We start from the raw sequence: 72,089 nt of genomic DNA on the forward strand, positions 1-72,089 counted from the left end.
CCGTGTGCACAATGTAGGGAGGCGGATGGCAAGAGCTAGGGCTTTGTTGCGAGAAGCAAAAGATCAGGAGGAGGAGTCTGCGTTCGTTGACGCGGCATGGATTAATGGAAAAGATGGTTATTCGGTGGTGGTGGTAGATGGAAAAGGGAGCGTTGGAAATGCCGCTTCCATTTATACAAAGGATCCGAGGGTTGCTGAGCAGGTGGCTATTGCTTTAGCACTACTTGATTCAGGAAGAGTTTCGGTGTTTAGTGACTGGCGATCTGCGATTAAAGCCTTCTCGAGGGGACTTGTTGCGGAACCGGCTTACAGACTGCTGCAGGGTAGGGATATCACTCCGCATACAGTTACTTGGTTTCCGGCGCACATGGGGTCAGTGGAGAGAGCCCCGCGTAACCTCAACGAGGTGGCGCACACGGAGGCACGAGGATTAGTGTGCCGTGCCCTCCCTGATGGGGCTGTATCTCCCGCTCCTGAGTTCAGGGACCAGATGTTAACCTACAACGAGATCACCAAGCACTATTACTTAGAGCGCAGGGCATTCCCCCTGCCACATTCTAAATTAAATAGGCCACAGGCGGTTACATTGGGGCTTCTGCAGACACGGACGTACCCTAACCCGGTAGTCATGAATAAAATTAATCCGGACTGTGGGGTTTCAGTCTATTGCAGTAAGTGTGGGGGTTTGGTCGATTTAGAACACATGCTCTGGCGCTGCTCGCCGTTGGCCGGTGATGGTTCTCAAGGTGAACGGTGGTGGCAGCGCATGCTGCATAGTGAAGTGCTAGCGGACCAACTCGGGGCTGTCCAGAGGGCGCGTTTGGCGGCAGAGGGGCTCGGCCTCTCTGTCCCGACTTGGGAGCGGCCCGCATCAGTCCCAGACTGATTCCTCAGGACCCAAATAAAGTTCTTCATACCATACCATACCGCCTTCAACGCGTTTCGAACGCGCTGCCCAAGGCGGTTGCAAGTCAAGTTCAAGTCGAGGAGCGTTTATGAATACGGGGGTAAGGCGGAGAGGCCACAGCGTCTTACACCAGCTTCTTACACGGGCTGTAACGCGCTAGCACAAACGCGTTAGAAACGCGCAGTCTTTCGTTAATGTTGGGTATTTATTGTCCTCGCGGTGCGTGTGCCCATGTGCGCTTCATGGCGTAGTGGTTAGCGCCGCGCGTTCGGAAGCGAGGTGTCCCTGGTTCGATTCCGCGCTACGGACACAACTTTCGGAATTTTTTTTTTTCATAAAAGTAGACGTGGCTACCTACTACGACGACGCCGACTACTACTACTACTGCTACTACTACATACTACAGAGGAGGGACAGACCCACACCCTAAGGAGCTTCGCCCCTAAAAAGAAATTACCAGCAGGCTTCACATATTTCTAGGACACTGAACACATTTAGCGCGACTGCAGCAATATCTCCGAGCAGACACCGCCATCTTCTGTAGAGCTATTTATTTGAGCTGTGAAATTTGACCAAGATACCGCCGTTCTCCTAGTTTATGTGGACTTTCATAGCTTGCGCTGTTTACCTAGCCGTAATGTTACGCGACGGGGAAACTGTTCATCCGTACCGCCTGTACTGTCACTGGTCAGCTTCAGCTTGTCCCTACACATAATTACTATTCCCAGAATGCTGGGTTACCTAGAAGAAATTTGGGCTGCAGAATTGGTGGCGCCATCTCATGGTGCAGTATTTAACAAGAAGGAACGCCGGGCTGGTATTGCATTAGCTAAGTATACTGCCAACTTATCAGCTGGTGTAAAGCGTCAACCACGATGCAAATCACACTGTGCAGTCCCTTTTGTTTTGCATTGCTTACACCAGAACGCATATATAATACAAACAAGTTTTATTTGTTGTAGGACGAATCGTCACAATATGCCGATGCCAGTGCTGTTACTGCAGCATACCATCCATTTTAACAGTAACGTGACACTTCCATAAAGAATAATGCGTATGCGCAGGCGGTCGCCACTTTGCATGAACATGCCCTTTCTTAACGAAGCGCTGTCTAGCGTCTCTCAGGAGTTGCTTCCACCTCGCTACAGTCATAAAAAAAATATTAGGCCGCTGCCTATCCGCTCCTGCCATAATTAATGTTTTTTTTTGCTTTCGATTAAGTCAAACCTCGACATAAGCAAGTGACATATTACGCACTACTGGATATAGCGCAGGAGATGTAAGAGTTTTCTCACCGATATCAGCACGTAACAAATATGACCTTATAAGCCGAATGTCGGATATAAAGAAGGCAATTTTATCTCGTTGCGACATCGCTTCAACGAAGTATGAATATTATTATTTTTTTATCACAGGGGGTAGCCTGCGAGTACTCGCACTTCTCATAGTTTAACGTTCGGCGCGCAGGTCGGCGCTTGCACGCTTCATATTCGGTAATCTTTTATGAGCTGCTCCAGGTTACTGGCGTCGTTTAACCTGATTTCTCTCGTGTTTAAAAAAAGTTGTCGCAGTTTCACCTGAAAGGCGAAGCATCAATTGCGATAGCAAATTTGAAGAGAGCTATACGGAGTAATGATAGCAGCTTTATCAGCTGTATAAACTTGGACATGCAGCAGCACCGGCAACACGCAGAACTGTTGTCGACGCCGCCGGCGTTTTGCCCGCGTTCGCTCAAAATGCGTGCGGCGTTGGTGACTGTTGCCGGAGCCTCTGATATAAATAGGCACTTGGTGCCGCAGCTAAACGTCGCCTCCCTTCCCTGCCCCTCCCCCCCTCCCCCACAGCCTTTCGCGCGTCGGAAGAAGGTACGTTTACTCTACATATATGGTGATTGTAGAGGAGGAAAGAGACGCCTACTTCTGCAGCCCTTAAGGGAGCACAGCGCAGAACGCGCGTTTGTTCTCCGCCGTGCGTTCACTCCCCGTGAAAGCGCGCGTCCCTAACGCTCTTTCACTCGCACATACAGCGTTCGGCGGCGCGCGGCGACGATTTCATCTTCATTGACGTCATACGGAACCTCACGGCGACGGCGACGGCGACGGCAGAAATCTGCTTTTGAGTGTCCATATAATTGCTCTCGCAATAATAAATCAAAGTGCTAACGTGGCACTCTGGCTCTCGTAATGCTCCCGTAAGTCTGCGGACAATTTGTTTATAGATGGGCACGAGGAAACAGAAAATGGTGTTGGGCAAGTAAAAAAAAATTACGGAAAAGAAGCAAGATTTCGGCCCTACCGTCTGCACCGAAGTAACGCAGGCTGCCGAATTTAAATAAAATGAATAGGACATGGTGTGCCAAGGTATAAATCTTCAGGAAAAAAATTCTACTACCACGGAAACCACGGCCAAGGGAGAGGGAGAGCAAGTGGCGGCATTTATTATAATATTTGTTTTCCAACAAGATGTACTGACATGATTGGATGTTCATATTGACTCACTGTTGATTTGAACAAATTTACACACTATATATAATAACATGATTGAGTAGTCTTCCTCGTGACTCACGAAAATGGTTTGTTTGTTGACTTGAGCTTTTGACTTGACCACTTATATGTAAGTAGGGCCTATATTCCACGACATTCTTCTTCCCGAAGACCAGGGCTTCAGGATCTCCGTAGACCAGGGCTTCAGAATCTTCTTTGCGACAAAGACTTTCTCTTCTTCTTTTTTTTAATAACATATTATGGTTTCCTCACCCCTGCTCAGGCTCTTACATTTGATGGTGATTGTATGCATTTACAGAATGCTTCACAATGATTGTACAAGTTCGTTACAAAGACTAATATTAGGGTGAAACAGTTGATATCGCCAAGCGTGCGTCTCTATTCGTGAGACAAGCAATAATATTTTGTATCTCTTTTAGCGGCCTATAGCAAGGAAACATCGCCAGCTTCTCATTATGACAGTATTTCTTACGGCCGCGAGAAAATCGAGTTTTTCTAAGGGGGCATAGGATGCCTCGATTTCGTTATCGCCATGTATCTTTCTTGTCCATACACTATTTCAAAGGTAAATTAGTTGAATGAATATTCATCTTACTTTATAAAAATATGTTGCAGTTTCACACAAAAGGCGAAGCATCAATTGCGATAGCAAATTAGTAGAGAGCTATACGGAGTAAGGATAGTAGTTTTATCAGCTGTATGAACTTGGACATGAAGCAGCACCGGAATGTGCAGAACTGTTGTCGACGCCGTCGGCGTTTTGCCCGCGTTCGCATCGAATGCGTGGCGTTGGTGACTGTTGCCGGTGCCTCTGGCTGCGGCTCAGAGGTTTTCGACGAGATCAAAACGGGACACTCGTCGAGCAGCGTCGCAAGTCTTTACCACCTTCTCGCCTCGCAACGTTTTTATATAAATACACATTTGGTGCCGCCGCTAAACGTCGCCTCCCCTCCCTCCCTCCCGTCCCCCCACGGCCTTTCGCGCGACGGAAGAAGTCGCGTTTGCTCTCCGCCGTGCGTTTGCTCCCGGTGAATGCGTGCTTTCACTCGCACATACAGCGACGATTTCATCGCCGTTGGACTTTATACAGAACCTGCCGAGGATCTCGCAAGATTTTTATCCGGCGTTGGACAACTGGCAGCCTAACCCCGGGCACCAACAGCCATAACCGTTGGACAAATAAAGTTTATTCCTATCCTATCCTATCCTATCCTCACAGTGACGGTGACGCTGACGGCAGAAGTCCGCTTGGAGTGTCCATGTAATTGCTATGGCAATAAAAAAGAAAGAATACAATTACAGTGGATCCACGTAATCAATAATAAGCCATACATAGAACATGATGGATGTGGCGTGATGAAATTGCAGTTTCATCGCTTTACTTGCATCATGCTCAGCGTAAACCAGTAAGCCGAATTTTCCGTATTTTTAAACCATGAATAATTCACGCATAAATGTTTTATGAATTTATTCCTTCGTAAGGTATTTACGAGGTCTTTAAAAATTTGGTCAATTCGAAGACTTTAAATCTTCAATAAATATGGCCGTCGCAGGACGCAATTTCAAGAAAAAAAAAATTACACCATCGTCCCGTAGCGGAAGCCTGAGGTATGCGAAGCAGCCATGGGGTCGACTCAAGGTAGTTTCAGCGGTATAAACTTAGACAGCACCAGCAACGCGCAGAACTGTTGTCGACGCCGTCGGCGTTTTGCCCGCGTTCGCACCGAACGCGCGCGACGTTGGTGACTGTTGCCGGTGCCTCTGGGGCGCCTACTGTCGCGCCTCTAACCTAAGCTGCTTCGCATTATCGCGCGCGGGGCCGCAGGTGTTGCCATTCGTTGCGCAATCCGGAGAGGAGAGGAGTGTCGGAGAGGAGAGGAGGAATGCCGAGAGGAGAGGAGATGAGACAAGGAGAGGAGGGTGAGGAGGATGCGCATGCGCAGTAGGGGTGTGGACGCCGCATGGCGGATGGATGATGGATGGAGGGAGGGAGTGACATAGCCCCGACCATAAGCTGCTTCCCATCTACAAAATAATCCTGACATGGTTAGGCAGCGTCCAGGAATGCACATCCATATGGTACTTCTTCAAAATTGTCTGTCATATTTTGTCTGCGTAGGTCATTTTGCGCGCAGTTAAACAGAACGTACATAAACGACACTGAATTACTCTTGAAGAACTCTTTGTACGAGAAGCGCCGATTCATCGTACTTAAATTATGGTGTTTTACGTGCCAAAACCAATATCTGATTATGACGCACGCCGTAGTCGGGGACTCCGGAATAATTTAGACCGCCAGGAGTTCTTTAACGTGCACCCAAAGCTAAGTGCACGAGTGTTATGGCATTTCGCCCCCATCAAAGTGTGGCAGCCGCAGCCGGTATTTGATCCCGTGACCTCGTGCTTAGCAGCCCAACACCATGGCCACTAAGCAACCACGGCAAGTCCATCGTACTTGCTGAGCTGATGATCAGGAATTTAAGCGCGATAGCTATGACGTGGACGCGTTCCCGCCGTCGTGCTGTTGCGGTATCGACGGCGCATCCGCGGCTTTCGCGTGGAAGTGTGGAAGGGCTCCACATGCACGAAGTGCGCTTGGCTAAAAGAACGACGAAGCGACGTAGACGCACCGTCACGCTCCACTCAGTGGGCTACACAGCGGAGCCAGGACAGCCTTCTGTCTTTGGTTGCTGGCATGAGCATGTCTGCCAGCTGTGAAGGTGAGTGCACATGAAACCGTGGCGCATACAGAGGTCTGAATGGAACGAACAGTAACCTTCAAGCGAAAAACGCCAACGCTTTTCCTTCACGCTCCTTCGCTGCATCTTCGAGGTGCGATTTACTGAAATGCTACAGGCGCCGCTTGTCATTATGCCGGATTTGGGAGACGCCTGGTACGTCCTAAAGCTCTGCTTCTCCTGCGCCGCGGCAGTGACCTCCGATGCTGCGTCGCGCGAACATGTCGCCCGCGCGCATTATTAAGGAGCCTTAGGTGTCTATGTTGGCGGTGCCCTTCGCGGTGACGTTGGCAAAACTGAGCAGTGGCAATAAATTGCCGATGCCGCTAAGAGTAAAAACAGGTCAACAAATGCTCGGATTGACGTCACATTTCTCAGAGAGATTCCTGTACACAAAGTAAATTACTGGTTTTCAAAAAAAAAATTTGTACGTTTCCTGCTGAGTGGGAATCGAACCCGGGCCTTCGGGATACGAGACGAGCAGCTTCCCTAAAGTCACGGCTGTTTTTTTTTTTATTGCTGGTTTATCGTGTGCAGGAAACAGATAAAACATGCACATACTAATAAGTTATAACAATGACAATGCTACAAATGACATATCAGCAATTCTTAGCTGGCCTGTTGGAGTTAAAAGCGCTTCAATGACACCAAGTCATCCATCCTAATAATTCCTGAAGGTGGTTCGTCTTGGTTCCTGCAGATTTCTCTTGGAGACGTGGCATTTTCTATGAAATACTCTCTGGCAGATCGGGCATCAGCATCTGTATTTCGAACAGCCATTCTTGTTTTCCATAGGCTGTGCATGCACATCAACATAACCATGTCATAGCATGACTTTTACGCGGTTCTGGCTTGTGAAGGTGTGCCTATTGCGGGCGTGATTGCACACGGCACAGAGACGCGCTCGTGCCAGAGCTCGCGTGTTCGTCGTCGTCATAGAGTTTCATATTACTATAACTAGAGGGCAATGTGGCGCTGCGATCCTTCAACTATCATGGGAATGATGGGAAGTACAGGCTACGGATTGGTATTCTGTTGACTGGCGAACTAGTCTACAGGTATTTTTTCGTCAGTTTTGGTTTCGCTAGTTTTGCTCCAAGCGCAGTTGCTACAACCCGTAGAACACAAACTTACTTGTGGTAGGAAAGGTTGCTGCTTCCTGGCTGTAGTCTGCTGTCGCAAAACGGGTAAGCGCAAAGCCACGACATAACAGTTGCTGGCGCGCACTTCAGAAGAAGCGGTACGTCAACATAAAATATAGTGAAGCATGCTCGTAAGAGGCCACAAGCGTCCAAGATAGCACTGCAGCAGATGTGTTTAAAAGTACTCGAAGACGTTCATCAATCGTGACAGCCGATGCAGCCTTTCGAAAGAGCGAGAGAGTTCGCAAGTGCGTCTGCGCAGACGTAAGTGCGTCATCGAGAAAAGTTCACTTTCCCCGCGTTCGCAGCGAGCAGGCGTCTCTCAAAGGCGCAACACTTTTCTCATAATACAAAATTTTTATTCCCACAAATATTTGATGAGTATTTTTTATATAAGCACATGCATGGTTGTTATTGCTGTTGTGAAAGTAAATAAATAGTTATTCAATGGCGCTAAATCAGGCAGAACGATGCATACCCTGGTGGTAAACCATGCTTCAATCTCAAAGTCATACAAACTTTATTCAATGTATTATGCATTATATGAAACACAACATAAATAAAATTAATTTTTGCACGAAAATGTTTTAATACAGCTTCGTTTACTGCGCCGCATGCAAACGCCACCAGTTTCAAGACAGAAGTCAATCCGAAGCCTGTACTTCCCATCATTCCCATGTAGGTTGAGGCGACGTTCAGGAGAACCCCCGTAGACACTAGCGCCACTTTTCCCTCTAGGTTTTTTATTTAGAAACTCTATGGTCGTCGTCTTCTTGCGCAGCTGGCTCTGATGCCACTCATAATGCCAGCGTTCCGATAGTGCCCCTCCCCCTGCGAAGACGCTGACGGCCGAATGGCCAACTACCACCTACTGCCGACTACAAGTAGGTGCGCCGATTGCCAGGTGCGGCCAGTAGGTGCGGCGATTTCTGTGAGATCTGTCGTAGGCTCCGCTGGAAGAACCTTCGACAGAGCTGTTACAAAAAAAAAATTAAGCAAGTTTTACAACTTTTGTAAAACATGAAGGCCTGATGGCACACTTGGCACAGAGCCGCCTCAATTCTTCATGAACGTATCTTAATCGTGACAAAAAGTTTGTCAAGAGTGCAATCAGGCTTTCGCTTTTACGTTTTAAAACGCGTAACACTTGTTTAAACACCTTCCGAGGGCCTACAGCATAACGGCAAACATTGATATTGCTTTCCAACCAGGATGGGCCACGAAATAAATGTCTCATAGAACAAAACATATGCCGGCAATGCTAACATAGGCTAGCTGTAGAGCCTGCGCGATGGATCTGGTTTATCCGGAGTTATCGTTCTATATGTCTGATTAACGTTAACGGCTCAGTTCAAACGGTCTAATTCTCTAGCCTTCTTTCATATCCTTTAAACAAGTATCTCAATGCAAGGTAAATATAAGCGTTAAACTAAGCTTTTTAAACATTCGCAGCTAATGAATCCAGAAGGAAAGTTGCGTGATAATGAGGCACTGCTAGGGCGCCTACATGCAAGCGCTGTTTTAGGGTGGTGACACCGCCAAAATTTTGACCGTTATTTACCGCTAAATTTGGTGGGTAACCATTTTGGTCCCCAGTCTTTGGGCCTTTTTGTGTCACGCTCTGATGTACTCATGTTGGCACGCGATCTATTAAATTTCTTTAATTTAGTTTTCCGCCAGTGCACACAAGAAACCTGCACACATATTTAATTTGCTAGTTGCTGTTTCCTTTTATTTGAGCACATGAAACTTATTTTAGGGGCGAAGCGCCTTAGGGCTGAGCTTTGTCCCTCGTAGTCCCTAGCTCTGGTTGGCATGGAGACCGCTATGTATGTATGTATACGCATATATACATATAAGTACATATTGTCACGGCTCACTGGAGACAAGAGCGAAGAGCGGTATTTAATTGAGGCGGCGGCGTACGGGAGTCCAAACCCAGACTCTTTGGCCGGGATGGTAGACGACGCATCGATGGTGTTTATTGTAACGTCGAGCATCTCGCTCTTGCTGGCCAGTTATGCGAACGCGCGCGAGCTGTCTTGCTTCTTCGGCGCGCGCTGTAAAATCTGCGGCGTCAGTCTCGGAATCGCTGGAATCATGAGGCAGCATAGCATCCAGCATTGTAGTCACTTCTCGACCGTGGAGGAGACTGAATGGTGTCATTTTTGTTGTTTCTTGCCGAGCCGTGTTATAAGCGAACGTGACGTAGGGTAATATTTGGTCCCAGTTCTTGTGGTCCACATCGACATACATGCACAGCATGTCTGCGAGAGTCTTGTTGAGGCGCTCCGTAAGTCCATTGCTTTGCGGGTGATAGGCTGTCGTCCTTCTATGTGCCGTGCCACTGAGCGTTAGTACAGTTCACAAAAGTTCAGCCGTGAACGTGGTTCCCCTGTCGGTTACGATGACTGCTGGAGCACCGTGCCTCAGGACGACGTTTTCAATGAAGAACTGTGCGGCCTCGGCTGCTGTGCTGCTCGGAAGTGCCTTGGTTTCTGCATATCGCGTAAGGTAGTCTGTCGCAACTATGATCCACTTATTTCCGGCGGCAGATATTGGGAATGGGCCCAAAAGGTCCATCCCAATTTGTGCAAACGGCGTTTCCGGCACTGGAACAGGATGTAATAGTCCGGCAGGTTTCGCAGGTGGTACTTTTCGTCGCTGGCAGTCAAGGCACGTTCGAACGTAGTGCTTCACCTGTGCTGCAAGCCGTGGCCAGTAGTACTTCTCTTTGATCCGCGCTAATGTTCTTGTGTACTCGAGGTGGCCTGAGGTAGCTTCATCGTGACAGGCCTGCAATATTTCATTGCGGAGAGTTTTAGGGACGACTAGTAGATATCTGTTCCCTGTTGAAGAGAAGTTCTTTCTAAAAAGAACACTGTTGCGTATGCAGAATGATGACAGGTCCCTTGAGAACAATCCAGGCTTGTTTGTGGTGCGGCCTTCTAAGAAATCAATTACAGAAGCGAGCTCCTGGTCCTCTTGTTGTTGTTGAGAGATGGTGGCCGCATCAACAACTCCTAAAAAGCCTATGGATTCTTCATCATCTCCGCCTGAGGACTCGATCGGCGATCTGGAAAGGCAGTCAGCATCTAAGTGCTGCCACTGTAATAATTGTGGTGCTGCCACAATTTATAGACCACTGTCATGTCGTACTCTTGAAGCCGTAGGGCCCAGCGTGCCAAACGTGCAGATGGATCTTTCATGTTGGTCAACCAACAGAGAGAATGGTGGTCACTTATGACTTGAAATGGGCGGCCGTATATGTACGGGCGGAACTTGGTAACTGCCCATACTACAGCCAAGCATTCCTTCTCTGTGGTGGAGTAGTTCGATTCGGCACGTGACAGTGTTCTACTCGCGTAAGCGATGACTCGCTCAGCGCCGTCTTGCCGCTGAACAAGGACGGCGCCTAGACCCACGTTGCTGGCGTCGGTGTGGATCATGGTGGGCGCATCCACGTCAAAGTGGGCAAGAACAGGTGGAGTTTGTAGACGGTGCTGCAACTCGTTAAATGCCGCCTCCTGCTCCTCGCCCCGCACAAACGCGACATCTTCTCTGGTTAGGCAAGTCAGCGGTGAGGCGATGCGTGCTAAACCCGCAATAAATCGCCGGTAATATGCGCACAGGCCCAGGAAGCGTCTGACTGCCTTCTTGTCCGTAGGCCTTGAAAACTTTGCGACAGCTGCGATTTTCTCAGGATCAGGTCTGACACCTGTGTGGCTTACAACGTGACCCAAAAACTGCAGTTCTTCATAGCCAAAGTGACACTTTTCAGGTTTTAAAGTAAGCCCAGCGGACCATATGGCTTGAAGAACTAACCGTAGCCGTCTGAGATGTTCATCAAATGTGGCAGAATAAACAATCACATCGTCTAGGTACACTAAGCAAGTCTTCCACTTAAGGTCAGAGAGAACGGTATCCATTAGCCTTTGCAACGTGGCTGGGGCGGAGCACAAACCAAAAGGGATAACTTTGAATTCATAGAGCCCATCAGGCGTCACAAAAGCAGTCTTTTCGCGATCCCGTTCATCGACCTCTATTTGCCAGTACCCACTCTTTAAGTCCATTGACGAGAAGTACCGAGCATGGTGTAGCCTGTCGAGGGAATCGTCGATGCGTGGTAAGGGATACACGTCTTTTTTCGTAATCCGATTGAGCTTGCGATAATCGATACAAAACCGCAGGCTACCATCCTTCTTCTTAACGAGTACCACGGGTGACGCCCAAGGACTTTTTGACGGCTGGATGACATCATCTTCTAGCATTTTCTTGACTTGCTGCTGTATTGCTTCACGCTCTTTCTCAGCCACGCGATACGGATGCTGCCGGATGGCTATTGCTGTTTCCTCCGTAATAATGCGGTGTTTCGTCAGTGGTGTTTGACGCACTCGGGACGTTGTAGAAAAGCAGTCCTTAAAATGGTCAAGCAGTTCCCTGAGACTTTGTTTCTGTTGCGGCGCTAAACCTGGGTCAACGCCGACGACGGGTGCATGTGGCATCGTATCGGTGGTTGATTCCTCTTTGACAGCAAAGCAGTATTGAACGTGGTCAATTTCGTCAAAGTATGCCACAGCGGAGCCTTTACTGATGTGCCGGCGTTCATTAGTAAAATTTGTCAGTAGTACCTCTGTGCAACCACCGATTAGGCTGACGATACCCCGAGCGATAGCAACACCTTGATGGAACAGCAGTGCAGTTAATTGTTCGGCTACACCGTCCTTGTCAAACTGTTCTCCGCAACTGACGGAGACAAGACTGCATGATAGTGGTGGTATGCAGACGTCGTCGTCGGTGACACGTAACGATGTACGTTGGCGCTCGTCGTCGTGGCTCGTGTCTATACGGTTCGATAAGGTTATCTCGCCATCCCGTATGTTAACCACGGCGCCGTACTCCCGCAAGAAGTCCATTCCAAGGATGAGTGATCTGCAGCACTCTTTTAAAATCATAAAAGAGGCGACAAAAGCTGTATTTCCCATCTGGAGTCGTGCAGTACATTTTCCTGTAGGTGTCATTATCTGGCCCCCGGCATTTCGAATATGAGGGCCCGTCCATTGCGTTTTGACTTTCTTAAGCCGGTCTGCCAACTGCTCACTCATTATCGAAAAGTCTGCGCCAGTATCAACCAAAGCCGTCACGTCGTGTCCATCAATCGTTAAGAGTAGGTCGGCACTCACAAATTCGTCGGTGTTCCGTTTCTCCGGGTTGCTCTGCTCCTTGCTCAGTAATGGGGGATTTTCGGCGGTTCGACGACTTGCAACCTTCCCCCCGGAGGTCGCTGATTTCAGTTTCCCCGCCGTGGGCTTGGAGAGCGGCCTCTTACCACGTCGGCGAAACTGCGACGGTCCGGCGAAGAATAGCGTAACGGAGACGGCGAGCGCGACCGGAGATTAGCTGAGCTGCCTTGTTCCCGAGTGATGCTGTCGTCGAAGTGTGCATTTCTCTCTGGAAACTGTCGCGGAGTAGCAGGTGACATTTCCTGGATGCCACCCTGGCGATGAGGGCAAAAACGATAAATGTGCCCTGGTTCGCCACAGTGAAAACACAATGGTCGGCGATCAGCAGTGCGCCATGTGTCGGTCCTGCGAAGCTGGGGTCGCCTGAAATGCTCTCTCTGTATCCAGGCAGCAGTAGGTGGCCGCTGGTCGTACTGCTGTACTGGCACGGTAGAAAGAGGGCGACGGACAGCGTCTGCGTAGCTATATGCACGTGGCTCGTAGCGTGGCTCGAAGCGTGGCTCGTAGCGTGGCTCGTAGCGTGGCTCGAAGCGTGGCTCGAAGCGCGGCTCGGGACACGGTTCAGGGAGTGGCTCAGGAGATGCAAATGCTTGCCGGATTTCTTGGCGGACAACTTCAGCGACCGAAGCAACAGTAAACTCCTTCGGTGTCGCAGTTTGCTTCGCAATCTCCTCGCGAACAATGTCTCTGATCAGCTGACGCAGCGAGGTCTCGTCGGTCACTGCCAGAACTGCGGCTCCTGCAGGTGCATCGTTAGTTAGGCGTTCGTTTTGCCGGCTACGCTGCTGGAGCGCCCGCTCAATTGCTGTGGCTTCCTTAATAAATTCTTCCACTGTTGTAGGCGGGTTTCGCACGAGACCAGCGAATAGCTGTTCTTTGACGCCGCGCATGAGATGGCTCAGCTTCTTCGAATCAGGCATGTTGGGATCCGCGCGGCGAAACAAACGAGACATGTCCTCGGCAAACATGGAGACTTTTTCGTTGGGTTTCTGAATGCGCAACTCGAGAAGGCGTTGTGCATTATCTCGGCGATCAGTGCTTCCGAAGGTGTCAATTAGCCGACGGCAAAATTCGTCCCACGTAGTCAAATGTGCCTCGCGGTTTTGAAACCACGTCCTGGCGCTACCGTCAAGAGCGAAGTACACATTGGAAAGCTTCTGGTCTGGACGCCAGTGATTGACCCTAGCCACGCGTTCGTACTGGTCCAGCCAGTCTTCGGCGTCTTCATACGTGTCACCGCGGAAGCTTTTGGGGACTAGATTGTTCTGAACAGTCACCTGTGTTGTACTTGCAAGCGCCATTTCCTGAGTCGGTGCGGTCGCTGACCAACTTCCTTGCAAGGGACCGAATTCCGGGCACAGACCTTGCAGGCGGCGGCTTGCGCGGTGCACAGGTGTCTCGACGCGTGGATGATGTCTTGAAGGGCTGGATGCAGGGCTACTCGCCGGAGTCGTCCCAATCATTAGGCGAGGATGCGATACCCAGCACCTCCACCAGTGTCACGGCTCACTTGAGACAAGAGCGAAGAGCGGTATTTAATTGAGGCAATGAGGACAAAGCGCTCAGTTCAAAACTTCGTCTTCTCTAGCACCTCGCTTGCAAGCTCGAGGTCGTCGTCTGTCGTCAGCGTGGTTGGGCACAGATAGCGTCGCGGCAATATATATATATATATATATAGATTGTGGGCATTTATTGTGCACTTCTTCATCATCTGTACATTCTCATCATCATGCGTGTGCCCCTCATCTTCATCGCGCGTGCGGGCGCATCATCATCAGCGTGGACTGTCGAAGGCTGTTCAGGCTGGTTGTGGACGCCGCCCTTCTTCGCCGTGTCGTCTCTCGGGCTCAATAAAGGTCCGACCTTACTGTGACGTCACAAGTGGTGGAGGTGCTTCTTGGTTCCTCGTCCTCTACGCCCCTGGCCTACACCCTGGAGCTTCGTTCGGGTCGCCGCTTGTGCCCACTGTCCGTCAGCATGTCACAGGACGAGCAGCCTGGCGCTTCTACCCTAACCATCCCGCCTCCACAAGCCGCACCTTCTGTGATCATCAGCGGCCACCAGCGCGATCCCCATCTGTTCGCTGGTCTTCGTGGTGAAGATGCTGAGGACTGGCTGGATGATTACGAGCGTGTAAGCTCTGCTAATCGGTGGGATGATCCCCACAAGCTCCGCCATGTCTCGTTCTACCTGACCGGTGTGGCGAAGACCTGGTTTTTCAACCATGAGGTTGATTTCACCGATTGGACGAACTTCAAGCAGCAACTACGGCAAGTTTTCGGCACGCCGGCGGTTCGCTCCGCCCTTGCGAAGAAAACTCTGGATGCTCGCAAACAACACTCCGGCGAGTCCTACACATCATACATCGAGGATGTGCTTGCACTCTGTCGCCGTGTCAATGTTGCCATGGCTGAGTCAGACAGGATATGCCACGTTCTTAAAGGTATTGGGACTGTGGCCTTCAACGCGCTCACCGTCAAGAACCCGGCTACCGTCGCTGACATCGTCTTGACGTGCCAGAGCCTCGACGAGCTCGAGTCCGTACGCTTGCAGCCGGACTTCAGCGAACACCGTTCTGCGGCAGACCCCGACTTGCGCTTGATGATCCGGGCGATCATACGTGAAGAACTTGAATCTCTTGGCTTGTCATCTTCGTTGATGATTCCTGCTCAGCCTTCTGGTGCAGCATTGCGCGACGTCATCAGAGAGGAACTTGCGTCGATGACCGGCTCTGCGAATGTGGACCCTCCGGCCCCTCGCACCGTACCAACATACGCGCAGGTTGCTGCCGCGCCTCCGACTAGTGTACGTCCAACGTTGCCTCTACCCACATACACGCAGGTTGGTGTCGCTCCTCCGGCCAATGTCCCCTCAATACCAATTGAGCCGTCATCGCCCCATCTGACCGCACTATCTCACAGCGCACCGAGCGCCCCTTACTACCCGCCTTGGCGACCGTCTCGTCCTACCTGTTATTACTGTGGTTATCGCGGCCATATATCACGTTTTTCTCGCAAGCGCCAACAAGATGAGCGTCGCGGGTACGACCTGTGTGAACGCGATGCGTATTCTGGTGGGGCCTCTTACCAAAGCCGTCGTTACGCTTCCCCTCCGCGCTGTTCCCCATCTCCGCCCGCAACGACCGAGACGCCGAATGGTTACCGTACCACCAGACGCCGATCACCATCGCCCTTCCGCCGCTCCTCGTCACCGCTTCGGCCTGCCTCTTTCACCTCTGACCGCCGTCCGGAAAACTAAGTAATGCAGTTTTCGGAGGAAAAACTGCATTCACCGACAGGACTACAGTTCCTCCAGCGCGCCCTTGTAATATGATGTCCGTGTTTGTTGAAGGTGTGCACGTTGAAGCTTTGGTGGACACCGGTGCGACTTTATCTGTTATGCATTCCGATTTGTGTAGGCGTCTCAGGAAAGTTACGACGCCTTATGATGGACCCGCACTTGTTGCAGCTCAAGGGAAAACAATCCGCCCTTCCGCGTTTTGTACAGTGCGTGTATCCATCGATGGCATCGTCCACTACATACAATTTGCTGTGCTGTCGCCCTGCTCCCACCAGCTCATTCTAGGATGGGATTTCCTTGCCTCTGCTTCTGCTGCTATATGTTGTGGGCAAGGTGTCGTACATATGAGCGACACCGACTATTCGCTCGGCGATGAACCGCACCAGCCACTTCGTCTACTCGCTGCAAAAGATACCGAGCTCCCTCCAGGCTGTCAGCAAATTCTCACTATCACGTCCGACGCCATCGACCATGGCGATGTGTTAGTGTTACCTTGTGCGCGTTGGCTCACAAAAGGGATAGCCATTGTTTCAGGCCTAGTTAGGTTCGATAATGGTTCTGCGCTTCTCGAATCAAGGAACACAACACCTGAGAAAATTCTACTTCCTAAAGGCACCACTTTGGCTTGCGTTGCTGATTCCGAGCCTCTCTCTGTCGTTCCCATCAAGGCGGCTCCCTCTCAAATCCCTCCTGCTGGACATTCTGCCTCTACCTCCGCTCTTGCTGCTGTAATCAGCTCGGACTTGACCCCTTCGCAGACGCAACAGCTCCTTGCCTTGTTGGAGAAGCATGAAGGTTCATTTGACGCCCATTCTTCGACATTGGGACAGACGACCGCCACAGCGCATCGGATTCAGAGAGACGGCAGATCCATCGTGCGTCGCCGGCCGTATCGCGTGTCTCTAGCTGAGCGCAAAATTATTGAACAAAACGTCGCCGACCTGCTGCAACGTGAGATAATTCGCCCCTCTGCTAGCCCTTGGTCGTCTCCCATTGTTTTGGTCCGAAAAAAAGATGGCTCCGTGCGTTTTTGTGTAGATTATCGCGCGCTCAACAAGATCACGCGCAAGGATGTGCACCCCATGCCTCGCATTCACGATGCCCTCGATTCCCTGCAAGGTGCTGAGTACTTCTCCAGTCTTGATCTGCGTTCAGGTTACTGGCAAATACCGATGCATGAAGCCAACAAAGAAAAAAACAGCGTTTGCAACCTCAGATGGTCTTTACGAGTTCAACGTCATGCCCTTCGGCCTCTGCAATGCTCCCTCAACTTTTGAGCGCATGATCGACACCGTTCTGCGCGGCCTGAAGTGGAAGACCTGCTTTTGCTATCTGGATGATATCGTTATTTTCTCGGCGACATTTGCACAGCACCTGCAACGTCTCGACGAGGTTCTCACGTGCATAGCCAGTGCTGGTCTTCAGCTCAACACCAAAAAGTGTCATTTTGCAAGCAAGATGATCAAGGTCTTAGATCACATTGTAAGCAAGGATGGTATTCGACCTGATCCTGACAAGATTTCGGTGGTGCTTCACTTACCTCATCCAGAAAAGACGAAGGACCTACGCAGTTTCCTCGGCATCGCTTCCTATTTTCGCCGATTTATTCGCGATTTCGCCTCTATAGCTGCACCTTTACACCACTTACTTCGTTCTGGTGCTCCCTTCGTGTGGTCACCTGAATGTGAATCTGCCTTTGACCACCTAAAGGGCGCCCTCACATCTGAACCTGTCCTGTATCATTTTGATGAGACTGCTCCCACACTCTTGCACACGGATGCCAGCGGCCATGGCATCGGTGCTGTGCTCTTCCAGCGAGACAACTCTTCGCGTGAGAGAGTCGTTGCGTATGCCAGCCGCGTGCCCACAATATATATATATGTATATATATAGTACATGTACGCCAAGCTCCAGCTTCCGGAAGCCGACTTCCGCTTCCGGTTCCACTTTCGGTTCCGCTTCCTGTTCAGGAAGCCAGCTTCCGGCTTCCGGAGAACGCTTCCGGCGTTTTTCTCTCTCGTCCGTAGCTAGGGGCGCTGCATTGCACAAGGGCGTTCGTTACCGACGGGCGCTCTCTTTCTCTCTCGTCCGTAGCTGTGGTTTACCCGAATGATCCCCCGGTGCTTCGCCCACTCATCATCATTGACTTCCTGGATATGCGGTGATTTTTTCTATTGAGTGTCTTGCGACACATATAAAGCAACAAGTAGGGCACGATGGCGTGCTCGTGGTTGTATTATCTCAAGCCAAGGATGTGAACTGCATTAAGCATTGTCGTTGCCCTGCAGTTGTACATAATGTATAAAGGGTGTTTTTCGAAGTGTGCTGTACTAAAGACTGTACTTACTAGTCTGTTTAACTAAAACGTAGACGTGCCGTGTTACGGCGCTCAGATGCGCCATTTGTCTCTGGTTGCTGAGGCCAAAGTTTATTAAAAGAAATTAATTTCACGTCACCAAGGGTTGCAGGAAATGTGGTCTGCCCGCTGGTCTTTAGCCATTTAGTGCCCCAGATTTAACCCGCCAATCTAGCTGGCGGCGGCGAGCGCCCTTACAAGGGCTGTCACCACCCTAAAACAGAGCTTGCATGTAGGCTCCCTAGGGACTGCCAGTATGGAGCACGTTTCTCGAACAATTGTTTTACGACACAATGTTGATACAGCCAATCGATGCGCACTAAAACCGTCACCCCGTTCGCACGGCATGGAGGGCGCTTGTTCGGCCTGCGTGTACAATATTAGACGATCTTGAGAGATGCACAGCGTGTTTGTCGGCAGTAACGACAAAACCAAGTGGACGAACCGTCACTCTCTGCTCAAACGGCGCTACAGCGGCACCAGCCAGTTGTATCATCTATTGCTACCACGACCACTGTGTGTAGCAACACTAGCGTTCCTATTGAGCCGTTGTGCCCATCAATAACGTTGTGCATGCTGTGGGCTAAGCAGAACGGAGAGTAAATATCAAGCTACTGTAGCGACAGCCGCATTGACATCGCATCAGTTCAGTAGCAGAATCCTGTATTTTGTACCAGTACCGGCTAGTGTTCAGCAGACTAAAATCAAGCCTCCTAATCCCCCCTCCCCCCTTATTGCGGCCTGTACTATCTTCAGGAGCCTGCCGAAACCTATAGGTCCGCCCTGTCGCTCGTCACAGCCGTCTGGTGGATAGGACGTCATCCAGGCCGTATGTTCCTGTCGCATCGACTACCACGGACCTGACCAAACCTACGAATTCTCCCGGCCACACCCTACTTGGGCAATGCGCTGAGCGCTCCTGTTTGGCCGTCGCCATCCACATTCAGCTGTACGGGGACCAGTATCTTACGGCGTGGTACCTTGAAAACGAATAGCATTGTCACGTCGCCGTTGCATTCTCTCTCACTGCAAGAAGTTCCGGCATAACCAACATTTGTTTCATATCTTTGTAAGCGATAACCTGCTTTGTTTTACTGCTCCTAACAACACATTTGCCATATAATACTTTCAACACTCGATGAGCAACACGAGAACAAGGTGAGAGCAGGAGCCAACATTTCGACAAGTGGTCTTGTCTTCTTCAAGGCGACATATGCTCTCCTCAGCACAGTATATATTAGTAGGGTGCTTCTAAAGGGGAGAGAAGGTAAGGCGGGTGGGTGAGGTAATGAGCGAGGCTGTGTTAGCGGCCAGGGTGCAGAATCGAAAAGAAAGATAATGCGCTAGTGATAGTCGATAGAGGAATTAGAGGCAGCACCGTGTGTTAGGCGGTTGACGTGTCATTTTAGGTTCCTCTTTTCGTGGAAGGGGCCTGGACGACGTGGAAGGGAGGGGGGCACTGACCGCCTTCGGAGCAGATACCGCCTCCCCCCCCCCCCCCCCCCTTCGCGTCTTCGATGGTGGAAGTGCTGCTTATTGAATCGCTCCGTGAATTTCCAAACTTTACGCTACTACTGGATTGGGCGGAGCCGAATGAAAATGAAGTATTCTCCCCATCCTCACCTCCGTCCGACCCGTCGCTTGGCTCCGGAAAAACTCGGCTTCACTAGACAATTTTAGCAAAGCGTTCACGGTCCACTCCGCTCAGACCGACGTATCCTGACGATTTGCGCGCAGCTGCTCAGCGGAACGCTAGCGGGAACGCTAATACGCCTGCGCACGACGCTCACATTGGCAGCGGAACGACGAACGCTGCATGCCCACGCTCCGCTACGAAGCCGTTTGAGCGGAGCGTTAGGGTGCGTCTACTGCTTGCTTTGTTGTTTTACAGCCACGCTACGAGGCCGTGGCCCGCGGCTGCGGAAGACGCGCGTGTCAAAAAAGTTGTCGCAGTTTCACCTGAAAGGCGAAGCATCAATTGCGATAGCAAATTTGTAGAGAGCTATACGGAGTAATGATAGTAGCTTTATCAGCTGTATAAACTTGGACATGCAGCAGCACAGGCAACTCGCAGAACTGTTGTCGACGCCGTCGGCGTTTTGCCCACGTTCGCACAAAATGCGTGCGGCGTTGGTGACTGTTGCCGGAGCCTCTGATATAAATAGGTACTTGGTGCCGCAGCTAAACGTCCCCTCCCTCCCCCCCCCCCCCCCCCCCCACGTCAGTGCGTCAGAAGAAGGCGCGTTTGCTCTACATATATGGTGATTGTAAAGGAGGAAAGAGACGCCTACTTCTGCAGCCCTTAAGGGAGCACGGCACAGAACGCGCGTTTGTTCTCCGCCGTGCGTTCACTCCCCGTGAAAGCGCGCGTCCATCGCGCCCTTTCACTCGCACATACAGCGTTCGGCGGCGCGCGGCGACGATTTCATCTCCACTGACGTCATACGGAACCTCATGGCGACGGCGACGGCAACGGCGACGGCGACGCTGGTGGCAGAAATCTGCTTTGGAGTGTCCATATAATTGCTATCGCAATAAAAAGCGAAATCAATGCAGTTCATGCACCCAGCGGAGGGCGTGAAATGTTAGCGGAGCCTGAACGACGCTCAGCTAAAACTGTCTACTAACACGGAGTTCAATATATGGTTGAACTTGGCTTCGTCCGCCCTTCCCTTAGCAATTAGGCATCACAACTTCATATGGTGCCTAAGAAGTCAGGGGTGGGGTGGCCATAAGATTATTACAGTGCATTGAATACCATCACAGTTCCTAATCAATACGCGCTCCGGAATATACAGTTCATTACGGCTAGCCCAATGGTGTTTTCTAGGATCCATCTCGTTCGCAATTATCACCAGCGGAGGAGGACATTTCAAACATTGCCATCACGATACCTATCGGTCTTCTTGAATTCCTCCGAATCTCGTTTTCGCAATCATTATTTCGTTTTATCGTTGTGACCCGAGGTCTCCGTCTGTTTTTCTACATTGACGACCCCCTCGTGGCACCCTTCCGTTCAAGAACACCCTTGCCATGTGCTATTGCGTTTTTCGCCTTGCCAACTGAGGAGTTGTCAACGCCTCCAAGAACAAATTTCGTCGTTCGTAGCTATAGTTTCTCGGACGCCTAGTCGGCAGCACTGGCATTCGACCACTGCCGTCTAAGATTCGCATCATCGACCACTTTCCACAGCCCACCACCATGACCTAGTATCGTCAATTTATAGATTTCCTCAATTTCTACGGATGTTTTGATCCCGATTGTGACCGATTCATGGCTCCTCTGGACGCACTAGTTTGCTTCATGAGTGCCCAAGTGCTTCAGTGAACTCGCCCTCGCCGTTGGCACGCTTCTCAGATACCGAGAGCCTGGCGCAATTATAGTCGTCATTACTAACGCTTCCAACACCACTGTCGTCGCCATGCGGCAGCAGTTCGTTGGTGGTGCATGCAGCCACTCACTTTCTCTCTAAGAAGGTAAAGCCTGCGCTGACCTGATAATGCGTATTATGCTATGAGTTACTAGCGCCTTATCTTGCTCTCCGCCACTTCCGTGACTTCGTCGATGGCCTTCCATTTATGGTACTTACAGGCCACAAGAATCTTGTGCATGCTTGGAGCTATTCTGCGTCCGGTCCCGACCCGCCGTGGTTGCTCAGTGGCTGTGGTGTTGGGCTGCTGAGCACGATTGTACCGTTGCTGTTCCCCGTGTCCACGCTCCAAGATTAAGGATTTCTAAGCCTTTTTTTTTTCCACCATAGGCTCACTTTGACAAGGCAACTACTTTATATATCGCCGGTCCTTTGCCTCTATCAAAGGTATAATGTTATGCAGGATGTCCCACTTAACTTGCACCAAGTTTTAAAAATATGCAAATTCTACGTAGCAAGACAGTACCAAGGTAATATTGTTTGCCGTAGCTTGGAGATAGTCAGATTATTTTTTGCATTCCGACTAATTACATAATTAGTCCTAATTATTGATCAACTTCTCAAATATTATAATTAGATGAAAATGTCAATGAGAAAATTGTAGAGCATCATGAAAAAATCCCGACACAGCTTTCTGTTGCTCAATACGAGCTGCATAAAAAGTCACAGTTACGCCCGAAAGGCGAAGCATCGATTGCGATAGCAAATTAGTAGACAGCTATACGAAGTAAGCATAGTAGTTTTATCGGCCATATAAAGTTTTAAATATTCGCTTACTAACTAGATATACAAGCACAGTGTCACGCGCGCACAGGCAAACATGAACACAACTTGCTCGATGACGGCGGGAGCCCATAAAATGTCACAGTTTAGCCCTAAGGGCGAAGCAATGAATGCGATAGCAACACAGCAATGTCATACGAAGTAAGGTGAGCGGCTTTGGTAGCAATATGAATTGTAGTAAACATGAGCTGATTAAGTAAGCAGGTGTGCTGCGGCGTAAGTAGACCGACATGAAGAGAGACTCGATGACCACGAGAAGGCGCGTGTGAAACCGTGGTGTTGATGAGAAGCGCTTCCCGTGGGCAGCGCGTGCGAAGGGACACACCTGTATTGCTGCACTGCCGATCCGGGCAGCATTGCATGTGTAGCGTGCGTTGGAAAATGTGGCCCGACTATCACTAACTGAATGAACAAGCGTGGTGTGAGCGCGCACAAACAAACATGAATAGATCACACTGAATGACTGCAGACAACGACTGTCAAAAAGCTGGCAGCGAGCCCATACGCCACAGCAGGCGAAGGTACGTGCGGTCTATCGCTTCAACGGAAACTGAGCGGCGAATGCACGGCGAATAAAGGTCAGAGCCGTGTGGAGATAAGAGACGGTGCGGACGAGCGACGAGCGCGGTTGTTGGCAGAGTAGAAGTGCGCCCCCCCCCCCCCCCCCCGCGCTCCCTCCGGCGCTGGCTTCCCGCTTCCTTGCTTGCGCGTGGGTGATTGAGTGCGTTCGCTCTCCGTGATAGCGCGCGTCCCCGCACACTTCCGCTCGGGCATATGGCGCGCGGCGAAGATTTTATCTATAGGGAACCTCACGGCGACGGCGACGGCGACGGCGGAAATCCGGTAGAAGTGTCCATATAATTGCTATCGCAATAAAAATGCTGGAATGAGAAATCGCGCCATCGGCAGCGAGCAAACTGACCTTCGCGCTGGCCCTCGCTTCAACGCGAACTAAACGTCGAAAGCACACCGTATACGAAGCTACCGGCACTCGGCGAATGCTCTTTGGCCCATCGCAGATCGCTTTCAAGATGAGGCCGCCGCGGGCGCACACTTCAGCTGCGTCGCGCATCGCTTTCAAGATAGCTCCGTGAGCAGCAGCCGCGTAAGCAGAAGGAACCTTCCCATCTCCGTCGCCTCCTCCCCGTTTCTCGCGCGTGAACGAAGGGCGTGGCTTCCGGCCGCCTTGCTATGTCGCTTGCGCGAGATTAAGCTGCGGTTGGCGGCTCACCCTCGCCCGCCTTCACTCGCACACACAACGCACGGCACACGGCAACGATTTTATCATCGTTGGACTTCATACGGAACATCACGATGACCGCGACGGCAAAAATGCGCTTGGAGTGTCCATATAATTGCTATCGCAATAAAAGTGTTTTTCCGGGCGTGAAAGATGATTGCGAATATACGCAAAGTCCCTCGAGCGGCTAGTCCCGCGGCAATTTTGTGTGTATTCGAGGTAAGCCGCGATCGCCAGCTCACCTTCGTACGCTTTCACTCGCACATACAGCATACGGCGCGTGGCGACGATTTTATCGCCTTTGGATTACGGAATCTCACGGCGACGGCAACGGAAGAAACGCGGCTGGAGTGTCCACATAAATCCTATCACGAGAAACGTCAGATGAAACTCTGCGCATGTACATTGTGTACCTTCTTCGACCATCGTCCAGCTGTGAGCACTGCCCAAACTACATCATGAACGTAACCATGTTTTGATCCGGCGTTGCAGCAATGAAGCTTGTTACTTAAATTGCCTGCTTAGAGGCTTCTGCCGCCGTTCGCAAGAGGTAGTACACCACTGCTTTGAATGGCTGCCCCGTTCATCGTGTTGGCAGCAGATGGTTTGCAGGGCAGCTTTGATGGTGCCGCCACAAATTGCACACTTGTAAACCTTATAAGTTCTGATATGCACAGCTTTGAGTTCGATAGATTATACCTACTATGGCTGAATGAGCTCTCTCAAACGCGACCACTCCCGCTCGGGTCGACATAAGTACTGCCGAGCATTGCCTCCCTGAACAGAAAGGGAGAGGCTAAATTTCGTTCTTATTGTGTCATGCGTGGCGGAATAACGGTGTTATCTGTGCACGTGACTCATGTATGAAAAAGTAATGACTTCGTTCCTCTATACAATGGTACCAAAGTAAGGTGCGTGGGTAGTACAGTTGCGAATATATCAGCGATAATAGTATTACATGCTTTATTTACATGCAACTTTCGATATACCGGGTGTTAAAATTAAGCTTTGCGTAATTTTTAAAAATCTCCTGTGGCAGTAGGATAATTCTTATCGTGGAGCTGGGTTATTCGAAGAGGCGGACATTAGTAGCACGAGAAAGCGGAACACATATTTTACTAATAACAAAAATTCACTCATTATCGTCTTAGTTAATTACTTTACAACACATCTTGCAATTTACGAATTGTAGCCGGTGAGATTGTCAGGCGTATACACTTGGAAAGAATTTCCAGAATCACACCAGTTTGAGATATGCGCCATCCCACTCGCTGTAAAAATACGCTGTTGTTCCACTAACTTTTTTACCAATATGCTGTTTTATACATTGAGGCACAAAAGTAACTGGAACGCCCATGTATATCGCCCCACACTTTGGCGCCCATGTATTTCGTCTCACACTTTAGCAAATAATATCTCGAAACTGGCGTTTCGAGATACCATTTCTCCACCCATCTGCCCATTAGCATCACAAGGAGCGCTGCTGGCGCGCGCCTGTTTATCTTTTGTACAGCTCTCCCGACACCGTGGAGGCGACAACGGTGACGAACGGCAAGTGAAGCGTTTGTTGGAACCCATTTGTCGCCTTTGCCGGTTCGAAACATCCTGCACATGTGGTCAACGACCATCGGCCAGGCGACGCCCGCCACCACCTTCAAACGACCTATCCCGCTAGCCGATAGCGTGCGCACTTCCCGGGCCCACACACATACGGATAATTTTCTGCAGTCTCCCTATGCCCGTATACATGAAAATGAATAAATGATACAAGCGAAGGTCGTCGAGCGTAACAGACGTTATTAGGTTCTATCGCTAGTACAAAACAAGGCATTCGTAATCAGCACGCACCTTTATTAATTTTCTTCATAGTAAGCGAATTGTGCAGCGTAGTCGTGTCTCATTTCGCATGCACAGCAGTGCACTTAACACAGACGATGAGCTTGCTGTAGTTTTCTTTTTTTTTACCTATAGGCAGACGCCAGAAGGTAATTAAAAGCAAAAAAGAACGCAGAACTACGAAGTGATGTGGGGAGTAGTTGTAGCTTTATCTTGTTCTGTAGAATTAAAGTGATCGCACCCTGGTGTTTGGTATCGTGTGTCAAGGATATTTTTATTTCCACAAACTATGAAAAACACATCACAAAGCTTTTTTTTATTTTTTCTCTGCGCTCAACGGCAACACCACCTGTAAACCATGTGAGTCTTGTTCGCTGACATTCTTTCAGAAGTTAACTAACGGATAAAGAAATTCCGAGGGGAAGACGAAAAGTTCCGATGGTTCGTTCTTCTTTGCGTTCTTTGCTGGAACGTGAAGTCTCTCGTGTGGTGATCGGCAGTGATGATCAAACGTAGACAGGCAGCGAGGCAGACCAGATGAACAAGATGTTTATAAATAAACTTTTCTATACTGATACATGGCAGACAAAACAACTTCATTACAAATACAACAATAGAGAAACAATGTCTCGATCTTCGACTATCTCAATGTCTGTTAGAGCCCAGACTACTGTACAGCGCCTCACTGATCTATCAGCAAATCTGATTACAGCCCAGACTACCTTTAACGCACATTGTTCGGAGCCTCACCGATCCATCAGCTATCCTGATTTCAGCCCAGACTGAGACACCGGATATCGTCTATATTATTATAGCTCCAACAGACAAAGAAAAAAAAGGTGTTAGGGCCACTGGCCCGGCCTCCAGATGCAATTGCCAATGAGAGTCAAACGTTTGTTAAGCCACAATCCGAAAGGAATGAGCTTACTGTTAAAAGTAAACGACTTGGAAAACAAAACTGTTTTCCTTCTTCCTAGAACTCCGTTTTCCTTTCCTACGGCCGCGTAGTCAGTGACGGCCTCAGTGAAACACGCAAGGCACGCACCCGATTTACATCTTGGCCATCTCAAACCTCGGTGGCGTTTTTAGCCAACAAAGGACTCGGGAGCAGGTGCGACAACACCGCGTCCCGCATTCTCAATCAAAGTTTATCCGCGTGTAAAAAAATAATGACCGTCGGTGGCATCCGAACTCGGTGTTTCCTGTTCTCCAAACGTGTTCCTCGCATGAGTTCCGCGCCTCCACAGCGCGTACCGTAAGCCGTCACTCGACACCACGCGGGCCCTTCTCAGCGCTCCAAGGACAAGGCCCAAGAGGCCGCCGCCCGGACGCGTGGGGGCGTGAACCCCCTCTACGTACACGCAACACGTGGCCACTCTAAACCCCGGCGGCGTCCGTAGCCAGCACAGGACCCGGAAGCCAGTCCACAGCACCGCGCACAGCAGTCCCACACAAGGCCCGTAAGGACCGTCCGTGTGGTCCTATTATGACCGTCGGCGAGATGCCGACTCAGTGCGCACAAGCCAGCGTTCTCCCGCGCATCCGCACCGCGGCCCGTCACCCGACATCACGCTGGCCTTACAGAGACGGCCACCACTCGGACGCGTAGAGGAGTGGACCCCCGCTCCGTACACAAAATACGTGGGCAACTCGCGACACTGCGAAATTATATACAAAACAATCATGCGACCTTACAGAAGAGTTTAAACTCATTCAGGCTGTCGCGAAAATGTCTGCCCAGTTTACTGTGGCAAAGACCAGGCCTTCTCGATGCATTCTGAACGACCAACCCGACGTAAAAACGAATGAATTCCGGCTTTGACTTGATATAATCCCAGATGAGCGTATTAGGAAGCCTATAGAAGGTCCCGAGCTACCTTTTTTCGGCTATAATACGATAGTCAGTACTATTTCACGAAAATAGGTAACGTTTACGAACAATATCGATAGACGAAGACCACCATAGCCATCGGGAACGCCAACACGCAGAAGAGGTAAAAGATGCTCAGGCTCGGAGTCCATGCAGCTAATAGGTTTCGTATTTGTACGGAATTGATATTATCTACAGGCATATTTCCTAAACAGATGCAGACTTCACGCGTTGTCCCAGTCACGGTGATAAGGGGCACTAAACAACTATCGACCTATTTCGATAATTCCAGTGTTTTCGAAAGGTATTGAGAAATAATGCATATCAGATTGCTATCATTTTTAATCACCCCAATTTGTTTCAAGATTTTCAACATGGGTTTAGAATGCATCGCTCTTCCGAAACAGGCCTCTTGACTCAAAAAGAAATAATTATAAGTGCATTCTGTCGTAATCAAATACATTAGGCATATACGTCGATTTTTCCAAGGCATTGGACTTAATTGATCTGACCATCCTTCTTAGCAAATTAGAAAACTATAGTGTGCGTGAAAAAGCGCATGTGCTTTTAGAATCCTATCCTTCAAACAGGACACAATTCGTAGTACAAACAACGAAACGTCAGCAAGGAAGCCGGTCGTTGTTGGTGTGCTACATAGAAGCATTCTAGGGCCACTCTTATTTTTGATTTATATAAATGACATTGTACACTGCACAGACAACGTAACATTCGTCTCGTATGCTGATGATACGACAGTTTTTATTACATGGAATTTGGAAACAGAGATAGAAGCGATGGCTAGCAAAACGATGTCTGACCTAGATGCCTGAGCCTCGGTGAATTCTTTAAAAATAAACTCTTCAAAAACACAAGTTGTTTTGTACACGCCCAAAGGAAAAACGCTGACAAAGAAGGTGAAGTTATTTCTGGGCTCTCTGCAGTTGGAGATGGTGAATTCTGGTAAAACCCTTGGAGTACATTTTTCAAGGCACCTTGCATGGAGTCAGAGTCAGAGTCAGAAGTGGTTTTATTTCGGCATTGAATGAATTACAATTCATTGTAATTCATTCAATGCCAGATGAATGTACATGTTGAAAATCTCCATTCAAAGATGTCATCTGCCATTCGTGTCCTTGCACGTACACAATGTATTCTTCCTACAAATGTGAAGATTATGATCTACAATGCATTAGTGTCCTCTTTCTTTCAGTACTGCAGCAAAGTATGGTGTACTACTGGTGAAACAAGTTTGCGCAAGCTGTATTTCCTGCAGAAAAGAGCCATACGACATATTGCTGCTGTACATTATGCTTCTTCTACAACACTTCGTTTTACTAAGTACGAAATTCTTCCAGTGTTCTGTTTATATAATTATAGGCTGACGTTGTGTTATAAAGGTTTTGTTAAGTATGCTATCGATACCATAAGTAATCTTGCTAAGTAAAAAGCAAGCACAAGTGTTCGTCTAACAAGCCACAAAGAAATGTGTACTGTACCCACCCCTAGAACTACTTATGATGAACAATCTCTGTCCTACAAGCTACCTTCCCTGCTAAACTTTTAAACCATGAAGATTTTGATCCTTCGTGTAATCAAAAATGTCTCATTAAACGCTTCGCCCAGTCCATTTATTTTCAGGAACAGTACATCCTTTCAACTTTTTTGCCCCTCTTCTTGTCGATCACTGCTTTTCATGTTCATGCCATTTCAAGCCTATGAAAATGGGTTCTATTGTTTCGCGCTTTGTTACAAAATTTTGTGTTGCTCGATGTTCTGTAATATTCGTCGATCTATATGAACTCTTCGTTCATGACTGACCGCCATGCTGCTGTTTTGCCAACTGTAACGCCGGCGGGAACTCGTCAAGCGGCTCAAGCTTTTAGTCCCCGTACTCCTCCTATCCAAAGGAAATAAAGTTGGTTGATTGATTGATTGATTGATTGATATGTGACAGCTTCTACGGCGCAAGAAACCTCCTGAAACATGAAAATAAAATTTGCCTGCTAAATCGCAGGATCATATCACCGCGCACGCTCTCGCCGCGGTTAAGCGATGTCACGTGATCCAGCGTTCTACACAAGGATGATTGCAGCGCCGGCGATTAAAAGGGTGGCCCTTGCGAGTAATACCATGACTTTAATAAATAAGTGTATCCCAAGGAGGTTGCACAAAAAAAATATAACCTTCTTGATTGACCACGCTAAACCGTGGCGTACATGCGCGCATGCTTAGAGAGTTAGCGCTGCTACGTTCTGGCTGAGCTTTTGCGAATTGATAAGAGAAATTGCTTATCGTTTTTTTAATACTCAATAACATATCTTTGTGGCTCTGGGAAAATGTGAATGCAGGTAATTAGTTTAGAATTGGCCTGAAACCAACTGTCTGCATGTATGATAATAACATGGAGGCAAACCGGTAAACTAACTGACGTCAGAATTTTAGCTTTGAAGTATTCCCCGGCCTATTCGCGCACTTACCCACCTAGCGTTCTGTAAAACTCAATGCTACGCCCCTTTTACAGCCTTGCAATTACGTTTATTGAAACAAGTGCATGAACAATTTTAAAAGTGGGGTTATATATCCTGCGTGAAAAACGTCGCTTTTAGTGAAGTTCAGGTCAGGGTCTCCAACGACACGTTCATCGTGATTTGAATTACCCAAACTCGTTAGATGGACGTTCGTTCTGAAATAAAGAAGGGTCTTTATATCAAAGATGAACATGTTGGCGCTCTTTATGCTGCTCTTATGCTTTATGAATGGCACTCTTTATGCTGCTAGCTGTCTCCTCAAACCAGGACACTTTGTGTGTGTGTGTGTGTGTGTGTGTGTGTGTGTGTGTGTGCGTGTGTTTTATATGCACTTCATCCCGCAGCACTTACGCAAGGTTCTCAACTTGACAGAACCGTGTCGAGACTTGTTAAGAATTGTACTTCACACGGAGTACTGGCCGATGTCTCTCATACCCTCGAGACAGCTATCGTAAAGAAACTGGAGCGCGTCCTACATTCCAGCTGGAGAGCGAACAGGCATCGGCGGTGCGCCGCGCTTAACCGCCCAACGTGTTTCCAGAGACGCAGCGAAGCGTAACAGCGACCGGCTGAGGGTGTCAATAGGTACTGTGTTTATCGATGCGGTCTTGTTGTGAAGAACCAGACGATATGCGAGACAGGTTGCAGAGGAACGCTACCGATAGAATTCTGACCTCCCGGCATTCCCTGCAGCGCACTCAAAGGTGTAGCCTCCACTAGCTCTTGCAGCTATTGCACTGGAATAGCTGAATCACCTGTGTACACTAAGCGCGAATGTGAAGGTCATCTACTCTGCCACTGCTCCAGATTCGACGAACAATGTCAGTGAGCCTTCGGTGGACAGGACGATCGGCCCTTTCGCAGAATCAAAGATCCTGGGAGCCTGGCCACACAGCTCCTCGGCACAGGAAGCCGCACGAGCTTTTCTGGACTACACGAAGGCGACAGACTCGAGTGTCCGTAAAGCTTTTGGTAGGGCTAGTTGGTTCACTCTGTAAGTGTAGGCAGGGCAACGCGCTAAAAACACGCACGTCACATTACGCGCATATGGCAAGGCACACACATAGGCTGCAGCTTAGCGCAGGAGGAGCCTAGACGTGGCACTGAGAAATCAGGAGACCGAGGCTAAGCGACAACATAGCTACACTAACTAAGCTATATGACAGGAAACAAGCACTAAAGCAAATACAGTACACTCAGCGAAAAAGCTACAAATTGCGCTGTCATTTAACCCATGCCAAACTGTCCAAATCCGCGTGTGCGTTAGGAAAATGCGCCTAACTTGGTATCGCTCACGATATTTTTATGCAACTCATAGTATTTTTTCAATTGGCTTAGGTAATCATTAGCCAATAATTATTTACCGCTACTCGAGTATTGCTTTTAATGCAAAATTTTCAATAGAGAATTTGTATAACCTATTGACAAATATCCGAATAACTTATTTACTTTATAACAGCTGCTGTGGTCTTAATTGTTCCGACTAGCGAAGAAACTGCACGATATTTGAGAAAGTACCAACAGGCTGCGAGCTTGCGCGTGGCTACATTAGTCCCCTCAATAATGCTGCCAAAGGATTATCGATACAGCACACAGACCGAACGCATAAACAGGCCGCGAGCTGGAATTATAGGGGATGGCAACACCCACAATCTCCGAAACATCGTCAAGTGCCGCCCAAACTTCCTCAAACTTGGCGCTGTCTGTAAACAGCAAAAACACTAAGTCGACTTCAAGAATTACCAAGCGTTATTTAAAGCATATCACGCGGGTCCGTTTGCTTCACTGCTTCAGCAGACAAGATATCTTGGCGAAAGAGGAAACCAGGACCACTGTATTCGTTACGTCTCCGTTGATCAAGGCCTGTTCATGTCAGCGCGCTAGGTGCATCATAGATCATTTGTGCGTAGCATATTTCGGAGCTGCTAATGTCGCGGCGTGTAAGCGCCTAGTCACCTGGTACCTTTCTTCACATCTCGCGCTATTTCTTGCCAACCTGCAAAAATTTTAAACACAGTAGCTGTCATATCATTGGGGATAGAAATGTTTCGGATAGATCTCAACACGCTCTACAATTTCTCCTTTAAATATTCTGCATTCAAAGCAACGCAATGACGCACGTGGACACTTGGTTGACATGATACAAATCAAGATAATATTCTGTAAATGTTAGATTCCAAGAAAAAAATGTTACTACTCCGAACCTGATTTAGCAATTACGCGCCGTATTTGTTTTTCTATTTATTGTCTGTTTGTTTCTTTCCTTTGTTCGCTTCGGGTGCCTGCTATAGGTTAAAGAACAGACAAGTAAAGCTAGCTCATTGTCCGTGTTAAGGGCAAAATCGCGCATGCGAAAGAGACGCGACTACGCTGCACGATACGCTTCTTATGAAGGAAATTATTAAAGGCGCGTGATGAGGACTTCCTTTGGACTGGGCATAAAACTTCATAAAGCCACTACATAAGTTTGCCCACCAACGATATTGCTGGCAAGTTAAGTGAGACAGATGCTTGGAGCACAAAGTCATTCACATAACGTAGCCGCAATTCAGGGCCCGTAAACGGTCAACGATAACAATGTGTGAAGGAATGCTGCGATACAGGCCTGCATGACATTATCCACGAGAAAGCAAAATAATAAATGTTGAAGACGATTCAACATCCGGTTGCAGTAGATGAAAGTCAAAGGCTGCCTGAGCGACTTTGGGATCAAAAAGGGGCGCAGTCATTGCGCACAACACTCAATCGCGTGAACCCTCGCCTGATGGGAGTAGGAGCAGTGCAGGACTCTAAAATTTGTTGCCTGCACTACTTCCGGGATCGGTCCACAATTTTATAATGGACTATCTTCGGGATCGCCTCACATTTATACACTGCACTATTTTTGGGATCGGTCGCCATTTTGACTTATTATGACCGGTTAAATCACTTAAAATAATTTCTTGGGTTTTGCATGCCAATAATACTATGTGTTTATGAGGCATGCCGTTGTGGAGGAAAAGCGTGGACGGCGTAATGAATATATTATGGGGCTTCCGTGCTACGCGTTCTCTGATCCAAACCGATCACTGGTCAATTTAATTGACTTTTTTATTAAAAGGAAACCACAGTTTCGCCATAAGGGCGAAGCAATGAATGCGATAGCAACATTTTGAAATATTACACGAAGTGTAAGGCTTGTAGCTGTAGTGGCAGTATGAACTGCAGTAAACATAAGTCGACTTAGTAAACACGAGGGGTGTGGCATGCGTATACACACAAACGGAGAGAACTCGATGACCGCGAGCAGCATCGGTTACAACTGCATGGTCTTGTCGGCCCTCACCTTGTCTGGCCCTCGCGTTCGCGTACTGCGGCATCGCCACAGTGGGCGCGATGTGTGCGTCCGCTTGACGCGTTCAAACTGCAAATTGTTGTCAATGTTGTCGCTTAGCCTCAGTCTCCTGATTTCGCAGCGCCACGTCTAGGCACCTCCTGCGCTAAGCTGCAGCCTACGCCGCACATATAGCAGCATATTGTGCCTGCATCTGGACCAGCGGAGGGGACTTGGCATGTATGCGAAACCAACTAGCTTCAGTGCGATCAGCTTTTGGTGGAGCTGGAAGTCCTGGAGCTCAGAACACAGTGATGGGAGCATGGACCCGGAAAAATGGCATTTATCAGCCGCAAAGTTTTGGGTGGCACATCACATTTACGAACAAATAACAAACATTTTACGCCTAGCCGGAAATATAACGATACCGTCTGACGCTGCGCAGTGCAATTCACTATCACGAGCGTCTATTGCCTCGATATCGCTATGCGAAGTCTTTCGGTGGTCGTCGTGTAGGTCACTCGCGTTACGGGGTCGTAGTGGCGACAGGAGGGAGCTGTGACTTGACACCATAGTAGGAAGTACTGTACCGCCATACAAAAGTTCTACACAAGATAAAACATGTCAAATCGTGTGCACTTTTTTGCATTTCGGAAGGTTGTGCTCGATTCTATGAATGAGGTACAACGGATGCGAAAATTCCTTTCAGCGCATAGAGACCAATATTATATAACTGCGAAAAATACCAAGAAGAACATATAGTGTGATGTCATGTTCAATGAAGCGGAGAGAGTAGCATGCTCGTAACGGCGCCCGCACTGCCAATTGCCTTCAGGGTACAAGGGAGCTTGTGGCGATTCCCCGAGCCAACCGATGATTTGTTTCGCTTGGGCGCCTTCAAAAAAAGAGTGAAGGTGGTCTAGTAAGAAGCGTGGTGTTAGGTAAGGGCATTTTTACTCTTGATCTGTCAGACGTGTGCTGGTTTAGTTACCATTTGTCATCTGCGACGCTGGGGTATATAAGAAATGCGGCTCGCCGGAGTCAGCAATGAGCTGATCCTTGCAGTACCGGACAAGGAAGACCCCGGACAGCTTCGTCTCAGAATGAAGACATTGGTAAGTATTGAACTTCCTAAATATGTCTAAGTTAAGGGTCACCTCACTTCACAGATGGCAGTATGGAAAGTTGGAACTATCGATAGTGCTTACTAACCAGAGTATTGGCTCATGTCGATGAAAAATATAAATGGAGGTATCGTACTCGGCTGACGTAAAATGTGGTTATTTTGCGATGGCCTTGCGGCATTCGCCGAAACACAGACATAAAAAAGCAGCCTTATGATGACTCAGAAGGGTTTGGGTGCGAGCTAGTTGGTACGGATGAATGGGCCTTATGATGATGATCATGACGATGAAAATCGTATGCATGTGCATCCTAAATTTATAGCATAGTCTCGATCCTCGATGATTTATGCACAAAAAATATTCCAACGTTGTTTTGTCAAAACACAGCTACAGTAACATGGGAAAAAAGTAGCAGTTTAATAGTTATTGCAAACTGCCAAAGATAAGTCTTGTATATTGTTAGCGTTGTAATCTGTACCCTTGAAAAAAAAGGCCACCGCAAGTTTGGCAAAAGCATTCCAAGTCACTCCCACTTAATGGATGCTTCCGATATTGTACTAATGCACGATACGCATTCTGTGTCATCGAATTGTTAAACTTGTGCAACCAATTGTCGTGTCAGATTAGTGGCTTATAGGTTGTTATCGCACCTATTGTTACAACATTATCAGCCGCTAAGGCGCTCTTGCCTTAGACTTTCTTGCTTGCATAGCCAGAGGTCAAAGAATTCATTCCTGGCTTCACAATTACCAATTTATAAGACGTATTGTACGAGCTTTCGTGTCGTGTTGTCTAAACGTTAAAGATTCTTGAGTAGGCAATGTTCCTCCGCTCATGCCTTCACAACCATGTCTCTTTTTGCCAAATGTTGTTTGAGAAAATGAACCCTAGCTTGCAACTTTCTTAACTTTCTATGCCTCATACGAGACAGCGAATGGCTTATTTTCAATTGAAAAGTGAATTGGGGGACACGTAAGCTTCGCCTTAAAGAGTAGAACGCGTTAGTACACCGATCACCTTAAAGTCGGCTTCACTTTTCAACAGAAATTTATTGCTAGGAAGTCGTTTTTTTAGGGGCAATATATGTGGTCTTATATTAAAATGTGAAGGCCCTAGGACCTTTTTATTATTTTATTAATTGTTTGCTATTGCCCCGACGCACGCGCGTGTCCAAAACGTATTTGGCAGGCCAACTCCCCATTTGACCTGCCGAGGATGCCAGCGCCATCTGGATAAGATTTTCGCAAGTAGGCTACTCGAGTGAGCCAGTGTTTTTATGGTAGAAATGCTGGCAAAAGAGGTTTGTGTCTGCGTTTCCTCGTAACAGAATTAGGTTTTCTCGTACATTGAAATAACAATCCGACGCCACCATGCTTGTAGGTTGTGCTTAAGTTGCACTTTACCATTTTCCTGACGGATACCACTGTGAGAAATTCAATTTTTGTTCACTAACACCTTGCACCACAACGGAGGGCCTGCGCGGTCGGGATGGTTCGGAATGATTTTCTGCGATAACGCCTTGAGGATGCGGTGGTTGCGGAAGAATTTTTCCTTCACGGACGCCGACATCCACACTGCCGCCGACACCGACGCCGAATTTTCTGCAACACGGGGCATCCTTTTTAATCCATAAAGATGTCATTATTTCGCATTCCCACGGAAATAATTTGACAAATGCAAGCCGCCACACTGAACAAAATTCAGGCTGCTTCTCGGTCGCGTTTTTGTGAATTCCGGCAGCCTTCCTCGTACTTTAGAGACGTACAGAAAACGCAGGAAAATGGACCTCTACTAACTGTCCTCTAGCCTGACACTGCTTGGAGAGAAAAGGGGTGAAAATTCCTTGAGTATGCGGCATACTGATGAACTATGGATAACCATCAGGTTCACGTAGTGACAAGAATCCTGCTGGCTTCGCACGTAGTTTTACTTCGGTATTTTTGACAATATGCGCACTTTTCTTCTCTCTTACAAAACAGGTTGGCGTGCTGCTGCTGGCCGTTGTACTTGCTGCGTCTACTGTGGATGCGGGTCACCACTACGGAGGCTACGGTGGTGGTGGCGGTGGTGGCGGCGGCGGTGGATACGGTGGCCACGGAGGATACGGCAAGGTCATCGTGATTCATGGACACGGTGGAGGTTATGGCGGTGGCGGAGGGGGAGGAGGAGGCGGTGGCGGCTATGGCGGCCACGGCTGGTAGTAACAAGGCCAGGCACAGCATGCGCCCCTTCGTGCCCACCACACTTCAATCCTGCCAGAAATGAAATAGTGAAATGGCGGGTCAGAGAAATGAAACAAAGTTTTACTTATGTAGTACTGTTTCATGGTGTAAATAAATAATCGTATTCGACACAAGACCTGCGAATTGTACTGTCGTCGTAGTCCCGTGTGCCCGCCTCATACGGATCTACTGCAGTGAATGCAAGCAGTATGCTGTGCGAAATGTCCATTCACACATGGATCCTGTCCTGAACCTACTGCGTAGCAGCCCAGTGCGCTGCCACTAAAGTAAAAGAGGGGCCTCGTTTGGATCGTTATACACCAATACCAGAGATATTAACTAATCTACTGGTTCATCAGCAACGCATGTGTAGGAAAAGAAAGGCAAGAAAGCTAATTGCAAGCTTTTTTATTGCACGTCCAAACATTACTTTTAGGTAAAACTGAACAAACAGTGCAGTAGTCAATTACGAAACAAAGACCTCAGTGCACTGTGACGATAGATCTCTCCTTTTTAGCCTCGTTACGGAGTTGTTATCTCAAAGCAATAAAAAAAAATTGACGCAGTTTCACCCGAAAGGCGAAGCACCAATTGCGATAGCAAATTAGTAGAGAGCTATACGGAGTAAGGATAGTAGTTTTATCAGCTGTGTAAACTTGGACATGCAGCAGCACCAGCAACGCGCAGAACTGTTGTCCACGCCGTCGCCGTTTTGCCCGCGTTCACACGGAACGCGTACGGCGTTTTTATATAACTACGTATTTGGTGCCGCAGGTAAACGTTGCCTCCCCTCCCTCCCTCCCGTCCCCCCACAGCCTTTCGCGCGACGGAAAAAGTTGCGTTTGCTCTCTATATATGGAAAGGAAGAAAGAGACGCTTAATTCTGCAGCCCTTCAGGGAGCACGGCGCAGAACGCGCGTTTGCTCTCCGACGTGCATTGCCTCTCCGTGAAAGCGCGCGTCCCTCGCGCCCTTTCACTCGCACATACAGCGTCCGGAGCGCGGCGACGATTTCATCGCCGTTGACGTCAAACGGAACCTCACGGCGATGACGACGACGACTGCAGAAATCAGCTTTGGTGTGTCCATATAATTGCTATCGCAATAATAAACAAAGCCATCTTCAGCACCCGAACATTAGGTTCTGTCACAACCAACACAAATATGTTTGATCTACCACTTCGAGATCCCATTCAGCGCATTTGTAAATACGCACTTGTTTCACAATGGAAAACATGTGCTGTTGAAGTGTCCGCAAACACTTACTCTCAACGCCAAAATACCTACATCTTTGTCGCACAAATGACACGTAGTGTAGACGTAGCGTCTTTAATTGTGGTTTCTTTGTAGCCCGAGAACGCTTATTTCACAGGCTGGACAGCTTTGTCGAATTTTTTTCGAAGTGGCGAAATGCTAGCCGCTGTTCAATGATAGAAGAATCAGCTATGCCTGGTAACCACAGAAGAAAACACCATAAGTGTTTACAAAATTCCGAAGTTTCGTCCGAATGGCGCGAAGCATTGAGCACGATAGCAATGTATTGCACAAAGAAAAGAAAGCAGATATGCAGATTTATAAGCCCCCGTTTATATTGCATTAAAGATTGGCGTGGTGTAACGCGTGCACAGGCATACATAAAAAGATCACACTCAATGACACCAAGCAATTGCTGTTTCAACGTTGGGGTGATGACAAACGGCAGAAGCCTGGAGAGAAAGTTTCGTTCTGCCTCACATTTCATCATTTCAACGGTGCTGCGGCTCCGCAACTCAGAATGCGCGACCTCCGACACTAGGCGCTAAAGGAAAGAAAAAGCTCAGGAAACTACAAGGAATCCCAGATAAGACTTATCCTTTTTCTACTATTTAGCGTAGAAACTTCAAAATAAAAATGGGCAGCAGAAAAAAAATGTCACCGTTTCGCCCGAAAGGCGAAGCATCGATTGCGATAGCACATTAGTAGAGAGCTATTCGGAGTAGGGACCGTTTTATCGGCTGCATAAACTTGGACACATTGGCTTACTAACTGAATGAACAATCGTGGTGTCAGCGCGCACAAGCAAACATGAAAGGTTCGCGCTGAATGACCGCAGCCAACGACTGTCAAAACGCTGGCAGCAAGCGCAGGTTCGCGCGGTCTATCGCTTCAACGGAAACGAGAGCCGTGTGGAGATAAGAGACGGTGCCGGCGACGGGCACCACCGGGCAAACTGCGAAGGAGATGTTGTTGGCAGAGGAGAAGCCGCCCCCCCCCCCCCCCTCTTCCCGCTTTGTTGCTTTCGCGTGGGAGATTGAGTGGCAAGATACGCCTTTGGTGCCGGACACGGAGTATGGAGTATATATCTTACACCGTGGTGCCGGAGCACAGCGCCGCCCCGCCTCCCTCCCTCCCATACTCCCACGCGACGGTCGCGTTTGCTTTCCGCCGAGCGTTCGCTCTCCATGATAGCGCGCGGGGGAGTTCGCCCTCCGTGATAGCGCGCGTCCCCCGCGCGCTTTCGCTCGCGCATACGGCGCGCGGCGACGATTTTATCGGCCTTGGAATCTATACGGAACCTCACGGCGACGCCGACGACGACGGCGACTGCAGAAATCCGGTTTAAGTGTCCATATAATTGCTATCGCAATAAAACAAACACAAGCGTCTCTCTTCTTGTGTAGGTCTCCTTGGCTGTCTGCACTAAACACAAGAAAAGATGTTCCACCAAGGTTCACACCCAAACATATGTGGCGCTCACCCCAGATTACCGCCAACACAAAGAGCGTCGGCCGCAGCTTATGCTCTACAATCACAGTCTTGCGCAACCAGTCAGGCTAGAAGAGAATATGCGGAATCTCTTCCGCCCCCCCCCCCCTCATCGCGCGCAAGATCACGCGATCTCAAACAAATACGCACGGAAGGCAGCGCGCATCAATCCATCACCCTGCTCAGATCACCCCTCTCGGCTCTTACCATTGTACCCGCAGCATGCCGTGCGTAGGCCACACACGGACTTTACACGGAGCACCACAGTAACGGTGATGTTTTCCTTAAGTATTTGTGTTAATTGCTAACGGTATAAATACAGTCTTGCGGTGCACCATCCCAGTGAATGTAACGAGGTAATGCAACAGGAGGTCGCGAAATAGAAGTAGAGTGTCGTAATAATTGAAGGACAGAAGTGATTCGCTACAGTACCGTATATTGCTTCAAGGACCCTCACCAGGCCACATATGAAATTTTGCTTATACACTGGAAGTTGTTACGGACCCTCTTGGGAGCGTTCTACCACAAGAATGATTCAAATCGGTTCATTAACAGCCGATCAGTAATAGCCAATGCTGACTTAAATGTATCGGCTGGTGTACACATTGTTGCTACTGCGGACCACAATCCTACTTTTCTAGTTTTAGCTCAAAAAGATATTTTCTCTTCTTGCGTACCTGCCATCAAATGAGTACACTATTACTGCGTGGAAAGATTACTTCAGGCTACAAACTTTGAAGCCCTCATGATGATGACGTGCATGTCGGGTGTGAAAACTTGGTTGAATGCACTATGGACGCCATCGAGAGGTCAACGCGCCGCTGTTCACGCCGAAATTGTGAGCATGCCATGTACCCATGGATGAATAGAAATATACTCGATGTCTTGAAACTAAAAGATTTGTATTACGATAAATAGAAAAAAAAAAAACACGGGAGCAATGAATACTACCATCAAAATTTGAGGTTTTACAGAAATAAATCAGTTGCTGATGATAACAAAATTGTCATGAGAAATAATGAGAAAATCAAAAAGCTTCTACTATACCAACGGAATTCAAAGACATCAAGGCAACACAAAGATATGGCGAATTATTAAAGATATTTCTGGCATGGGCGACAAAAAATGCATTATACCTGATAATCCAACATGTGAAGTGGCTGACAACTTTAACTACTACTTTACTAATATTTGTCTCAGCTTTGTGAGCAAGTTCCCTACTCATATACCAAATTTAAATGCACCCTCTACTGTGCCCGATAATTTTCATCTACGTGACGTAACGGAGGGTGACATCGGATAGGTTATCAAAAAGTTACCGGGGAACAAGGCGCTCTGGCCATGACGCCATACTTTCGAGGAATTTAAAGACTAACATTGGTGTGTTGTGTAGTCCGTTGTGCCAGATATTTAACCATGCATTTTCTTCTAAAACTTACCCTAATATAATTAAGACAGCCAAAGTAATACCAGTAGACAAATCTGCTGACCGGAACGTCCCAGAGGGCTACAGACCGATGTCTGTCCTCAGTTGTATCAACACTATATTTGAAAAACTTATTTCGTCGCAATCAAAGCACTTGCTGCATATGTTCTTTCTCCCCAGCAGCTTGGTTTTGTTGCCCAGAGGTCCACTTCTGCTGCTGTGCCGATGCTTTCGCAATATATGAATTCCGCTCTGCATGAAAATAACATAGTAATAGCAGTATTTTTAGAAGTTTGAAAATCATTTGATGCGGTTAGTCTTTCGATTTTGCTGGAATAAAAATGCATAGCTATTGAATCACAGATAACTCACTTGATGTATTTTCGAGTTATCTATCAGCACGTAAACATAAGGTAGTCTTTAGTAACTTTAATTCATCCTGCAGTAATATTAACTGCGGGGTACCACAGGGCTCAGTTTTAAGCCCTATATATATATATATATATATATATATATATATATATATATATTGCTCTCTCTTTCTCTAAATGATGTCCCACAAACACTGCAGAGGTCAAGGGCATTGCTGTACGCGGACGACAACGCATTTAATTTTTACAGGACGCTCCTTACAGCTCTCCAAAATGACGTGATGAGCGACCTGTCAAAAATTTCGGTATGGTTTACCAAGAATCAGTTGACTATCAACTGTGGAAAAACAAAACACGTTGTATTTCACCTATTGAAAACATATTGATGCTGCATTTCTTAACCAATCATTGAACAATATTCTTATTCAACAATTCCCTTCTTTCAAATACTTGGGGGTCATTTTTGAGGCCAACCCAAGCTGGCATGACCAAGTACAGAATGTATGCGCAAAATTAGCCAATAGCTGCTATAATCTGATAAACGCTTGCCAATATTTTTCACAAGCTATACTTCGTACACTATACTTTTCATTATGTCACTGTCACAAAGGTCGCTGCCTGAATACATGGGGTACGCTAGTTATATAAAACCTCTAGAACGACCCCAAAAGCGAATATTGAGAGTCATAAGCCATTATGGACCTATTGGTAACATTTTCAATCACAACGCATTCTTTCAGTTCTGGTGTTGCGCGTCTACAAGATTACTGTTTCAATCAATAACATAACTAACAGAAACTCACCTCTTCCTGTTGATCTTTTTTCCGTTGCTTCATACGGTAACCTTAAACTGCCAATATGGCCCAACGTTTATGGGAAAATACTAATAGAATTTAATGGAACTAAAATTTGTAACACGATCGCCCTTGAGATAAAAACTGACGTGATTTCGGCCTGGCATGCAAGTAATGTTTTTTTCTCTATCCAAAACCTGTGAACTTGCGTCTATCTGGAGAGAAAATGCCTGAGTTGATGTTCATTGTATGTTAAAATATATATGTATGTATTATAAGTGTCTATTTACACGCGTATATTCATATATGTATGAATATATGTTTCTTTCTGCTTTTTTCGTGTTTTTTCCCCTCTTAGCTGACCTGCACATATTTTGTTGTATATTGTATTGGGCCGACCACTAGCCACCTATAGGCTATCGGTCCAAAAAACATTTGAATATATTTGTTTGTTCTTGAAATTAAAGTTCCATTGATTTATTGAAATATTTCAGTGCAACGAACCCATGAGGAGGCGAGCGTCACCGCCAACAAGGACACTCTCTCCCCTTGCCCCGTCTAACCAACGCAAGCGAAATTCTTTCCCTGCGTTCTCCCATGCCGAAGCTGGACAATCACGTGACGCATACGGCACGGGCCCCGCCTTCTTTTTTTTTCCTCTCCGTTTCTTGCTGCGCGAGCTTTCGTGTTTGTCTCGCTTCGCGCAGGGCACGATCTTGCGCTCTGTGCACGAGAGCACCTGTCTAACTGTATAAGGGCTACACGAACACTGAGGTAGGCGCAAGCGGATCACAGAGCATGATCGCGCGCTGGAACACGGTATAAAATGACGTAGCACCGTTCTTAGCGCCCGCGACGGATCGGTTTGTGTGTTTTATTATTTCCCTAAACTTTCATTCGTCTATTAAAGCAACAGATTACACAAATAACAGATGTTGCCTTGAATCATTATTGAAGTATCACGCGTCAATATGAGCGACGTCACTGCATATACATGTACGTAGGCGCACTTGCTGATATACGTCATCCACCCGTCTTGGAGCGCGGCGCCCGCGAGGAGAAGGGCAAACAGCGTTTAGTTTGAAATTCCAGCTCTTTCCGCGGCCCGTATAGCATGTAATTCTTAGCAGACACGATTGTGAGCGCGCAGTTTATGCACTGCGTTTCTGAGCTCATACACATCTTTCCTCTCCAACTTCCTATCTTACATTTCTATGTTTCTGTCTCCTCCTTTCCGAAGACTATAGGCAGGCGTTGTGCCCCTTCAGGTGGCCGTTGCCAGCGTGCTCCTTGCTTTCCCTTTCCTGTCATGTATATATGTTTTCAAAACAAATACTACTACTACTACTACTACTACTACTACTACTACTACTACTACTACTACTACTAATAATAATAATAATAATAATAATAATAATAATAATAATAATCATCATAATGGCCACACCTGGTAATGGGGCCTTTAAAGATTGTGGTGAAATTGGGTAAATAGTGAAATGCTTTGCCGAAATGGAAACAAAAACTGGAGTATAGGCTGCTTAAAGGAAGGCATTATGAATAAATCAGAGAGAGAGAGAGAGATACAACTTCAATGGTGCCAGCAATTCACGAGGGCGGACGCAGCCTCCCTCCGCCTAGCAGACGGCCGAGATCCCCTGGGTCTCTGCGGCTGCCTCGGCTAGCTGGACGGCCCAGACCTGGTCTTGCTGGTCTGAGCTGAGCAGCAGGGTCTCCCACTGCTGCCGGTTTTGAATTTTGCGGCCCTCGGAAGGAGCCGCTGTTAGGCCGCGCTTCTATCGAACATACAGAATGGGCGGTGTAGGGCTGCATGATTTTTTGTATATATTGTCGCAGTGCCGCAACTTGCCCACTTGTTTTACGAATAGGGAGGCGGTCACTCCCCGGCGCGTCCGGGCAGCAACCGTTTCTGTTTTTGAGGGGTCGAACGGCCCGCGTGGTGTCGGGTGACGAGCCGCGGCGCGCGCCGGGGGGGGGGGGGGGGGGGGGGGGCGGTGCGGATGCGGAGAACGGATTCGGAGAACACGGTCTTGCGCGCACTGGGTTGGCATTCCGCCGATGGTCATAATAGGTCAACGCGCACAAACCTCGAGTAGAACGGCTGTACGCAGTGTTGTGGCGCCGGCTTCTGAGTCCCCTGAGGGCTAGAGACGGCACCGAGGTTTATGGCCTAGCATTGTTGACCATCGGTTGCGCGTACGGAGCGGGGGTCCACTCCCCTACGCGTCCGGGCGGCAACCACGTGTATCTTGTGTTGAGCGCTGAGAAAAGCCCGCGTGGTGTCAAGTGTCAGCTTGCAGTGCGCGCCGTAGAGGCGCAGTGCGCATGCGCGGATCGCGTTCGAAGAACGTCGTCTGGAAAACACCGGGTCCGAATGCCGCCAATGGTCATTATTTTCCCACGCGGAAAAAACCTTGAGGGGGGGAATGCGGTACGCAGTGTTGTGACACCAGCCCCCGAGCCCCCTGCTGGCTAGAAACGCCACCGAGGTTTGAGATGGCCGAGCAATAAATCGTGCGTGCCTGGCGTGTTGGCTGAGGCCGTCACTGACCACGTGGAAATAGCAGAGGGAAACGGAGTTGCGGAAAGAAGGAAAACATGGTTGTTTTCTAATATATTTACTTTTAATTGTAAGCCCATCCCTTTGGGTTGGGGCTTAACAAACTTTCAGCTCTCATTGGCAACTGCTTCCGTGGGATGGGCAAACGGTCCTACCGCCCTTTTTCTTTGTCTCTGTCACCTATAACAATTGAGACGAGGTGCTTGTTCCTCAGTCTAGGCTGTAATCACTAAACCTGATAGATCAGTAAGACTCCGTACGATGCAACGCTAGTCTGGGCTGTAACAACTTAGTGGTAGAACAGTGAGACTCGGTTGGTCGTATGTAGTGACAGTTGTCCTAGGCTCTAACTTAAGAAAAGTAGAAGAGTAAGGCGCTGTTTACTTGTGTGTTTTGAATCAGTGTTGTTTTGCTAACTCTGCATTTGTCTGTGTAAATATTTTCGTTGCAATATATCCTCAAGTTTTGTTACCTCCAACCTGCTTCCTGCTTCATCAACGCCGATAATCACACTTCAAGGACAAAGAACAAACTTAACTGCCGCCTTCGAGCATGCCCATAGAATAAGTGGCAGATCCGCCCTAGCTTTACATAATTTGCATTGATCGTTGTATTGCCCTGGATAGAATCTGCTGCAGGCCACCGGGTTTGGATAGATGTTTGTTTGCAGGAGGCGCCAAGCCACCGCCTGTTTCCTGGTTAGCGCGGGATGAACTGGTGGGTACCGGGCCCTTCCCAGCCGATAGTAATCGGTTATTTCTTTGTAGCTGACCATGCGGTCTCCTCTCGTTCCCGGCTGGGCCGGCTCACTTGCTCGGCGAGTACGTCCTCGAGCTACGTTGTGAGCCGCCTCGTTGCCGGGGAGAGAGTAGTGCGCGGGAGCCCAAATAATTTGGATCGTCCTGCGATGGCGGTAGCTGTTGTTGTTGAGAACTTTGAGTGCCTCTGGCGAGATGCGTCCTTTCGCGAAATAGTGAACGGCAGTTTTTGAGTCACGATAACTCTCGATTTCGTGGAGGCCACCGGTAATGCTATGGCGGCTTCCTCCGCAACTTCGGCGTTGTCCGTTCTCACGGTGCCGCTCGCGAAGGGTTCTCCGTCCGCGTTTACCGCTACTACGGACATTTCTTTGCGCTCTCTGTATTCCGCGGCGTCTACGTAGGCCGTGTCCTCTACGTCATGGTATTTGCACTCAATGTGGCGCGCCCTTGCTTGTCGTCGCTCCTTGTGGTGCTCCGGGTGCATGTTCTTCGGCAGTAGAGGCAGCGTTCGACGGCCTCCGTGGCCTGTTGGAGGGTTTCCTCGATTTGGCGTTCGCAGCCGCCTGTCACCGACAACGTTATGTCGTCGGCGTACAGGCTGTGGTTGAGGCCGCGGATCTTGCTGAGGATTTTCGGCAGGCCGATAATGGCCACGTTGAAGAGAAAGGGGGACAATAACGAGCCTTGCGGCGTTCCCCTACTACCCAGTTCTATGTCATCCGACTTGATTTCTCCTATCGTGATTTGAGCTGTGCGGTTCGAGAGGAAGTCCCGGACGTAGGTGTAGGCCTTGCGACCCACCCCCAGGTTCTGGAAGTTCCCTAGGACCGCTTTGTGCGTAACATTATCGAAGGCCTCGGTGAGGTCCAACCCTAAGATGGCTTTCAGTCCCGTTCGTCTGCCCCGCGAGTCGAGGTTTTGATGTTTGAATTGGAACAGGACGTCCTGCGTGGACAGTTTCGGCCTGAACCCGATCATCGTGAGCGGATAGAGACCTCTGTCCTCCATGTAGTTGCTTAATTTATTGAGAACGACGTGCTCCATCAGCTTCCCCACGCACGAGGTTAGAGAGATAGACCTGAAGCTCTCAATCAGTACTTTTTCAGGGGTTTAGGGATCATCACCACGTGCGCAGTTTTCCACTGCGGCGGTATTGCGCCCCGCTCCCAGCACTCGTTCATGTATTTTGTTATTGTCGCGATGGATTCGTCATTTAGGTTTCGGTGAATCTTGTTCGTGATGCCATCTGGGCCCGCTGCCGACTTTGTGCGTAGCCTGAGTATTTCGGCCCTCACCTCGGCCTCCGTGATGTACTCGTCCAATGCGGGGTTTTCCCTGCCCGTGTACGCATTCTGTAGTTCTCGCGTAATGCTTCCTATGTATCTGTTCTGCATGTCGCGAATGAGTTCGTCGTCGGTTCCCGCGTAAATGTGGGTAATCTTGTTGAGGTTCTGTCTTTGCGTCGTTCTGCTGCCCTCGGGGTCTAAGAGACATCGGAGGAAGTTCCACGTTTTGCCCAGTCAGAGCTGGCCCTCCATTCTGTTGCATGTAGACTCCCATTGCTTTCGGTCCAAAGCGGTTCGCGTGATCTTCAATCCCCTGTCTAAACGCGCTACTAGCCGCCGCAGGGTCCTATTCGGCCTCTGGCGCCTCCACCCTCTCTGTAGGCTAATGCGCGCCTCCCACAGGTGGAGGAGTTTGCTGTCGGCTGCTTCGAGCCCTGCTTCCTCGGGAATTTCTCGAGCAGTCTGCTTTACCGCCTTGTGTATATGTTGTCTCCATTTATGAATGTCCGTAATAATTTCTGCGCAATCGATGTGTGCAATTGCGTTGTTGTGTTCTTGTGCCTGTCTGAATATATCCCAATCCACCACCGTCAATTTCCTACCCTTCTTTTTTGTGGGTCCCGTGTGTATTGTCATGGCTATAATGAAGTGGTCACTGCCCAAATCGTCTTGTGTGTTGGCCCACTTGGGGCCCTGTGTATTCTTTGTGAACGTGAGGTCAGGTGTGGTGTCCACGCTTACGCTGTTACCCGTGCATGTGGGTTGTTGAGGATCCGTAATAAGTGTGAGCCCCTCCTGTTGTACGTCTATCCAGGGATTCCGTCCTTTGACGGTTCCTCTGCGATATCCCCACCCGGGGTGCGGCGCGTTAAAGTCCCCGTTAAAGTCCACCGTGTTTCGTTTTGCTATGTCAAGAGTGGAATATATTCCGAGGAAGTCATCCACCTTGTTCATATGATTAGCAACAGGCGCCACTGCGCGGCAACTGCGCCTATCGTGCAGCAAAAGCATTCGAAAATGTTCTCACTGAAAGAAATATCACATCCTAGAGACTTCCAAGGTGGTGTTGTCCCTTATAATCGTGCAGGAATGAATATCCCATCATTTCGAATAGTGAATTCTCGAAATGAATAGCAACTGTTTCATTTGTATTTGAATCTTCTCACACCACTAGATTTCATACATCATTAACGAAGCGTATAAGAGGAAACTTTCTTGCTGCATTCAAGAATGTTAGGGTAATTCCCACCATTTCAGTTCCCTAAGCAAAACGTCAAGACCGCGTCACGTTACGAAGGCAAATCGGGACACTTAGCGGCCTTTCGTACCCGTCGCTTCTCTGTCCGAGCGTCAAACCAAGTGAGGCAATACCCAAAATAGAGCCTCAGAACGGAAAGTTTATGTTCAGAAAAGTTTAGATGGGACCAAAATCAGCGTTTTCTGGACCATACACAGTGGTCAGGACAGTTGGTTAAGAAAGCAACATGTAGGCAATCCGTTATTTGAGACATAATGTTGACATTGAGTTGAAGGTAAATGTACCTGGTAGCGGATCTTTCATCGCAGCCAATACTTTCCTAGCATGGCAATTTATTCACGGTTCATGGGGCTTAGCGCTATCTGTAAGACGAGAGAAAACTTCTGACGGAACATATTATAAAGTGGAATCAATGTCCGCTCAAAAAGAAGCGGCGTTTTTTTGTTTTGTTTTGTTTTTTTTGTCAAAGGCGGGAAATTTATTTTGGGTGTCTAGCCTTTAGGGCAGCATCTTCAAATGCCTAGCAGTTTGACTCGTTGAGCGTTTCGAACTTCGGAAAGAATTGCATCAAAATGCCAGTCGTACCAGTGTCGCAAACGTACCCACGCGCGGGAAATAATTTGTTTGCGGGTAGACGATGTTGAGTGCTGGTCGCATCGTGAGACGCGAAGCCCATCGGCCATCGCTGCCACATGAAGGCAGCAACGTGATCAATTGTCTAGAGGTCGTAGTTCACTATTTTTGACTGAACACGTTGACCCACGCTTTAATACAGCTCGCCGACATAGCGCCTCCAGAATTCAGACACGCTTTGACAAGCAGAGAACGCAAAATGTGAGGGTTGCGTATAGCAGCAGTTCAACTGAAAAAGTGGTATTGTTTGTTAATGATCACTACCTTCACGGCTCGTGACGTGTACGGAATGAATATTTCCAAGTTTCATGCAATTTTTATAAATTTTATTTATTCTTTGTTCAAGAAATACCCCGCATTGCCCGGAGGCGTTATAGCAGGAAAAACAAATCCTCACTCGTACAACACACTTGCTCTTCACACAGCTGATTCCACTGCACAAAAACTTCGTGACAATTTTTTGACAAAAAACGGAATCCGCGAGCAAGTTCGTCCTGGCACGGTACTCGCGGATTTTAAGAGAATGGTTATTTACGACTAAAAACACAACGTCGTTGTTTCAAATAGTTCTCGCTGCTAATTCCAGTTTTATTATGTAATAATAAGTAATATTATTATATGTAATAATATAAGATATAAAAACTTCAGTTTCAACTTTTTCCGCCGAGCGAAAAGCAGTTCGCAATTCAATTCATGTTTCATTTCAGTACAACTTTCTATCCGCCCATACCGCTCCAGGACGAACTTAACAGCCCCGTTCTGTATTTATTTTTCAGTTTATCAATCAAGTTGTTTTGGCAGTTTTTTTAGGTTTGGCTGTTAACATTTCAAATTCCTCAGAATAAAAGTTAGTGCCCTACCAGCTTTTACAATGACGTCATACACATGAGCAGACCATGAACAATCACATGACAGCATGACACCTAGATGCGGACAGACAAACAACGGACTTTATTTGATCCTGAGGAGCTACTGTCAGCACCCAGGTTAAATTTTTTATCAGCGTATTGCTTATCTGGCAAAGAATTACAACTCGTTTCTTTTTTTTTTGTCAAACATACGTGAAAACATTTTCTTGAATTCAAATTCATCTTCCACGTGGAACACGTGGAATCGTCAACGTGGCAATGGCGCGAACGCGTTCGCCGGTGCCAACGCATCTTGTTCACTCTTAATTTTCTTATAAACAACACAATGTTCGGCAAACAACCGTATACTCCAAGAAATACCCACAGAAATATCATTTATATAAAGTAAGAACAAAAGTGGCCCTAACACTGAGCCCTTTGGGGCTCCTCACATCACATCTACGTATACCGAGTTTCTGCCGTTCGAAATAACACATTGCCGACGCAGAGACAGATAATTTTCAATCCATGTGAGCAAACTTGAATTAATACTTAACATTTTGAGTTTAGTAAGAAGAAGTGGATGTGACATTGTGTCGAGCGCCTTACTAAAGTCTAAAAGGACAAAATCGGTTTGCCTTCCTTCATCAACATTGCGTGCCAATTATTAATGAAAAAACACCGCCCAAGAAATCCGTACCAGTTACCAGTTCCCCGGTTAACCAGTGAAGCTGAAACGTGCGGCCCCTGTGTTTAGCAGTGGGTTATTCCCGATGCTGTATTGAAACGTGTCTCAATTATTGGTTACATGTTTGTGTTTCTAGTGTAACGCAAGCGCCAATGGCTAGCGGATGCTGCTAACCACGACGCCGAGCTAACTCGAGATATCGAACGTATGCGACAACGGCGAGATGAGGAGACGGCGTTGCGGGCTGAGAGAGAGAGAGAAAAACAAAGAGGGAAAGGTAGGAAGGTTAACCAAGGACGTGCCCGGTTGGCTACCCTACACATGGGGAGGGGGAAAGGGGAAGAATAGATAAAGAGAGAAAAAGAAATGGAGTCAGTCATTCGCAGAGACAGTCAAAGAAGAATCTGTGCTGTCACAAGCGTTCGTACAATCCAGTACTCTTCACGAACTGCAGAAGGGCTTTTGTGGCCTTTTGCATGCAAAAATGCATAGGCCATGGCCCAAGAATCTTTTCTTCCGAGAACATTCTGTTGTCTAACAGGTTGACTTTAGCTTGGAGAATGCGTCGTTGAGTGTCAAAAGATGGACAGTGACACAGAAGGTTCTCGAGAGTCTCGTCGCACCCGCACAAATTGCACGCCGCACTGTTGGCCATCCCTATTAGGAACGAATAGGTGTTGGTAAATGCGACACCCAACCACATGCGACACAGTAAAGTTGTTTCACGACGGGAGAGTCCAGGTGGTAGGCGAAGTCGCAAGTTAGGGTCAAGAGAATGTAAACGTGAGCTGGTGAAACCCGGTGAATTCCATCGCAGAAGTGTCATATGGCGAGCAATCTATTGAAGTTGCCGTGCAGCATCCGTTCTTGATAGAGGTATAGGAACCAGTTGATGTTTGGGATGAGCCGAGCGTGCTGCTTCATCTGCGCTGTCGTTGCCGACAATTCCGCAATGGCTCGGCAACCATTGAAATACAATATCGTGTCCTTCTTCGAGAGCGTGATGGTGAGCGTACCTAATTTCGTGCACTAGCTGCTCGTGTAACGCTTGTCGTAGGGAAAACTGCAGAGTTTGTACAGCTGTTTTAGAATCACTGAAAATGGCCCATCGATTTGGAGGCTGCTGGAGCACGTAATTGAGTGCACCTTGAAGAGCCGCAAGTTCTGCGGTTGTAGACGTGGTGTTGTGCGAGTATTTAAATTGCAAAATGACGGCGTCCGATGGAATAACTACTGCTCCGGTAGAGCTGTTGGAAATGGTGGAACCGTCCGTATAAATGTGTATGCGGTAAAAATAATACTCGTTGATGACAAGCAGAGACAATTGCTTCGGGGCTAGTGTTGAGAAGTCTGCCTTTTCGCTAATCCAAGGAACTGAGAGGCACACGTGAATTTGCCGGAGGCACCACCATGCCGATGTTGGGCATTTCGCAGGCTTGAAGCCAGATGGTATGGAGGCATGATGTCTTGTCGCAATACTACAGAATGTAGCCTGTGGTCTTCGCAGTGGCAAATCGGCTAAATGATGGGATGGTAGCCGCGAAATGTGTCGAATGTGCGCTCTTAGCGTCTCACCGACGATATGAGTGGTGATCGGGGGCTCCTGTCCAATGACAATTGTTGCAGCTATCGATGAACATCTCGGGAGGCCAAGACATGTCCGAAATACTTGGGCTTGTACTCTCTGTAGTGCAAGGGTATTAGTCTTGCATGTATTGGAGAAGACAGGAAGACTGTGTCGCAGGAATCCGAGAAAAAGTGCCGTGTACAGCTGTAACATGGAGTGCACGGATGGTCCCCATGATTTTCCAGCTACGAATTTAAACATATTCTCAATACAAATTAGTTTTTTCTTCATGTAGGAGACATAGGGACTCCAAGTGAGGTCGCGATCCACAATAACGCCCAAGAACCTGTGAGTTTTCTTGTACTCAATTGACTGGCCCTCGATACACACCGGGTAGAAATACATCGGTCGTCGTGTAAATGGCACTAGTGCACATTTTTCTCCGGATATCGTCAGGCCTTGTCGGTGAAGGTATGCCGCTGTCAGGGTTGCCGCTTTCTGTACTCTGGCGCGCACTTGGGGCCTTTTCACGCCGGACGGCCAGATGCAAATATCGTCTGCATAGAGCGAGACATTAGCCGTCTGTGGTAGCACTTCGGCGAGCCCCACTAGAACAAGATTAAAAAGAGTAGGGCTCAACACTCCGCCTTGTGGGACACCACGACTGGAAATATATCTATTTCTCGGCCCATCTTCAGTTAGGACAAACACAGATCTCCGTGATAGATAACTCCTAATCCACCTAAAGACGTGGCCTCCAAGTTCTGCAGCCTCAAGAGCTTAGAGGATGGCTTCGTGGGTTACATTGTCGTAGGCACCTTTTACATCTAAGAAGAGTGCCACAGAGAGGCGCTTCAGAGCTTTTTGTTGTTGCACGGAGGTCACAAGATCAATGACGCTGTCAATTGAAGACCGTCCACGTCGAAAGCCAGCCATAGCCTCATGGTAAATGTCATAGTATTCGAGGTACCACTCCATACGTGTTAGTAACATCCTCTCCATGACCTTACCGATGCAACTCGCAAGTGCAATCGGGCGGCACGATGTAATGTTCAGCGGAGACTTCCCAGGCTTCAGTAGAGGCACCAGTCGGCTACACTTCCAATCGTTGGGGACTATGCCGTCATGCCAAGATTGATTAAAGATATCCAGAAGATAGCATTGTGCTGTTGAACCAAGGTGCCTTAAGGCAGCGTACGTCACCCCATCAGGACCGGGCGATGACGACCACCTGCACGCAGCCAAGGCCGCTTGCAATTCTTCCATAGAGAAAGGCATTTCCATGCTTTGATCTCTCGCAACGGGAACGTCATGTAGCGAGGAGTCAACCAGCAGAACGACGTCGCCAGCAACGTTCGCACAAAAATCTTCCGTGACCTCAAGCTCTAGACGACTTTGATGTAGAGCCAGCGCTGTGAAGGGACGACGTTGTTCTGGAAGTGAGCGAAGGCCCTGGAGAGTTCTCCACACCGGTGATAACGGCTTGCGAGGGTCCAGCGATTCGCAAAAGGTCTTCCATCGTTGGTTCTGAAGTTTGATCATCTGAGGATGAACTTTCTTCTGAATGCGTCGGGCTTCCCTCAAGTCATAAATGGACTTAGTACGCCTATATCGTCTCTCGGTCCGCCGGCGGATAGCCCGAAGTCTCTCCAATTCTTGGTCGAAATATGTGCGTCTTGTAGATCTTGCATATGTCCGCGTAGAAGCCTGTAGCGTTTGTATGATCATATGTCTTCAAGGGGGTCGGGATGTTCATGTTTGCACTTTTCCTCGATCGAAACGCGGTACACTTGCCAGTCTATCTGTCTTGAGAGCACAGGGGAAATAAAGTTGTCAAGGCCTCTGATAGTCACGTACGTAGGTATATGGTCGCTGCCGTGAGTTTCAATGTCTGTGAACCATTGAACCTTTGAACTTAAACTATGCGACACTAATGTCAAGTCCAAACAGCTGCTGTAAGTCACTCCTCGTAGATAAGTCTGGCTGCCGTCGTTCAAAACTCTCAGTCCATCCTCAGCAGCGACATCCACTAGACTCGTGCCTCGTTGGTTTGTCCTGAAGCTTCCCCAGAGTGGATGGTGAGCGTTAAAGTCACCAATGATTATCCAAGGGCCTGGAGTCTTTGTGAGTATGTCGTTTAGTCTCTGTCGATCAAGTCGACGTGATCGGCATATGTAGGCGCCTATAAGCGTAAATGAAACTTTCTTCTTTTTAACACGGCGTCACTGTTGGCGTCACTGTTGGCGGTAACGGCACTGTTGCGGGCTGAGCAGCGTCAACGTGGCAAGGGCGGGAACGCGTTCGCCGGGGCCAACGCCCGCTTTCGGTGGGAGTTTCTCGAGCGGCACTTTGGCTACAGCGTACTAGAATAGGGCAGTGAAGCGACGGTCGGGGGCTGCGCCTTGACAAGAGTGTACGCCTTGACAGAGCTGTCACGGTAGGTGGCGAACGTAGCGGCGGCGCACAAGTCGCCGACTACGCTGCTCCTGTTGACAACACATGCGTGAGATTTGGCGTAGGCACGCTGTTTCGGCTACGTGCTCCTTTATTTGGTTAGTGTTTTTCGACACACTTCGTGTATGAACGGTGGCTCCTTGCTTCAGCAATGGGTAGGCAACGCTTGAACCATTGCTACGCCCCTGGATGTAGCACTGGATACACTCGAGCGGACGCAACAAGGAAGCCCTCGCTTTTCAAGGCGCGCAGGACCCTGAACGATGGAGCCTATGGCAGCGGAACTTGCACAGAGCAGATAAACCACTTATGGAGGATTGTGCAGTGTGCCAACTACACTTTGAGCCGCACTGTGTTGTGAGGGACTATGTGCACGTAATCAACGGCGAAGAAGTTTGTCTACCGCGAGGAAAGCCTACGCTTTCGTCAGACGCCGTGCCAACACTCTTACCGAACGCCCCGGCGTACTTAAGAAAGCGCGTGGTGCCGAGAAGGAACGCGAGAAAACGCAAGGCTGAAGAGATCATCAGACCGGCCAGCTAAAAAGGTACTGTTCTCGAGTGCTGAAGAGCGTCAGACTGTAGATGAGCCTACTGACGTTTGTGAGACAGTTTGTGTGTACGAGCACGAAAGTGGTGATGTAAATTCTGTCGTGACTGCCGCCGCGCTTAAGAATGTAACGCCACGTAATAAGCGTTGGGTTCTGCATGAGACGTAAGACGCGGAAGGAATTTGTCTCAATTCGTGCACCTTTGACGCCGTCACAGGTGAAGTGAGAGTCGAAAGCGCCTTACTTTGCCCAGAGGATAGCTCTGATGCTTTTCCTGTGAAGACCTTTTTCCGTTATTTAACCATGGCATTTATAAACATGTTTATTTCTATTGTGCATTTCTGTATTAGGTTCTCAATTTTTTCATACCATGGAAAACCTTTTAATGTGTTTCTAATTCATTGTACATTTGTGTATGTTAATAACTTCTGCATTTTCTTGACCTGGAACATCTTGTATATTTGTGTTGTGTATTCTAATAGTATGTGAATTCTTGGCATCCTCATACCACGGCAGTGTGCAATAAAACGTTGAAGGTAATCATTATCTGTTGCAGTTTTTTTTTACTTATTTCGTCTCATTTATTCATACCAGTAAACACAGCGCACGGCATGCACCGTCATTTCCGATCGGTGCAAGGAAGCATCTTTGCATTGCGGTTTTGGCTAAAATAGAAAAACAGTAAATTTCAAACGCTAGAAAACTTCATTTCCCTTAACGGGCGCGTCCTGGGTGCAACTGAATGAAAGAAGTTGCGGAAGTAGCCTTTACAGTCCGCATGCCGCGTAGGCTTCGATGCGCGCGTCACCGTAGTCACCGATCACAGCGCCTCCGCTACTTTCGCCGCCGCGATAGTCGCCCAAGGAGCGCGGTCGTTCCACTGCCCAATTCTAATGCGCTGTACTTTGGCTTCGGCTGCGACGAAACGTCCACATTGAAATCTCGAAGTGGAATGCAAGCGCCAATAGCGGGTGGATGCTGCTGACCACGACGCCGAGCTAATGGAGACGTTTATTGAAACATGGGACGAAGAGTTTTTCGTTTCGCCTAGCCATATACAGCTTTGGCTGTAAAACTCAATTACTAGAGTTGTGCAAGATAGACCTTTCCGAAACCCGTGTTGTTCTTTCATTATTATATTATTATTTGTTATATGACGCATGATCTCGGTATATGAAATATGCTCAATGATTTTGCACTAGACGGATGTTAGTGATATATGTTACGTTAGATGGATGTTAGTGATGTTAGCGCAAGGGCCATATCTGGCCCTTGCGCCATAAAACCCCATACATGATGATGATGATCATCATGTTAGTGATATAGGCCTGTAATTCGCGATATCTCTTCTCAAACCCCCTTGACTAGGCACAACTTCCGTGGTTTTCCAATCATCAGGTAAGAGCCCTGTGAATAGTGATGTCACACAGATTAGATAAATGTAAATGGTGATAGGTTGGAGCACACCGCTTTAGTATACTTGGAAATATACAATCTGGACTGCTTGTTCTGTTTTCATCTATGACCTTTTGGAGTGCCTCGATGTCCCTAATGCTTAATTGAACTTGTTTCATTACCGGAACTGTGCTTGCATGTGGTGTAGGGCTATGGTTGCATTCAGGTAGGAAGACAGATTGAAAGTATGCATTCAAGCACGCTGTCGTTTTGATATCGTCTGTAAGTAGTTGTTGATTACAAACAATTCATTTATTCCTAAAAAATCGGAACCTCATCCTTTTAAGAACTTCCAGAAATCAGAACGATGAGTTTTCATTGTGTCGTTGAGTGTCCGAAACTATTCTTAATTCGAACTTTTTATTGCAAGCTTATACTCCTGTGTTAGTTCAGATAATTTAAATATTTATGTGATTTATACTTTTAATTTTTTTTGTATGTATCAAATGTTCCCTTTTTTTAAATAATGCTGAAAATACGCGAATTCACTCAAGGTTTGTTGCGTTTTTTGAGTCTGGTGGAATGTATGCTTGGATTCCGTAAGCTCAAGCAGTTTATCGCTGTTGCAGATAATTCTAGTCGCTGACTGTATTTTTTAGAGGCGGACATTTCTCGCGCGAATAATCGATACACATGTTGAACGCATTAACGAAAATTTAGCTATTATACGTTCTTATTAATTACTTTACTGCATATATTGCAATTTACTAATTCTCGGCGGTGAGTTGGGAAGGTGTGTCCAATTGAAATGAATTTGTTCAATGACACTAGTTTGGACATATGCGCCATCTCAGTCGCTTTAAAAATGTGCTGTTGTTGCGCTTACCTTTTTTAATAAAACGTTCTTTTATGCATTAAAGCAACGCCCTCGTATTTCGTCACACACTTTGGGAAATATGTCGAAATGGCCGTCGTCCTGGAAATTAATTTCCTGCGGATACGTCTTGCAAACTCATCAGCTACAATTCGTAAATTGCAATATGGGCTGTAAATAAATATTTAAAAAGATAATTTTTGAGCTTTTGTTAATTAGTGAAAAAACTGTCACAGTTTCGCCCTAAGGGCGAAGCAATGAATGCGATAGCAACACAGCAATGTCATACGAAGCAAGGTGAGCGGCTTTGGTAGCAATATGAATTGTAGTAAACATGAGCTGATTAAGTAAGCAGGTGTGCTGCGGCGTAAGTAGACCGACATGCAGAGAGACTCGATGACCACGAAAAGGCGCGTGTGAAACGGTGGTGTTGATGAGAAGCGCTTCCCGTGGGCCGCCCGTGCGAAGGGACACACCTGTAGCGCTGCACTGCCGACCCGGGCAGTATTGCATGTGTAGCGTGCGTTGGAAAATGTGGCCCGACTATTACTAACTGATTGAACAAGTGTGGTGTGAGCGCGCACAAACAAACATGAATAGATCACACTGAATGACTGCAGACAACGACTGTCAAAACGCTGGCAGCAAGCGCATACGCCGCAGCAACGGGCGAAGGTACGTGCGGTCTATCGCTTCAACGGAAACTGAGCGGCGAATGCACGGCGCATAAAGGTCAGAGCCGTGTGGAGATAAGCGACGGTGCGAGCGAGCGACGAGCGCGGTTGTTGGCAGAGTAGAAGTGCCCCCCCCCCCCCCCCCCCGCTCCCTCCGGCGCTTGCTTCCACCTTTCTTGCTTGCGCGTGGGAGATTGAGTGCGTGCGCTCTCCGTGATAGCACGCGTCCCCGCACGCTTCCGCTCGGGCATACGGCGCGCGGCGAAGATTTTATCTATAGGGAACCTTACGGCGACGGCGACGCCGATGGCAGAAATCCGGTTGAAGTGTCCATATAATTGCCATCGCAATAATAAGTATTTCAATTTCTCGTGCTATTAACGTCGCCTCTTCGTATAATGCAGGTCAAGGACAAGAATTAATGATATTATCTATATTATATGAGAAATGTTGATGTTTATTTGTATGATATATATATATATATATATATATATATATATATTGTAGCGAAGAAGACTGGCGCCCTGTGTGGCTGGCGCGCCCTGTGGACGCGCTATCATCATCGGCCCTCCGACGAAGACGGGCTCGCGCTCTCGGTGTCCGACGCTCAACTGAGACGGTCGCGTTTCTGAGTTGTCAATAAACCCCATTACATATTTGGTGGAGGTGCTGGGTTCTACTTCCCCAACCCTGGGACTACGCAATCGGACGCTGCCGGCCATCATGCCTGACGACGCCAGCCAAACAACACCTCCGGCACCGCCAACATTGATTTGTCCTGGCCCCGTGCGTCAACGCGATCCTCCCATCTTCAGCGGCTCCGACGAATACGACGTCGAAGATTGGCTCTCGATCTACGAGCGGGTGAGTGCCCCCAATAAATGGGACGATGCTACGAAGCTCAGCTACGCCAACTTCTATCTTACGGGTGTCGCTAGCGTGTGGTACCACAACCACGAATCCGACCTTCGCACCTGGTCCGATTTCAAGGCGCGCATTACGCAAGTGGAATTCGGTCGCCCTGAGGTGCGGAAGCTCCGTGCCGAAGAGCGCTTGCGCAGCCGTTCCCAGCAACCCGGTGAGAACTTCACCTAGTACATAGAAGATGTTGTAGACCTTTGTAAGCGCGTCGATCCATCGATGAATGAGTCTGACAAGATCCGTCACGTGATGAAGCGAATCGAAGACGACGCATTCCAAATGCTCCTCTCGAAAAGCCCGTGGACCGTGGTCGAGGTCGCTGAACTTTGTCAGAGTTACGACGAACTCAGGCGGCAACGTCTGCTCACTCGACGTTCTTCTGTTTCCGATGCTTCCGTTGCAAGTTTAGCCGCTGTCACTAACAACGACTATCTGCTCGGCGAAATCAAGGAATTTATACGCTCGGAATCGCCCGCCAGCTATCCCTACTCACCGCTGTCCCCGGACCTACGCCGTCCTTGGCTCCTCCGTTGCGTCAAATGCTCCAAGAACAAGTGTCCGAGGTCATCCAGTCTCCTCGTGCAGCGCCACCATTGTCTGTACCTCTCAGCTACGCCGAGGTTGCAGCACGGCCACCCCCATCGACTTTTTCAGCGCCACCGTTTGCTGCACCGCCACGTCCAATCCCTCCAGTGTACACCACCAGATCACCAGCTAGCACGGGACCCTGGCGTACACCCGACAATCGCCCCGTGTGCTTCTTCTGTGGTATCCCTGGTCACGTGGCACGGCTCTGTCGCCGTCACTTATGGCTTCAAGGTCATGACCAACCTGTCTCCTCCTACGTTTCGCCAGCTTCGTCCTTCTCCCCGCCACGTGATTCGCACTTGCCGTCCACGCGCAACGTCATTCCTTCTGCCCGTGATCGTCGCTCGCCATCCCCTCGTCGCCGCTCACTTTCCCCCATGCGGCGGCGTCCGGCCCCATCGGAGCAGGAAAACTAGCTACCGCAGTTCAAGAGGCGAGAACTGCGTTCCAGTCGAACCACACAAGGCCTCGCTCTCTTCCGACGAACGTAATCGAAGTGTCTGTTGAAGGAGTCGTCACACTGGCATTAGTCGACACAGGCGCCGCCGTTTCAGTAGTTACGGAAGAACTTTGCCGCAAGCTTCGAAAAGTAATGACGCCCTTATCTGCGCTGTCACTCCGGACTGCAAGTTCCCAGTGCATTACCCCTGTTGCCGCATGTACCGCCCGCATCGTCATTGAAGGATACACGTATACAGTCGAGTTCGTCGTCCTCTCATCCTGTTCATACGACGTCATCTTGAGGTGGGACTTCCTTTCCGATCATCAGGCCGTCATTGATTGTTCTCGCGCTGAATTTGAATTTTCTCCGCTTCCCGACACCCGCTCACATGAACTTGACGATCTCGGCGACAAACTGGTCGTTACAGAAGACACTACGATCCCTTCGCACTCTTCGGTGATTGCGCATGCCTGCTCTACTTTCGCCACTGACACTACTGCCCTGTTTGTCCCATCGGACATTTTTTTCGCCGACAATGTTCCCTTCCCTTCGCTGTCCTAACTGTCAGTGGTGGCTGCACGAGACTACTCGTTTCCAACGCTAAGGGCACGCCAGTCGTCTTACGTCGTGGCGAGTGCCTTAGACGTCTTCAGTCTGCCGACTCAATTATCATCTTTGACGCGCCTCTTGATGACACCTGTTCAGACATGAACTCGTTGACCTATAGCTTGCATTGTTCCCAGACTAGGCACGACGTCTTCCATAGTTCAGTGGATGCCCTCTTGAGCCCTACGCAGCGTTCGCAGCTTCTCAGCCTTCTACGGAGATACCAATCTACGTTCGACTGTCAACACGCCCCATTAGGCCGCACATCGACTGTACGTCATGAGATCGACACCGGCACCCACGCACCACTGCGCCAGAGGCCTTATCGTGCATCACCCGCGGAGCGCCATGTTATTGAAAACCAAGTAAGCGAAATGCTTGAGCGTGGAGTGGTTCAACCTTCTAATAGTCCCTGGGCGTCGCCTGTAGTCCTGGTGAAGAAAAAAGATGGCTCAATTCGGTTTTGCGTTGACTACCGCCGCCTTAATAAGATAACTCGCAAAGACGTCTACCCTTTACCGCGCATCGACGATGCTCTGGATTGTTTGCAAGGCGCGGAGTATTTTCTTCGCTCGATTTACGCTCAGGCTATTGGCAAGTGCCTATGGATCCTGCCGATCGCCCGAAGACAGCCTTCGTGACCCCAGATGGCCTATATGAATTTAACGTTATGCCGTTTGGGCTTTGCAATGCCCCTGCTACATTCCAACGAATGATGGACAATCTGCTTCGTGGGCTCAAATGGAAGACATGCCTATGTTACCTTGATGATGTCGTCGTCTTTTCTCCAGATTTTCCCACACATCTGTACCGTCTCGAACAAGTCCTGCTGTGCATCACCGAGGCAGGCCTCCAACTCAACTTGAAGAAATGTCGCTTTGGAGCCAAGCAGCTTGCTATACTCGGACACGTCGTATCGAAAGATGGCATACTCCCTGATCCTTCGAAACTTCACGCCGTCGCCGAGTTCCCGAAACCCACGTCTCTGAAAGAACTTCGGAGCTTTATCGAGCCCTGCTCCTACTTTCGTCGTTTTATCCGGAATTTCGCTTCCATCATTGCTCCGTTGACTCAGCTGCTTCGCGGCGACACACGAGTTTCCACTTGGACCACAGCTTGCGACGATGCGTTTGAAACCATGCGGCGTTTGCTCACTTCGCCTCCCGTACTGCGCCATTTCGACCCCACGGCCCCCACGGAAGTCCACACCGACGCCAGTGGCGTAGGACTTGGTGCCGTGCTTGCACAGCGAAAAAGTGGGCATGATGAATACGTAGTAGCCTACGCCAGCCGAACACTAACGAAAGCGGAATCTAACTACTCCGTCACCGAAAAGGACTGCCTGGCTATCATCTGGGCCCTTGGAAAATTCCGACCCTACCTGTACCGCCGCCCCTTCGACGTCGTTACAGATCACCATGCTTTATGTTGGTTATCGACTTTAAAAGATCCGTCTGGCCGCCTTGCGCGCTGGGCTCTACGGTTACAAGACTTCGACATACGCGTCATTTACCGGTCTGGCCGTAAACACTCCGACGCGGATGCCCTCTCTCGGTCGCCTACACCAAGTGACATGACTTGCATTACAGCCATCGAATCGGCGTTTTCGTCGCCTGTGCCCGTCAACATGGCTGTGGAGCAACGTAAAGATCCCTGGATTGCGGCGCTTGTGGATTGCATTTCTGACACTTCAACAACACGCCCTTCACGTGCTATCCGCGGCCACGCTTCTCATTTCGAGTTGCGGGATGGTGTTCTCTATCGTCGAAATTACGCTTCCGACGGTCGCAAAGGGTTGATCGTCGTTCCCCGCCATCTGCGCACAGATGTCTGTTCCGCTCTCCATTCAGACCCGCAATGCGCCCATGCCGGCCTCTTCAAGACTTACGCCAGGCTTCGCTCCCGCTTTTATTGGCGTGGCATGTATAATTTTGTGCGACAGTACATTCGCTCGTGCACGACGCAAGCTTCCTGCTCCTCGTCCTTTTGGTCCTTTACAGCCCATTCCTTGTCCGTCCCGACCGTTTGACCGCGTCGGCATCGATCTCTACGGCCCTCTTCCGTGCACATCAGCTGGCAATCGCTGGATTATTGTCGCTGTCGACCACCTCACCCGCTATGCAGAAACTGCGGCACTGCAAACAGCGACAGCCCGCGACATTGCGTCCTTCCTACAGCATCACTTCATACTGCGTCATGGGGCACCGCGGGAACTTCTTAGTGACAGAGGGCGTGCGTTTCTTTCCGAAGTTCTTAACGCCCTTCTGACCGCGTGCCATACCGTCCATCGCACCAGTACAGCTTATCATCCGCAAACGAACGGAATAACAGAACGGTTTAATCCTACTTTGGGCGACATGCTATCCATGTACATGGCATCGGATCATACCAACTGGGACCTCGTTTTGCCATATGTTACGTACACCTAGCGCAAGACAGGGGTAATTGGAGATCGCAGGGAGAGGCCTTCGTCCTGCAGTGGACATAAATATAGGCTGATGATGATGATGATGATGATGATGACGTACGCCTATAATACTGCTTCACAGGCCACAACGGGATTTTCGCCGTTCTTTCTCGTATATGGCCGTGAACATACATGTACGCTCGACACCATTCTCCCCTACCGGCCTGACCCATCAGAGGGCACGCCTCTGTCTGAAGCCTCCAAGTATGCCGAGGAATGCCGTCAGCTGGCCCGTTCGTTCACGGCGGAAGACCAGAGTCTCCAAAAATTCCGTCGCGATGATGACCGACCTCCCTGCACCTACCAGCCGGACTCACTAGTCTGGCTGTGGATACCTTCAAGCACCCCTGGTCTATGCTCTAAACTCCTCGCTCAATACCACGGTCCCTACCGCGTCGTTGAACAGACGACGCCGGTCAACTACGTCGTCGAGCCGTTAACGCCATCTACTGACTTGAGGCGTCGTGGACGCGAGACAGTCCACGTCCAGAGACTTAAACCCTATTACGACCCCCTTGTCCTCTCCTCTCCTTGAGTCGCCAGGATGGCTCCTTCTCCTCCAGGGGGCAGTTGTAGCGAAGAAGACTGGCGCCCTGTGTGACTGGCGCGCCCTGTGCACGCACTATCATCATCGGCCCGCCGACGAAGACGGGCTCGCGCTCTCGGTGTCCGACGCTTAACTGAGACGGTCGCGTTTCTGAATTGTCAATAAATCCCATTACAGTATATATATATATATTATGACGCCTCTGTTAGCACGACGTTTTTTCGGCTCGAGTACTCGCGAGCGAACCAGCAAAAGCACACACCCGATGACGATGATCACACATAACTGAAGATGAGGATCGCGCAACGTAGGATGATGACGATAATATACAGATGAATAAGCCGTGCGTAATAAACGCCCACACTAATTCCCCCCCCCCCCCCCCCCCGCGTGGAAGCGGCCATCCTGGCCGCAAGTCAAGGCGACGAAGAACGCCGCGTGAAGGATTTCATGCGGGACACATGAACGACCTCGGTGCTGCGACAACGGCGGTCTGTGGCGGCGATAACAGGAGTCACACGATAATTGACGGGCGATGTCTGCTCCAGGACGATGTAGGGCCCGATGAAACGCGGCTGGAACTTGTCGCACAAACCAGGCGTGCGAATGGGCGTCAGTAGAAGTATTTCGTAACCAGGTCGGAAGGACACAACGCGATGGAGGGTGTCGTAAATGATCTTCCAGTCGTGTTGCCTGGCCGCTGTGTTGACGCGAGCACGCTGGCGACACTGAGCGAGTCGTGAAAGGAATTCTTCGCTAAACGATGCAGATGGGTTGACAGGAGCATCGAAGAAAGGAACGTCTAGAAGGGAAGTAGGCGACCGTCCGTAAACTAAGTAAAATGGCGAGTAGCCGGTGGTACGCTGAACGGCCGTGTTGTAGGCGAAAGTGACGAACGGTAGAAGCTTGTCACAATTCTTGTGATCAGGCTGAATATATACGGCGATCATGTCGGTAAGCGTGCGATGAAATCGCTCTGTCAAGCCGTTAGTCTGTGGATGGTAACTCGACGCTGTTTTGTGGGTGGTACCAGAGGCGCGCAGGACTTCGTTTAAAAGTTGCGAGAGAAATACCTTTCCACGGTCGCTTAGCTGTACTCGAGGAGCACCATGGCGCAGAATTATAGCTTGAAGGACGAAGTCGGCAACCTCCGAAGCTGAGCCAGTGATCAATGATGTCTCGGCGTAGCGCGTCAGGTGGTCGATGGCGGTCACTATCCACCGATTTCCAGCAGCAGTAACAGGAAGGGGCCCCTAAAGGTCGATACCAACAACCTCAAATAGTGCGGCAGGACACGGAATAGGCATTAATTCGCCGGCAGGAGCGGAGGTTGGGAGTTTGTGACGCTGACACGGAGAACAGGAACCGACGTATCTCGCCACACTAGTAGAAATGCCAGGCCAATAGTGACGGCTTCGAATGCGATCGTAGGTTTTGTGGAAACCGAGATGGCCAGCAGTCATGTCATCGTGGAATGCTCTGAGGACATGGGCTCGAAGAGAGCGCGGTAGAACGGGCACCCAGCGTTGACCATCGAGGTGGTAAATGCGCCGATACAGCACGTTATTGTCCAGCTTGAATTGGGCGAGTTAGCGTCGAAGCCGCGCGTTGGGTGGGCGAGAAGCGCCAGAGAGGTGGTCTATCATACGCCGACAATATGGGTCAGCCCGTTGGCGAAATGCAAATGTTTGATCGTCGTCCGGAGAAAGGCGGTCTATTGTGGCTAGAGAGGAAACCGGCGCAGAAGTGACATCCGAGGAGCTGCTTTGCGACACAGTTGCCGAGGTGTCAAGTGGGTGCGCAGGAAGCGGGCAACGAGAAAGAGCGTCAGCATCTTGGTCCTTTTCGCCTGGACTTAGGCAGCAGGATTGCCAACAGCATCGTGTGCCGCAGAAGCTCGAGCTTAGAGATTGTGCTCGGTGGAACGCTCGACCCGTCCTCGGCCTTTCGTTCAATAAACCTCCTTTATAATTGGTGGACGTGCTGGGTACCCCTCAACTCTACTATCCTGGAACTCCGCACTCGGACGTACGCTAACTTCTACCACGCCATACGCCGAACCACAGACGCTCCCGTCACTGCCCGTTCTCTGCGCTGGGGCTATCCGCCAGCGGGATCCTACCATCTTCAGCGGGACCGACGACAACGACGTTGAAGATTGGCTTGCGTCCTACGAGCGGGTAAGCGCTCATAACAAAAGGGACGACTCGACCAAGCTAACCAGCGTCGCTTTCTGTCTCGCGGGCGTGGCCCATCTCTGGTTCAGGAACCATGAGGCGGATTTCCGAACGTGGTCTGTGTTCAAAACAGCCTTTACAGAAGTATTTGACCGTCCCGCCATCCGCAAAGTTCGAGCTGAGCAGCGCTTGCGCACAAGCGCGCAGGTAACTGGTGAAACATTCACCAGTTACATCGAAGACGTTGTCGATCTGCGCAAACGCGTCAATGCCACCATGTCAGAAGCGGACCGAATTAAGCACATCATGAAAGTCATTGATGATGATGCCTTCCAAATGCTCCTGGCCAAGAGCCCGAACAGTGCTGCCGACGTTATTACCCTCTGTCAGAGCTACAACGAGCTACGCAAGCAGCGAGCTTTGACGAGGCCTTCTCCTGCAACCGATGCGCCTATCTCCAGTCTGGCCATTGGTTCCGACCAGGCGTCGCTGCTCACGCAGATCAAAGCCTTTGTCCGCGAAGAAGTCGCACGACAGTTGTCCCTGGTACCCTTCACCCAGGTGCCTGCCAGTCCATTGCCTTCCACTCTGCGCAACGTTATTCAAAGGGAAGTCGCTGAAGAACTGCCAGTTGCGCCCCAACAGCCGCTTGTGGCCGCTCCGCTCACTTATGCTGCGGTAGCTGCCAGGCCACGCCACGAGCCGGTACCACCTTATCAGCAGCCGATGCGCCGTCCTCCTCCTCCTCCCGTCTCTTGTGTCGGCGCTCCTGTTGCCCACCCGTGGCGCACGCACGACAATCGGTCTATATGCTTCGCATGTAGATATCCCGGACACGTCGCAAGGTTCTGCCGCCGCGTGCAAACGATCGGCAATGATCTACAGGCGCCTCGTTACCCGGTGGAGTCCAATGCTGACTACACTCCATCCGACCCACCGCCAACTCGTACTCCAATTGATCGTCCTCGTTTCGACCATCGCCGCTCGCCATCCCCGGGTCGCCGGTCGCTTTCACCGATGCGTCGGCGGCCCGTATCTAGCGACGAGGGAAACTAGACGACGCAGTTCCCGAGGCAAGAAGTGCGCCAGCATCGAAATGCTCAAGTCCCAGTTCCTTGCCTGCCAATGTTATTGACGTGTTTGTCGAAGGTGTCGCTACAGTCGCTCTACTCGATACCGGCGCAGCTGTTTCTGTTATGGATGCTAAATTTTGCCGATCACTTCGTAAGGTGACAACGCCTCTTTCTGGATTGTCACTTCGGACTGCAAGTCCTCAACCCATCGAACCAACCGCAGCGTGTACGGCTCGCGTGAAGATTCAAGACGTTATGTACACTGTAGAGTTTGTAGTACTATCCTCGTGCTCCCACGCAATAAGTCTAGGATGGGATTTTCTGTCTCGCCCCAACGCTGTCATCGATTGCGCTCGCGCTCAGGTTGAATTCTTCCAACTCAGTGACCTCGCCTTCATAGATCCTCATTCTCCCGCTGAACTTGTAGTCAAGGAAGACACCAGTATACCGCCAGGCTCATCAGCACTCGTAGAGCTCTCATGTGGTGCTATCTGCTCCGGGACGCTCTTCTTCACGCCGTCTGATCTTTTCGTTGCCAGAAAAGCCCTTCCTCTGCCTTTTGCTACTCTTGACCTCGCCGCCGGTTTCAGCACAATGCCCGTTTATAACCGACGTTCGTCCACGCTCACATTGCTTCGTCACAAATGCCTTGGCCACGTCGAGACCGTCGAATTTATGCAGATTGTCTCCGTTCCAGACGAGGCGTCCTCTACGACTGTTCTTGACCTCAGCGCCCTTTCTGCTACTGACAGTGCATCTACGGATGCCTTCACTCCATTCATCGACGAGGCTCTCACACCTTCGCAGCGATCCCAGCTTCTTGCCCTTCTGCAGCATTTCCGAAGTTCTTTCGACTTCGCCGAAGAATTATTAGGCCGCACATCAACAGTCGAGCACCACATCGACACCGGCTCCCACTCACCGCTGCGCCAACGTCCGTATCGTGTATCCGCTACGGAACGCCGCGTCATTGCAGACCAGGTCGACGACATGCTCCGTCGAGGTGTGATTCAGCCTTCACAGAGCCCGTGGGCTTCTGCCGTGGTACTTGTCACAAAGAAAGCCGGTTCCATACGCTTCTGTGTAGATTTTCGGCGCTTGAACAAGATCACGCTGAAAGATGTTTACCCACTGCCACGCATTGATGATGCTCTGGACTGCTTACAAGGCGCCGAGTTCTTCTCCTCCTTGGACATGCGGTCAGGCTACTGCCAGGTCCCGATGGCGGAGGCCGATCGCCCAAAAACTGCCTTCGTTACGCCAGACGGCCTATATGAGTTCACCGTCATACCTTTCGGACTTTGCAACGCTCCTGCTACATTCTAAAGGTTGATGGATAATGTTTTGCGCGGCCTTAAATGGAAGATCTGCCTATGTTACCTTGACGACATCGTAGTGTTCGCCCCTGATTTCGCAAGACACCTGCGCCGCCTTCAGCACGTACTCAGTTCCGTGACCAAAGCCGGTCTGCAGCTTAATCAGAAGAAATGTCGCTTTGCCGCACGCAAGTTGACGATACTCGGCCACGTTGTGTCTAAAGATGGCATTTTTCCAGATCCCGAGAAACTACGGGCCGTCTCTGCGTTTCCTAAGCCCACTACGATGAAATAACTTCGCAGTTTCATCGGCTTATGCTCTTATTTCCGGCGCTTCGTTCAAAACTTCGCATGTATCCTATCACCCCTCACGCAACTGCTTCGTGTTGCCAAAGACCTCTCATCGTGGTCCCCTGCCTGCGACCATGCGTTCTCCACCTTGCGCCGTCTTCTCACGACGCCACCTATGCTTCGCCATTTTGACCCTCAAGCCCCGACAGAAGTTCATACCGACGCAAGTGGTGTAGGCCTTGGTGCTGTGCTTGCACAGCGTCATCCTGGCCACGCAGAATACGTCGTGGCTTATGCGAGCCGCACGCTCACCAAGGCGGAGGGCAATTACAGCGTCACGGAAAAGGAGTGCTTGGCTATCGTCTGGGCACTTGGCAAGTTTCGCCCTTATTTATATAGCCGCTCTTTTGACGTAGTGACCGACCACCATGCGCTGTGTTGGCTTTCGAATTTAAAAGACCCATCTTGCCGCCTCGCTCACTGGGCTCTGCGAATCCAGGAGTATGACATACGCGTAGTGTATCGTAAAAGATAGAAATCATCACGCCGTCTATAAAATTGACAAGAAATTTTATTTTTGTGGAATATTATTATTTTTGTTGTTCGTTTCTTCCTTTTAACCAAAAAGAAAAGCTTGTTTTTACAATTTTTTCCTCCTAACTAGCTAGTCGTGCTTCAGTCACTGCTCCGACAATTACACTTGCTGATGTGGGTGACAATTGGTCCAGGACCACGTTTCAACCAAATTTTATTTGACCTTGATGGAAACAGTCACTGTTCCAAACATTATGCCTTACCATCTCAGGAGAGATGAAAATTGGCGCCCCAGAGAATGTGAGGACTCATAAAAAGGATGATGAGATGGTTCGCGGAAAGAAGAGAAAGAAAAGGAGATAAATATGAGTCAGAACACTCGGAAAATAAGTGATGCAATGACAATTTTTTACACCTGTTACACCTGTCTATGTTGTTGTTGTTTTGTACCAGCGCATACTTAATGTGACTGAATAGTCGTCTCTCCCGAAAGCCAAATTACTGACGACGAGTATAACAGCTTCACAGCAGAAAAAAAGAGGAGGTCCCGTCTTAACCGTAGTCCTGCGGAAACGGCATACCGCAGTGCGCAACTCAACGTCCACTCAGGTACCGCTGTACGCAATACGGCCAACATACAAACCACCCTTTCGGGATACAGTTCGAAACTGGGTGCCCCGAAGGGCATTACTCGGTCGGGGACACTCCCCAGGCGATACACCCCAAACACCACCGGGCGCCTGCGGCTGGGGAGCGCCTGTACCCATTTTTATTTCCGGTGGGTGCCGGCGGTGGGTTTCGAACTGTCCACCTACCGTAGCCGTGCCGGACGCCCTATAACGTAGGCCACGACTGCGGTGAAGGAAAGCGCTCGAAAAAAGTTATTTATCCTTGGCACATCCCCATCCGCAGATTTCTTTTTTTTTTCATTCTTCTTGTGTCAAATGTCAAAGCAGCTCTGAGTGGACAACGCGTATCAAACAGAAGGAATTCTAGCGCAGCCGCAGTCAGACACAAAGTAGTTGACGAGTGCTGCTATCAACACGGCGATAAGTATATGCAGCAAAAAATAGAACCATCGCGCCAGGATTTTGCGCACGCCACACAATGGCGCCGTTCTGCCGCATGCGCTCAAGCGTGGCTACTTGGAAGCCTATACATGCAAGCGCTGTTTTCTTTCATGTAGGCCCCCTAGTGGCTACTCGCTCCCGCTAATGAGCTTCGCTGACATGCTTTGCTCAAGTTTTTAAGGGCAAATTGCTTAAGGGCGTATCGAAACAAAACGTTTGACATAGCTCGCGAAGGCAGTGTTGAAGACCGCTGCTGAAAGAAAAAAATGTCACAGTTTCGCCCTAAGGACGAAGCAATGAATGCGACAGCAACACAGCACTGTCATACGAAGTAAGGTGATCGGCTTTGGTAGCAATATGAATTGTAGTAAACATGAGCTGATTAAGTAAGCAGGTGTGCTGCGGCGTAAGTAGACCGACATGAAGAGCGACTCGATGACCACGAAAAGGCGCGTGTGAAACGTATGGTGTTGATGAGAAGCGCTTCCCGTGGGCAGCGCGTACGAAGGGACACACCTGTAGCGCTGCACTGCCGAACCGGGCAGCATTGCATGTGTAGCGTGTGTTGGAAAATGTGGCCCGACTATTACTAACTGAATGAACAAGCGTGGTGTGAGCGCGTACAAACAAACATGAATAGATCACACTGAATGACTGCAGACAACGACCGTGAAAACGCTCGCAGCAAGCGCATATGCCGCAGCGGGCGAAGGTACGTGCGGTCTATCGCTTCAACGGAAACTGAGCGGCGAATGCACAGCGCATAGAAAGGTCAGAGCCGTGTGGAGATAAGAGGCGGTGCGGGCCAGGGCAGAGTAGAAGTGCCCCCCCCCCCCTCCCCCCCGCTGCCTCCGGCGCTGGCTTCCTGCTTCCTTGCTTGCGCTTGGGAGATTGAGTGCGTTCGCTCGGGCATACGGCGCGCGGCGAAGATTTTATCTATACGGAACCTCACGGCGAACGCCGACGGCAGAAATCCGGTTCAAGTGTCCATATAATTGCTATCGCAATAACACAAACGATCTTAGCACATCACCATGACAGCCGATCCATACACCGTCCAGTGGCACCAGAGAAATGTGGCGTTGTCGCATGCGCGTGTCGCTAGTCTTTCTTGACGTCCACCTGTTCAAATGATGTAGCGTACGCGTACTTTTTTTGTCTGGCTCGATTTAGACGAATTTCCGTGTTATTATTGTTACCGGTCGCATACACATCAGAGGGCGTTGGGCACAGCGCATGAACATGGAACAGAAAAAAGATATAGGCATGCTCAACTCCAGCTGACATCTACGTGGTGACAAAATTTGTTTGGCCTGTAATGAATCTTAGAAGGACAAGTTTGTGACGTTTTTTGTGGCCCCGCAACAATATATACCTTCTTTCGGTACTCACGCCTGTCAAAAACGCGATGGGCGATTGCCAAGAGTGATAACATGGGAGTGTGTTGCTGGCCCCGGCAGAACGCGCGAAAGATAACGCCGAGGAACATATCAGAAACTTGTAACGAAAAATTCCATCTTCTAAAGGGCTGAAAACAGGCTTTGCACCCATGCATTTGTCTTGAGTGCCAGTAAAAGGCATTCTGCGAACGTCTAGCATGGAATGGCTGGGAGGCTCTGTTGCGTCCGTCTCTCTGTATGTAGCGTACCGTTGCGTCGCCCGAGGCCAAGTTTCGGAAACGCGAAGTCGCCCGTGTATTTGTGCTGCCAAAGTGCAAGAAATAATGCCCGGAAACGGGGGAACGCTCGGAAATTAGATGTTTTCATATTTTACGGTATTGTTTGGGATGAGTCGGGTATTTTCTACGCCGTGTATGTAAAAGCGAGTTGCTTTTGTTTGTAATGCCGCCCATACACCGATTTCGCACGTTTCGCCTCTAGACGCAGTATTACTATACATAAATACCAAATGACACATGCTTGTAACATGCCTTTACATGCTTGTAAATGTAACATGCTTTTAATTTACTTTTTTTTTCAGATGATGCTGTCCGGTGGAGCTTCATACGGGAACTACTGCTTACCTGGGGTCACATTTGGATGAACGTACAAAAAGCGCGAAACGATCGTTTATATAGAGCAAAATGAATATTTCCTCATTTCACAAGGGGTCTTGCGTCTACTTTGTGAAATTGCACGTGGCACAGATTCGGTAGGTCTTCACAAGATCGTTCGCAATAATTTTTACCAAATAAACTGATTCCGCACGAAGACCGTGCGCGGTTGGGCACAAAAAAAAAAAGAAAACACGCAGCCGTTGTGCTAGCTAGCGTTCAAAACCGAAAACGGAAGTGATTGATGCCGACCGCTTGGCGCGCTGCCGTCAATTTGGGCGCTGGGCTCTATGGGAGTGTCCGCTCTTGCTGAATTACTTTTTCTATTGTATGGCGCTCACTTGTGTTGAGTGACTTGTTAATCAGACAGAAGCTTAGTGTCTGCGTGGCGAAGGCCAACAGGTTCACACGGCGGATCTTTTGGTACGGCTACGGACGAAGACGTGTATTTTGTAAAGTAGGCGAGTTTCAAGCCGTCTGGAAGCAAGACGGGTTCTGCCGAGCAGTTAGCCGCCCACAAGCCAGCACGCCCGTTGCCGATGGATACCACACAATGAAGGTCAAAAA

The 72,089-nt window shown here is 49.1% G+C and overlaps 1 protein-coding gene across 1 annotated transcript; it reads left to right on the forward strand.

The window, feature by feature from the left end:
* The first annotated feature begins 34,215 nt into the window (after window positions 1-34,215).
* On the forward strand, window positions 34,216-36,515 carry LOC119454395 (uncharacterized). Its single transcript, XM_037716343.1, has 2 exons — window positions 34,216-34,305; window positions 36,294-36,515. The coding sequence occupies exons 1-2, from the start codon at window positions 34,216-34,218 to the stop codon at window positions 36,513-36,515; spliced, it is 312 nt and encodes a 103-aa protein (XP_037572271.1).
* The last annotated feature ends 35,574 nt before the right edge of the window (window positions 36,516-72,089 follow it).

The sequence above is a fragment of the Dermacentor silvarum genome, chromosome 5 (assembly GCF_013339745.2).
Source record: "Dermacentor silvarum isolate Dsil-2018 chromosome 5, BIME_Dsil_1.4, whole genome shotgun sequence".
Classification (NCBI taxonomy): domain Eukaryota; kingdom Metazoa; phylum Arthropoda; class Arachnida; order Ixodida; family Ixodidae; genus Dermacentor; species Dermacentor silvarum.

Bases quoted from the DNA above. Each gene is read 5' to 3' on its own strand.
- LOC119454395 (XM_037716343.1), top strand. From the start codon at position 34,216: ATGCGGCTCGCCGGAGTCAGCAATGAGCTGATCCTTGCAGTACCGGAC. The intron at 34,306-36,293 runs GTAAGTATTGAA...CTTACAAAACAG, and splicing joins GTCTCAGAATGAAGACATTG to GTTGGCGTGCTGCTGCTGGC.